The sequence below is a fragment of the Mercurialis annua genome, linkage group LG6 (assembly GCF_937616625.2).
Source record: "Mercurialis annua linkage group LG6, ddMerAnnu1.2, whole genome shotgun sequence".
In the NCBI taxonomy this organism is placed as follows: Eukaryota; Viridiplantae; Streptophyta; class Magnoliopsida; order Malpighiales; family Euphorbiaceae; genus Mercurialis; species Mercurialis annua.
Window position 1 is genome coordinate 33820353 of NC_065575.1, and position 72089 is coordinate 33892441.

The window sequence follows — 72089 nt, forward strand, 5'->3', positions numbered from 1 at the left end:
CAGAAACTTGAGTTAGGGGCATGAATGGGGTGTTAGGCGGGCTGCTGTGGATTTGAACAAGGAAGATGATGGCTTAATAGCCACTTTAGCCACCAAGTTATTTTGCTTAAATAAAATCAATCCTTTAAGTTTAACTTTAACTAATAACTTGGGTTTTATTTTGAATATAAACTAAATAGTGGAAATGATAGATAATCATAAATTAAGTTAATATAATTACTCGGGTAATTATATTTGTTTTCAAATGTCGTTTTGTCAAAAGTTGGCTAAATTACAATTTAGCCCCTAAACTTATTTTATAATTTAATTAAATGGATTCTTGGTTGGTTACTTCATATTTTATCTTAATTATAAAACAAGAGCTAATAATCGAGTTTGAATATCAAATTGGCTAAATTACAAATTAGTCCCTAATTGGCAAAAGTACAGTTTAGTCCCTTATTGGCTAAAGTGCAATTTAGTCCCTAAACTTTTATTTGACTTATATGATTAAGTTTTTGGGGTTGTAACTTGGGTTACTTGAAATTGAAGTTATTGAGTTCCGCTTTTAAAATGGATTATTATTTTGTTAAATTGTTTTATAAAGATAAACTCGGGTATATATTTGATAAACGTTTTGAGTCGGATTAGACTTGGGTCATCCGACAAGTGAGGTTAGCTTGGTAGTTATTGGTAACTCGGCTAACCCACTATTTGGAAATTATTTGTTATTTAAAGTTATTAAATAATATTTATAAATTGGATTTAAGCGGGAACTCAATAGACTTATATTAATTGGGCTTTATTACCTTTTGAATATATTTGTGTTACTTTGGATTATTATTTACTACATGTTAATTGTGCTAGTCTTATGTGGTGTCTAGTACTCTTTAGAGTTAGGGTCTGATTTTAATAAATATTTTATTTGTCTAGACTCGTCTACTGTTCGTGCTTCAGAGGCGAACCAGAGTTAGTTGCTTGCCGGTATTTCACGCGGATTAGCAAGCAGTGAGTTTATATTTACTATTTACCGCTTTATTAAGTAAATTGTTATTTTAATATTAAATATATATACTGTACGTATATTTCGAACTGTTTTTATATTATGGCTCTTAGTTGGAACGTGCTACCTAATGGGCATCATTAGGACTGCGTGCGCACCGGTATTGATCTGGGTAAGGTATATATGGAAATGTGGTAACTCGGTGTGAGCATAGCTCTCGGGACCAGGTAGAGTAACTCGGTGTAGCTCAGCTCTCGGGACTCTGGTATAAGTGTGGTCAGTGGTAACTCGGTGTAGCTCAGCTCTCGGGACCAGACCTATTGGATTATGATTATTATTTAGAATTGTGGATTAGGGTTCCAACTATTATCTGTAATATCGTTATTAAATGTTTTAAACGTTTTAAAGGTTTTCCACTTAATAAATGTAAATAGTGGTATGAACTCATCTCAGTATATCTGACCCCGTTGTTTTCCCAATTTTCCCCAGGGTTATGATCTGAGAGAGTCTGGTGATCTCCGCATTTATTTTTCCTCGGAGGTTCCCTTTTATTTTAGTAAAACAGTGAAACTATTTTATTCTTAGACCGCAGTAGTAACTAGACGTCTTTGTTATTATTATATATTTTGTCGGATTGGTTCGACTGATTATATTGCTTTGGCATGTTATATTATTTATATTGGTTTATGATAAATCTATTTTAGACTCAGAATTGAATAAGCATGTTATCAACTGTTGATTATTATAACTGTTAGTTTAGGTTGAAGTCTCGGTTGCCCCCGAGCATTGGTTTTCTACAGGTTTATGAGTTTATGAATTTATTGAAAGGCTAGCTACGGGTTTCGGTACTACATTACCCATACCCTAGCGCCGGTCGCGATTCATGAAAATGGGTCGTGACACTTAGGAATCAGATTGGCATTCATATATCTGACGCTGATTTGCCTTTAGCGGCATATATTGTTGGCTTGCATGAATCTTTTCCGATTATTTATCTTGGTTTACCTCTAACTGTTCGTCGCATTCCTATTTCTACTAGGGACCATATTATTTTGAGGTTCAAATCGAAATTAGCTCTTTCGAAGGGTTCTTTGCTTTCGCATGCAGGAAGATTAATGCTGTTGAAATGGGTTCTTTTCAGTCTCCCTATTTATTTTATGTCATTACTTGCTATACCTGCTTGTGTTAAATTTGTTTTGGAGTCTCATATGCGAAGATTTCTCTAGAAAGGAGAAAATACTTCTAGAGTTTTTTTGTAAAATTTCTTGGAATGTCATCTCTAATGAATTCGAAAAAGGAGGCTTGGAAGTTTGCAGTTTGAAGAGAAGGAACCAAAGTTTATTACTTAAATTGGCTTTGGAAACTTCATTCGGCTAAAAGAGATTCTTTATGGTTTGAAGTAGTTTCATCTTGTTCCGCGGTTTCAAACTCGAATGATCTTATTCATGGTAACTCTAATTAGCTTTCTTACATTTGGAAGGACATTCATCGTTCTTGTTGTTTAGATTTGAGCGTTTGTCAGGTTTTTACATCAAATGTGGGGTTTATTACTGGTAATGGTGCTTCGATATCTCTTTGGCATGATGATTGGTCTAGGGTTAGGGCTACTGCGATTCGTTTTCCTCGTCTATTTCAGTTATCAAATTTGAAGTTTGCAACAGTGAACTCGGTTGATGCGGGTTGGAGATGGCGCAGACATCTTCGAATCTCTGAACAACTGCAATTCGATGAGCTGCTGCTCCTTCTATATCATGCAAGGAGAGTTGTTACTGGTATAGCTTTTGTCCATGTTTATGCTGCTGCAGCTGGTATCAATGATGGTGCGGGTATATCCGCCGTCGACAGTAACATTACTGGTGCGAATATCTTTGATTTCAACGGTATCTCTGCTGCTGATGGAAGCACTGCTGGTCTTGACAGATTGCAGCAGGTTGCCGATGAAGATGAGCTAATTTGGAAAAAATGGAAGCAAAGGTTTTACGGAAGCGGGTATATGCAAGCTGCTCAAGCCCAATGGTGCTATTTTTTCGAGTGATAAGATGATTGCTTTCAAGCGTTGTTGGAAATCCGTAGCTCCTCCTAGAATAGAATCCTTCTTATGGACGGCTTTACATAGGAGTATTTCGACTCTATTGTTTCTTGACTACCAAAGAATGCTTATGACATCAGTTTAGAGTGTGCAATTTGTGCTGAGTTGGAAGATCAAGATCATATTTTCCTGCATTGCATTTTCGTAAGGAAATATCTACTACCCTCTTCATATCCATTTCATGAAAAAATTGAAATAAGAACAAATTTGGAGCCGCCTCAATAATACACACTCCCTTCACTTGTTTCCAGATAGGTGGTAAAATGCTTGACTTAGCGATGTTCGTTCCTGGCGAGGTTGCTTCGAACCTACTAGTTACACTACTACGTTATTAATTATCATTAGCTGTCATCCGCACGCCAACATCCATAAAATTGGAAATCATCAAAATTCACCTCTAAAAATAGATTAAAGTACCTTGTAATAATGCCATCCACTTCAGGTTTAGTTGATCTCCAAATATCATCTTCGCTTGTGAAAATATCTGGTATTAGAATTGCCTTCTGCTAACAAAAAACACTTCACTCGCTATTTCCAGTAGACTTCCTCCTCTCTCAATACTTTATTATATTCTCTGGACGCAGCAAAGTACTCCATAAAGCCTCCCTCATCAATTCAGTGTTGAAATAAAGACATCCTGCTTCTAATAGTTTCCAAACGGGCCTTAAAATTTGGGCGTCTACCTCCACCCCAACTCATAAGACAATCTCTAGTACCACTAAGCTTATCGGACAACTTCACCCAGCCCCGAAATTCCACGCAGCTGAAACAACTTCCTCACAGTCTTTCATAGCCAAAAATACATTACTAAATTGAAACTTCCTTCTCATGTTCACATCATCGTTTTAATACAGAGACAGCATAATGGGTAAATGATATGAGGTTGTTTGCTCTAAATTTTTAACGAACGCTCCCGGGAAAAGCTCACTCCAGGAATTCAAACATAACACCTGATCAAGTCATTCCTCTACTTTCTCAGCTGTCCCTCTTCCCCGACTCCATGTAAACTTGTACCCTGAGCCACTATTTGAAACAGTTTCCCGAAAACCCTCTTTAAGCTAGTTTGGCTGTCTAGCACCACCTTGCTTCTCATTATCAAACAGGATATCATTAAAGTCTCCAATGACACACCACGGGAGAGAACTGTTCAAACTTAAAGATTGGAGTATTGACCACGACTCTCTTCTGCGGTTCCTTTTTGGGCAACAATACAAACTTGTAAGCCGCCAAATTCTCCCATCCACCATCCGAACTTCTAAATCCACAAAATTGCAACTCGAATAAAGAGCATTAATAGCGACCTCCGACTTCCAGATAACCACCAAACCACCTTTCTTCCCCATGCTATCAATAGAAAAAGACACATCATATCCCATTGCAATTGTCAAAACAACAATTCGAGCATCATTGATCATAGATTTACATAAAAAAATAATTGAAGGATTAATCCTCCTAGCCATGTCACGAAGGAACCCGATTGCACGAGGACTGGCTAATCCTTTGCAGTTCCATCCAAGATAATTCATTATTGCAGGTTGGCTTGTTTAAGGCCCACCGTTTGGTAACTTTCTGATTCAATAATCATGTTGGATTCATGAAAACTTGGCCCATTTGAATTAAAATCTCTACTCAGCCCATTTTTTATCTTTTCTTTTTAGCATCAAGAGCAACCTCATCATCCAGCTCATAAGGAAGATTTGCTTTATTGTGATACAAGATATCAGTAGAAGATCCTCCAAAAATTCTAGCTGCCAATTCTGATTGATTACCATTCACAACCCCCTTATCACTCTTTGTTCCCATTTGAATTAAAAATTTTGATTTGAATTGCCAATCATAAGATTATTTGCCAAATTTGTATTCGAAATTGCCACATCATCATCCCTACCGGCATATACTTCTGCCCTATCCTCCACCGTGCTTCTCAACCATCTATCTTTCATAGGAGGACGGGGGCCCGCACAAGCGGTGGAGCATGTGGTTTAATTCGATGCAAAGCGAAGAACCTTACCAGGGCTTGACATGCCGCGAATCCTCTTGAAAGAGAGGGGTGCCTTCGGGAACGCGGGATAAAATATTTTCGGGAACAGCTAAATCATAATTATTTTTGTCTCTATTTCCAATTCGACTTGAAGCAAAGATATCCACGGGGCGGTTCGTCCTATTCAGATATTCACGACTCAGGCATTTGTTCATATAATCTCACCAAAGAAGGAGCCATTTTCATGGTTACTGTACCGGCTGTTAAAATTAGATCTGCTTGTCTTGCCTTTTGATTTACCAGAAGCAGAAGAAGAATTAGTAGCGGGTTATCAAACCGAATATTCAGGACCTCCCTCCAAGCCGTACATACGACTTTCATCGAAATGGGTTCAGCGTCCAGTTATGAAACCCTTGGAAAAAGAGGATGAATCGAAATATAGCTGCTACACCAAAACTAGGCGCATTTTACCAGAGGTTTTGATTGTATCAACTGCCCTTGTGTAATTCCTGTTAAAGCATATACTCGGGGGTGGTTGCAGGGCGGACGCGACCCGTGCAGTGCTGTAGCTAACGCGTTAAGTATCCCGCCTGGGGAGTACGTTCGCAAGAATGAAACTCAAAGGAATTGACGGGGGCCCGGGCGACCATACTTGTTCAATTTATCTCTCTCAACTTGGATGATTCCTTCCCGACACCTCCCAAGGAAAATCCCGAATTGGATCCCAAATTGACGGTGACATCCAACCCGTAATCGCAACGACCCAATTGCAAGAGCGGAGCTCTTGAAATGGCAATCCATAAAAAAACACCAATATTTAGATCGGTTAAAACAAGGTGATATCCAAAAGAGATGGTTTTTTCAGATTATACCTCATGCATGATCCATACGACAACATCTCCTTAGGAATCAGATTATCGAAATATTTCACACAAAACTTCTCAAAATGCCCCATTAAACCACAATAGAAACAAAACATTGAAATACGTTCATACTGAAAGTTAACCCAACTCCAAGCATTCACACTTCTTCTCACCTTCATTCTCCTCCTCAAAGGTTTACGGACATCAATACTGGCTCGAATACGCATAGAACTCCCTTCAATTGGCTTATTTGTTCTAGTACCATGACAAATAAATTTCTCCAACCAATTATCCGCATCCACTAAAAATTTCTTCGAAGCTAGCCCCAATGGAATATCAAGGATATGAACCCAAAAAACAACATCCCATAGTATGATTTATGTCACAGTCTCACCAAACACCAACTGACGACATAAAAATAAATGGAACTCAAATGTCCATGGCCCGTCGTCTACTACCCTCTTCATATCCATTTCATGAAAAAACTGAAATAAGAACAAATTTGGAGCCGCCTCAGTAATACGCACTCCCTTCACTTGTTTCCAGATAGGTGGTAAAATGCTTGACTTAGCGATGTTCGTTCGTAGCGAGGTTGCTTCGCCCCTACTAGTTATATCACTACGTTATCAATTATCATTTGTTGTCACCCGCACGCCAACATCCATAAATTGGAAATCATCAAAATTCACCTCTAAAAACATATTATTAAAGTACCTTGCAATAATGCCATCCACTTCCAGTTTAGTTGATCTCCAAATACCATCTTTGTCTCGTAGCTTTATAACTCGGTTTGCTCATTTTCTCGCGGAAGCATAATTGTGAAAATATATGGTATTAGCATCGCCTTCCGCTAACCAAAAACACTTCGCTCGCTGTTTCCAGTAGACTTCCTCCTCTCTCAATACTTCATTATATTCTCTGGACGCAGCAAAGTACTCCATACAGCCTGCCTCATCAATTCTGTGTTTAAATAAATACACCTCGCTTCTAATAGTTTCCAAACGTGCCTTAAAATTTGGGCCTCTACCTCTACCCCAACTCATAAGACAATCTCTAGTACCATTAAGCTTATCGGACAACTTCACCCCAGCCCCAGAATTCCACGCAGCTGAAACAACTTCCTCACAGTCTTTCTTAGCCCTCCATACATTACTGAATTGAAACTTCCTTCTCACGTTCACACCATCATTTTAATACAGAGATAGCAGAATGGGTAAATGATATATGAGGTTGTTTGCTCTAAATTTTTAACGAATGCTCCCGGGAAAAGCTCACTCTAGGAATTCAAACATAACACCTGATGAAGTCTTTCCTCTACTTTCTCAGCTCCGTCTCTTCCCCGACTCCATATAAACTTGTACCCTGAGAAGCAATATTTATCAAACCACTATTTGAAACTGTTTCGCGAAAACCCTCTATAAGCCAGTTTGGTTGTCTAGCACCACCTCGCTTCTCATTATCAAACACGATATAATTAAAGTCTACGATGACACACCACGAGAGAGACCTGTTCAAACTCAAAGATTGGAGTATTGAACACGACTCTCTTCTACGGTTCCTTTCTGGGCAACCATAAAAACCTGTAAGCCGCCAAATTCTCCCATCCACCATGCGAACTTCTAAATCCACAACATGGCAACTGGAATCAAGAACAATAATAGCGACCTCCGACTTCCAGATAACTGCCAAACCACCTTTCTTCCCCATGCTATCAATAGAAGACATATCATATCGTATTGCAATTCTCAAAGCAACAATTCGAGCATCATTGATCATAGATTCACATAAGAAAATTACTGAAGGATTCATCCTCCTAGCCATGTCATGAAGGAACCCGATAGTACAAGAACTGGCTAATCCTCTGCAGTTCCATCCAAGACAAATCATTTTTACAGGCCGGTCTGTTTAAGGCCCGCCGTTTTATAACTTTCTGAGTCAATCATCATGTTGGATTCATAAAAACTTGGCCCATTGGAATTAATATCTCTACTCATCCCATCTTTTGATCTTTTCCTTTTAGCATCATGATCCACCGCATCATCCAGCTCATAAGGAAGACTTGCTTTATTGTGATATAAGATATCAGCAGAAGATCCTCCCATAATTCTAGCTGCCAAATTTGATTGATTGCCACTCACAACCCCCTTATCGCTCTTTGTTCCCATTTGAATTTAAAATTTTGATGTGAATTGACAATCATAAGATTATTTGCTAAATTTGTATTCAAAATTGCCACGTCATCATCCTTACCAGCATCAACGCCTCCATCAACTTTTGCCCTATCCTCCACCATGCTTCTCAACTATCTATCCTCCATAGGAACCGATGGTTTTTTTTTCCAGAATATACGTCATGCATGATCCATACGGCAACATCTCCTTAGGAATCAGATTATCAAAATGTTTTTCAGAAAACTTCTCATAATGCCCCAATAAACCACAATAGAAACAGAACATTGGAATACGTTCATACTGAAAGTTAACCCAACTCCAAGCATTCACACTTCTTCTCACATTCCTTCTCCTCCTCAAAGGTTTACGGACATCAATACTGGCTCGAATACGCATAGAACTCCCTTCAATTGGCTTATTTGTTCTAGTACCATGACAAATAAATTTCCCCAACCAATTACCTGCATCCACTACAAACTTCTTCAAAGCTAGCCCCATTGGAATATCAAGGACATGAACCCAAAAGAACATCCTATAGTCCGATTTATGTCGTAATCTCACCAAACACCAACTGCCGACATAGAAATAAATGGAACTCAAATCTTCATGGCCCGTCGTCTACTACCCTCTTCATATCCATTTAATGAAAAAAGTTAATTAAGAATAAATTTGGAGCCGCCTCAGTAATACGCACTCCCTTCACTTGTTTCTAGATAGGTGGTAAAACTGTTTTCACAGCGTTGCAATTAACCCTTTTTTCGTAAGAAATCTCCCAATCAAACAATACTTATAATCTTCATTTTCTCCACCTTATGATAATATGATAAAACTATGATAATATTATGATAATCTTATGATAATATTTAAGATAAGATAATAAAAAATATAATTATAATAAGGTAAATAATAAAGTAATAATTTATTATTATTATAATATATAATTAATATATGTCAATTGTAAATATATTTTATTAAATGTTAATTATTTTATTTAGTTTATACAAATTATTAAATCTAGTATCAATATAATAAAATATTGAATAAATAGTAGTGTATAATTTAAAACTAATGGAAAGGTTTGATTTAATTTAAAAAATTATTTATAAAAACAGAAAAATTATATATCTAAATAAAAAAATTGTCAAATATCTTTCAAATTATAATTTGCACTTAATTTAAGGAAGAATTGCATGGAGAATTTAAGAAACAATCAAAGAAATTGAATACAAAAGCAGGTTTAGAGAGAGGTGTGATGTGTTTTAGGTGGAGATTAAAATTCATAAATATTTAAATAAATAGAGTAAAATTATAAAAATATTAAAACAATGATGTATTTGTACGAGTTTTTACGGAGTGAAATGTTAAGTCCTATTATTATTTTATTTTAGATAAATTCTTAAACTTCTCATACATTTTATCAAAGTTGGGTTGGATGGTTTAGTCTGGTTTAAAATCGAACCAAATCGAACCGATGCTCAAGCCTACCACTACTATATAGGGGTGAGCAAAAACCGAACCAAACCATTAATCCGATCCAAATCAACCCGAAATTAATTTTGGTTTGGTTAAAATGGATTGGTTTGGTTTCAAATTATAAAAAAGTATGGTTTTTGGTTTTGGTTGGTTTCAACTAGTGGTTAACTGAACCGACCGAAAAACCGAAGTTTACAATAATATTATTTTTATTAATATTTATATATGTTTAAATAAATATAAAATTTATTTATTGAAATATTTATATAAAAATATAATATGTGTATAGATACATATATGAAAATAAAACATATAAACTAATACACACATATAAGTAAAAATTATTATGCATAATTTTAATTATTACGTATAATTATATATAATTTTTATATAAATCTATATTAACCAAACCGAATCAAACCGAACCGAAACCGATGCTAAAGTTTGGTTAACCGAACCGAAATTTTACATAAATATTTGGCGTGGTTTGGTTTTTATATTTTTCCTTAAAATATGGTTTGGTTTTGGAATTTACTAAATCAAACCGAACCGAACCGAACCATGCTCACCCCTACTACTATATCTTAACTTTTCTTTAACGATTTATTGTTACCGACCATCTATCATACACCTCATATCAATTCATTATACCTAACAGTTCACCTTCTAATTTTGACTTTTCCTCGCCATCATCTTTCCATTCCTTTGCAGTCCTTCAATTAAAATTCGCCTTATATTCTGCCTATTGGCTTATTCGACAACATTTACATCAGCAACTAGCTAACACGACGTCGTTGCACGTCCAATATCATCATGTCGTACGTAGTTCAACTAGAACCTGGAACCGTTCAAAACTGAAACAACGGAAAATTCAACACGCATCAAATATTCAATACAATAATTTTGCGGAAGTTTCCATTATAGACGCCGGTCTCTAACCCCTGTCCTAACTTATTTATTTCTTTTTTATGGTTTGTTTTATTGCTTAATTTTCTTGATTCTTGAGTCTCTGATATACTACTAATATTTTTGCATTCTTGATTATCAAACTGAAGCCAAAAAAAAAAAAAACATGAAAATATTGTTGAATCTTTTAATAATTTTATCTCTAGGGTCAGTTTCTATTCCGACAATCTCCGCTAGATTCTACCCCAACATAACAATTACTCCTCCTAATTTACTCCCTAACTACACAAATCCCGCCTGGGACTCGTTCAAGAAACTCGCCGGCTGCCGCTCCGGCGAAACACTCGATGGTCTAGCGAAGCTCAAGAATTACTTTCGCTACTTCGGTTACATTCCCAACAATCTTTCCAACTTCACCGATGACTTCGATGCTACTCTTGAATCCGCCATCAAAACCTACCAACAGAATTTTAACCTCGATGTCACCGGTGAGCTCGACGAGAAAACAATCGACCAACTCGTCCGGCCGAGATGCGGCAACGCTGATATTGTCAACGGCAGCACGACAATGAATTCCGGCAAGTGGCAAACGACAACGTCGTTTCGCACGGTTGGTCATTACACGTTTTTTCCTGGTACTCCACGCTGGCCAGACAGCAAGCGGGATCTAACGTACGCGTTTCTGCCCGAGAATCAGCTGACTCCGGAGGAAAAGAGCGTGTTTTCACGCGCCTTCGCTCGGTGGTCAGCGGTCATACCCATGACATTTACCGAGACGAATTCTTTCAGTTTTGCTGACATTAGGATTGGGTTTTTCAGCAGTGACCACGGCGACGGAGAGCCGTTTGATGGGGTTTTAGGAACCCTAGCGCATGCATTCTCACCGCCGAGTGGGCGATTACATTTAGACAACGACGAGGACTGGGTGGTGTCCGGTGATATTAGCAGATCGACGTTATTGTCAGCGGTGGATTTAGAGTCTGTGGCTGTGCATGAAATCGGGCATTTGCTTGGGTTAGGTCATTCATCTGTTGAAGAGGCGATAATGTATCCGTCAATTCCTTCAAGAAGTAGAAAAGTTGAACTGGCGAACGATGATATTGCTGGGATTCAGGTCTTATATGGTTCCAACCCGAATTTCAATGGGTCATCTTCATCGACACCGTCCGCTCAGGAAAGGGAAACTAGTGGGGCATATGATCATGTACGTGCAATACAAGGGTGGTGCCTGATGGTTTTAGTTATTGCTGTTTCATTTTTGGTTTTGTAAATATGAAAGTATCATTGTTTTGTTATTTGATTGATATTGGATTGACATGTAAGATATAGATTACATATATGATTTATATAGAGCACATTTTTTTTATAAAGTACGTGTAATTAATATATTTTAAAAGAACTAAAATTAAATTCAATTATACAAATATTTATGATAAAAAAAATTGTAAAAAGAAAACATTTTTTTTCCTCGCCAGTGTAGTGATATTTTATTCAACATTGTTTTTATCCTGACTTTGGACATACTTTGGGTATTTTACATTTAATTCGACAAAAAATTAAAATAATATCACATTATAATATTTAATTAATTAATATTTGAGTGTTTAATCAAATTTAATTATATGATTATAATATAATTATTATTAAGAACTAAATTAGAATACGAAGTATATAGTCGAAAATATATAATTATTGTTATTAGATTTTATGAATATATAGAGTTTAATTAAATAAGGAAAGCCAAAATTTATAACTTTTTTTTTGATAATTGGGGAGGGGGAGCGCTTGTGGGAGAATTGAACCCACGACCTTGGCATTTACTGCCCAGCGCTTATACCATTGAGAAAATTAGGAATTTACCTAAAATAAAAAAATAATATGATAAAAATCTCAACGCGGAAAAGATATTAAAATTACCTCAAAAATATATTACTTTTGACTTTTTACTCTCCGCATCTTTTTATTTAGGAATTTACTCCTCCTATATAATGATTACCTTTCTCCCAGCTGACAAATTCACTCACAATAACGAGACTTCTTTTTCTCTCTCTTCAAATTTCTCTCTCTGAAAGCTCGTCTTCAAGCTCTCGATTTCAAGTTCGCGATTTCAAGTTCGCGATTTCAAGCTCTCGATTTCAAGTTCTCGATTTCAAGTTCGCGATCTCAAGGTAAATAACTGTTTTTACTTTTTTTTTTTTAATTTTCAAAAAATAAATAAGTTGTTATCATTATAATATACGTATTAAGATTATTATGATAATGTATTGATACTTTGGTGATAACTGGCTGAGAATTAAAGTTTGATGTTATCATGCAAGTATATGTAATAAAACTTGTATCTAAATGTATTTATGATAATATGATGATAATTTACTCATACCTTAATGATAACTGCCTGAGAATTAAAGTTAGATGTTATCATGTAATTATATGTAATAATACTTCTATCTGAATGTATTTGTGATAACATGATGATAATGTGCTCAAAAGCTCCTATCTGAATGTATTTTTCATAATATGATGATAATGTGCTGATACCTTGATGATAACTGTCTGAGAATTAAAGTTAGATGTTATCATGTAATTATATATAATAATACTTCTATCTGAATGTATTTGTGATAACATGATGATAATGTGCTCAAAAGCTCCTATCTGAATGTATTTTTCATAATATGATGATAATGTGCTGATACCTTGATGATAACTGCTGTATAATTACACTGAGCTGTTATCATGGAAGTATATGTGAAAACATGATGATAATGTTCTCAAAACTTCTATCTGAATTTATCTATGATAACACGATTATAATGTGATGATAACTGCATGAGAATTAGAGTGAGATATGATGACAATATGATAATATTATGATAAAATTGATAACATTGGTGATAACTGCTGATTCTAAATGTTTTATTAGTATGATGATTTAGTAGTATGATGATAATATGATGATAATGTGCTAATACATTGGTGATAACTGCTACAATGAGCTGTTATCATGGAAGTATATGTAATATAACTTGTATCTTAAGTTATTTGTGATGATATAATAATCTGATGATACCTTGGTGATAACTGCTTTAGACTCAGCTTATCATATCCGTATCATATATTTATCATAAAGAATATGTGTTAAAATATTATGATGATAATATGATGATAATCTGCTGATAGAATACATTGGTGATAACTGCTTTAGCTTGATGATAAAAGAGTATGATTATCATATTCTTATCATACATTGGTGATAACTGCTACAATGAGTTGTTATCATGGAAGTATATGTAATATAACTTGTATATTAAGTTATATGTGATGATATAATAATCTGATGATACCTTGGTGATAACTGCTTTAGACTCAGCTTATCATATTCTTATCATATATTTATCATAAAGAATATGTGTTAAAATATTATGATGATAATATGATGATAATCTGCTGATAGAATACCTTGTTGATAACTGCTTTAGCTTGATGATAAAAAAAGTATGATTATCATATTCTTATCATATATTTATCATAAGCTAATCATATTTTTTATAACATGCAGAAAATGGAAAATATTCAAGTCTTAATGCAACATAATGGAAAATGGAATGAGGAAGGCAGGTTTATTGACTTCCAAATAACAGGACTTTTATTGGAAATGGACTGCACATTCAAAGATTTTTATGAATTAGTATATCAACGTTTGCTTCTACAAGATAGTGCAGTACAGTTAGATATAAAATTTCTGATACGTGACAATTATCCTCCAATGAAAATTGAAGACGAAGGAAGTCTCAGATTCTATTTAGAGTTAAAGAAGAATGAAAATAATTTCACAAAATATCCAATTTGTGTTGTTATTAATAAAATAGAATCTAGGCAGTTAATGGAGTCATCATCATCATCAGCTGCAAACAAAGAAAACAGTTCAAGTTTTGTTTATGAAGACAATACATCACTGCTCTATGATCAGTCATATGGATCAAAAGAAATATCTAACACAAATATGGATATGATTGAATATGCAAACCTCCTATGCGACCTTCAAGAAAATCTTCCAGAACATGATTTTGAAGAAGATATTGCTCCAAACATACAAGTAAATCAGAAAATAGAAGAAGGAGGGATATTCATAGACAAAGAGACACTAATAACAGATATGAGTCTGTATGGATTAGCAGACCATTTTCAATACAAGGTAATATTATATTATATCCTTTTATTTTAATCTTTTTTTTTTAAAATACAATAATCTGTTTATCTTTTCTATTATCATATCACTAATTATCATACACATATCATAAATGATACAGGTTATAAAATCCTGCACAAGACAGTACCGGTTAAAATGCATCGATGATTATTGTGAATGGAAATTTTATACATCAAGAATTGGACATACCAAAATGTTTCAGGTGCGAACATTCAGTAATAGTCATACATGTTCATTGGAGGTTAGAATGGGGGAAAACAAATATGTCAGCTCAAGAACAATAGCAAAAATCATAAAACCAAATTTGTTGGATGTCAAGACAATTTATACACCTAATGACATAATCAGAGATATGAGAAATGATTATCGCATTAAGTTGGATTACTGGAAGGCTTGGAAATGTAGAGAAATAGCAATGGAGCTTCTAAGAGGAAAACCAGAAAATTCATTTGCTCAACTACCAAGATACTTTTACATGATACAGCAAACAAATCCAGGTTCAGTTGTAATGTTGAAAAAAGATGAGAATAATTCATTTCTCTATGCTTTCATGTCACTGAAGGCATCAATAAGTGGATGGAATCACTGTATTCCTATTATGATTGTGGATGGAACCTTTTTGAAAGGACCATATGGAGGTACTCTTTTTTCAGCTTCAACGCATGACGCAACTGGTAAGCAAATAATATTTATAATCAAATTATTCATGACTTTATCATTATATTATCATAATTGTTTCATCCTATAATCTTCTGATTATAATAGAATTAGATAGAATTATCATAATATTATCACAGTATATTTACATTATCACACAATTATCATCTGCTTATCATAGCATTACCATTATCATAATATTATCATATCATTATCATAATATTGGAATAGCATTATCATTATCTTATTTTATTGCATATATTAATTTAATATCATATTATATATTGCAGGAAAAATATTCCCCCTTGCATTTGCAGTTACTGATTCAGAAAATGATGCATCATGGAATTGGTTTTTCACTAACATCAAATCTGTGTTTGGTGTAAGAGAGGATATGTGTATAATTTCAGACAGACACGACAGCATAAAAAAAGCAATAGAGAGTGTTTTTGAAGGAGAAGTTCAACATGACATTTGCATTTTTCATTTACTGAATAATGTGAAATACAAATTCAAGAAACAGCACAAGAAAATTAAAGATCTCTTCATGGCAGCTGCAAGATCTTATACAAAAACAGAGTTCAAAATACATATGGACGAACTACACAAGATCAGTCCAAAACTTACAGAATATCCCATTGGGGTTGGATTGAAAAAGTGGGCAGTATCACATTCTGTGAACAAAAGGTACAATATTTTGACATCTAATACAGCAGAGTCATTTAATGCAGCAGTTAACAGAGCAAGAGAATTACCAGTTACAATGCTTATGGAATACTTAAGGAACTTGGTTCAAAGATGGAACTGCAAAAACAAAAATCTTGCTAAAGGAACTTTCACAAAATTGTCAACTAAATATGAAACTCTTCTCAGGGAAAACTACTTATAATCAATGGAACTCAAGGTAAATCATAAATTAGCTTAAATTCATGGTTATCATCTTAATATCATAATATCATAAACATTATCATCTGACTATACAAAGCTTATCATCTGACTATCCAAAGCTTATCATCTGACTATCATAAACTTATCATCTGACTATCATAACATTATCATTGATTTATCATATGTTGAATTTTATCTTCTGGTCATCAGGTTGATGGAACTTCAGATGAATACATATTCAGTGTGATTGACTTGGGAAGTACTTTTACTGTTAACATGAAGGATAGGACTTGCACATGCAACAAATTTCAAATAGATATGCTTCCTTGTAGGCATGCTTCTGCTGTATGCTATGACAAGCATCAAGACCCACATGAATACTGCTCAAATTACTTCACAAATGAAAAGATGCTTGCTACATATGAAGAAGTTGTATACCCTGTAAATAAAGAAGACACATGGGATATACCTACTGAGGTAGAAAATTATATTGTCTTACCTCCTGTTGGCAGAATTAAAGCAGGAAGGCCAAAGAAGAGAAGAATAAAAGGAGTAGTAGAACATCAGACACAGAACAGGTGTACAAGGTGTACAGCTTATGGACATAATCGTAAAACTTGTAGGAATATGCCAAAAAAGAAATAGAACTGCTATTATGTAAAGATTTGAAAGATTTGAACTGCTATTATGTAATTGAAATATTCCATTTCATTTTTTCATTTAATAAAAATTTAACAATTCAAAAATTATTATCATACACTTTTCATTTGTAAAACTGTTTGGAGTAGTAATCTGTAAGAAAATCTTACATTTATCATAATAAATAAATGATGAATATTCTGATTATCATATACTTGTCATTTAGTTATCATACACTTATCATGAATTTGTAATAATAATTTGTCAAAAGTTTTAAAAATATGTTATCATATGCTTATCATATGTTATCATATGCTTATCATATTATATTATACTTTTTAAAGATGTTATCATTTTAAAATCATACTCATATCATACACTTATCATATTAATATCATATAATTCTCACATGAGTAACATACTAATTATCATAAACTTTTCACTATCATACACTTTTTCATTTGTAAAATTGTTTGGAGTAGAAATCTGTAAGAAAATCATACAATTATCATGATAATAAATGATAAATATACTGATTATCATACACTTATCATGAATTATTGTCATAAATTTGGAATAATAATGTCTAATAAATTTTTTTAAAAATATGTTAGCATATCCTTATCATGAACTTATCATACACTTATCATGTTAATATCATGAACTTATCATACACTTATCATGTTAATATCATATAATTCTCACATGATTATCATAAACTTTTCATTTGATTGTCATACTGATTATCATACACTTATCATGAATTATCATATACTTATCATTTAGTTATCATTTTAGTTATACTTCCATAATTATATATCAGAAATTTAAACAAAAAAATTAATTGACATAATACCATCAGCAACATTCAAAAATCATTATAATAAATAAACTATCTTGTTTTACTAACATACATGAAAGATTAACATTAAAAAAATATTCAATATGAAGACAATCCTGAATACTCTTCACTTCAGTCAAATCTCTTGTATCACATCCTTAGCATATAGTAATCTGTAAAAACAATAATTGCAGGTTCAAATATACTAATTATAATATATGCGTGATCACTGTACTTCATATTATCATATAACTATCATGAAAGTAGTCATATAAGAAAAATATAATTATCATACACTTATCATAGCATAATAAAATCAAATCCTTCCTTAATAGTATTTACAAAAAAAAAATTGTCAAACATTACTAAAATTGTAAAAACAAATCAACAAATGTACAACAAAAACAAAAATTACAATTCAATCAGATACATAACCACTCTTGTTCTTCCACCTACCATACATGAACAGATTAACTGCATATCTATTACGTATTTGTTTAATACGAAGAGCCTTTGGAATACGCTTCCCTTCAATCAAATATTCGGCAAAAGCAGTAGCATACACACCACAATCTCTGCATGTATTTTAAAACACAATATAAGTATCTAATTAAACTTAATAAATAAAAAACAAAACAGAACGTAAAAATCAAAGAATCTTACGAATTTTCTTGAACAGGAAGGTCATCCATAAAAGCTACAGCAAATGGATCAGTTGTTTTCTTGCCAACATAGTAAACTGAGTTGAAGTTGATATCAGTACGATCGTAAAATCCAACATAGTTCAAAATTAATGGCAGTAACGTTGAATATGCAGTCATAGCTTCGCGTATAGGCTCATCATATAGCAGATTCCTAGAAGAATTATACACATAGAAGCATCTTTCATCAAAACTCAGCTTGGCAAGAATAAAATGATCTTTAAATTCGCCATCAATTTTATGATGAACTGAAAAAAGTATGAACTTCAGATCGCCCCATGCCCTCTTATAAAGTCCAGCCTCTCCAACTATAAAATTATATATTGCATCAAACTGAGGCAGATCAGTGACATTTTGATTCTCGAGGTAGAGTCGATATCCATTCTGCACATACTGATCAAACCAATTTCCACAAACACTATAGCTGTTGTTCAGAAAAATACACTTCTTTCGCAGGTACGTAAACAGACAATCAATATGCTGAAATAAAAAAAAACAAACAAATTGAATATAAAGATAATAATAACAATACCATAAAACTAAATAACATTACATATTCCTTAACATGATATTATCATAAACCTATAAGTAATATTATCATAAACTTATCATAATACAGAAGTATGATAATATTAACAATAAAATCATAAAAAATATTTAGTATCATAACCTTATCACCATATTATCAATAAACATAATAATGATTGAATTCACCAAATATATTACATTATCATAACCCAATTATAACATTATCATGATATTATCATAAACTAATCATAAAACAGAAGTATGATAATATTAACAATAAAATCATAAAAATATTTAGTATCAGAACATTATCATCATATTATCAAATAAACATAATAATGATTGAATTCACCAAATATATTACATTATCATAACCCAATCATAAAATTATCATGTAGTTATCAAATATATACAAATAATAATAAGTTGAATAAATGTTACTTACACTCGATTCCAAATAACCACCAGGTGTATTCAAAATATGGAAGAAATCTTTTATAGTAATTTCCTCTCCACCAAGCCTAAATCCTGGGCGTAATATCTTTTCTCTTGTATAGTAAATTTCATTGCTGGAAAATACAAAGTTAGTATTTAAAGCAATTAAACAAATGAAAAACATGATAACAAAAAAATTTACGTTGAATGTTTTCTCCTATGCGTGTTAGTTTCAATCCAGTCAAACTCAGAAAGCCAAAATTGGTTGCACATATCATGAACACTTTCCATCAACAAAGGACAATGATTTGTAAAAGTCAGCCCCATTGATTTAACTTTCTCTGCCGAGTCTAAATTTCTTATTCGCTCAATCAATGCAAATTCAGCCGGTACATCAACCTGAACTGCTTTTCTTTTAAAAACAAGCTGTTACAATAAAACAGTAATAAATTATAAATAAAATAAATAAAAATAATGCCATAATTAAATAGTTGTAATAAAATAAAATATATTACTTTTGGTCTACTTTTTGCAACAGGAACTGTGTCGTCATTTTTATCTGCCATTTTAGGTGAAACAGGCTTTACAGCTAAAACAGCCGATTCATTCAACTTTTCCTACATAAATAACAGAACACACAGTAAAAACACAACTTAACAAAAACAAAAACAAACTAATAAAACTAAATTCATTTTATAAATACCTCAGTTGGAATATAAACAGACAACGAAGCAACAATATTTGATACATCTGACTCCGCAGTAGCAAGATCAGCTATCTCATCAGATTCATTTACCTTCTCTAAAGGAATCTTATTAGAAGGAACAGCCGAATCAACCTTTTCAGAATTGGCATTAACCGGAGTTAGCAAAAACTCATCGCTACAAACATCAGCAAGCTTATCAACTTCATCTTGCACCAATTGATCTAACATGGTTTGTTTAGAAGTATCAACTTCAGAAGCATCCTTATTGACATTCTGTAAAATCACAAAAATATTATTATCATCATATTATCAGCACATTATTATATCAAATAAAACAGTCATAATAAACATTATCAGAAATTTATATAACATGATTATACCTCAGTATAAGAATCTTTTAATCCCACTTCAATTCCTCTACCAACTAAATCAAAGCCGGATTGATCACCAACTTCATCAAAATAACCATCTTGTTCCACAAACAATTCAAATCCAGGCTGTTTTCCATAAACCTTACTCACACCTCTACTACACGTAGGAATAGACACAACATCACCAGAAACAGGTGTGACTCCATCATTAACCTCAGAATCAATCTGTACACAGACATAATTTATCAAAAATATTGAACAAATAACAGTATCACCTAAAATATAATAATATTATCATCATATTATCAACACATTATATTATCATATATTTATCATCTAAAATACTCTTGTATTATAATATATTATCATATTATCATCATATTATCATCACATTATATGTCCATAGAAAAAATTACATTCGCACTCTCTAATGCAGAAACGTGCTCTTCATTCAATTTATCATCAGCAGCAGGTTTGATCTGATCATTACCCTCAGCATCAATCTATAAAACAGAAATTTTATTGCAACGTCAAACAAACAGCAACATCATAATAATAACAATAACACTAAAACGAATATTAAAAACACAAGATTAAAATAAAAAATTACAATTCTGCTCTCTAGTACAGCAACGTGCTCAACGTTGGCTTGATCATCAGCAACAGGTTGCATATGATAATTAACATCAGCATCAATCTGTAAAACAGACACATGATAGCAAAAAGATCAAGCTAACAAACATTATCATCATAATATCATGAAAAAACCATACACTTATCATATATTTAACATAAACTAAAGTAACAAAAAAATAAATATACCTTTACAATCTCAAAATCAGAAACATGCTCAGCATTGTATTTAACAATAGTCTGTAATCAGAGACAAAACAATAAAAATATTAATCAAACAAACATTATTATCATATTATCATGGTATTATTATAATCATATTATCATAAACTTATTAACACTATAAGACATTATCATTATATGATCATGATATTATCATGTTATTATCATGATATTATCATGATAATATAATGCAATCTCAAAATCAGAAACATGCTAAGCATTGGATTTAACAATAGTCTGTAACAGAAACAAAACAATAAAAAAATTAATCAAACAAACATTATCATGATATTATCATAATCATATTATCATAAACTTATTAACACTATAAGACATTATCATTATATGATCATAATATTATCATGTTATTATCAGATATTATCATGTTATTATCATGATATTATAATCATAATATACTGATAAAATAATAAAAAAAACATAAAATTTACCTTTCCACTCTCTGAATAATAAACTTTCTGCACATTCTCACTTTCATGTTCGATGTATTCATCAGAAGAAGTATCATTGTTACTCTCATCACCAGAATCTTTCTAATTTCTAATAGAATACTCAGCAGAATCATCATTTTTAAACTTGTCCTCAGCAGACTTCTCAGTTTTACTCTCTTCCTCAGCCATTTTAGTCACATCTTCAGCAGGTTTATCATTTTTAACCTCTTCCTCAGCCAATGTAGTCACATCCTCAGCCAATATAGTCACATCCTCAGCAGACTCAGCATCTTCCCTCTCATCATCGACAGATTTAGTATTTCTAATCTTTTCTTCAGCATAATTGCAACTTTCAGTCTCTTCATCGGAAGAATTGTCTTCTTCATGACCATCAGAAGAGTGAACCTCACTATCAACATTATCAGACTACACATAAAATGAAAAAACTTGTTAAAGTTATATTTAAAATGAAAACATAATATTATCATACATTTATCATTTAAAAAAACGCATAAGCACGTACCTTTACAGATTTATCATTAAAAATGTCAGCTAATTGATTAGTTTCAAAACTCTCTATGCAATCATAAATCTGTTTTCTGACACCTAACTCCATATCAGAATACTCAATACCACTATCAAAGACCAAATCTTTCAATTCATTAACAAACTTCATGCAAGCAGACTTCGCCACTTCCAAAATACTATCACCCTCAGTATTAACAGCAGCAGCTTCCTCTTCTTTAAAGACAGAATCTTGATCATTCAGTCCAGACACAATATTTTCACTTAATTCGTAAGCATTGGCTTTAATGTTTGAACTTGATATAGCCTACAATATACAATAAAAAATCACTAACTAACAGTACACAAAATTAATCAAAATTATAATAAAACAAGATATTTATACCTTTTCATTTGGATCATCAAAAACTTTGAAATCAGAGTTTTGAATCTTTCTCATATCCTTCCGACTCCAACGCATAAACCGAGGATACGCAGCAGCATTATTCAACGAACACAAAAAAGCAGGCACAGTAGTCAGAGTTTCATAGAACCAAAATTGAATGGCATAGGAAAAGCCATACAATCGATAAAATGTAGCTTGTTTTGATGCCTGCAGCAAGGTCCAAAGCTTGTTCTTGGTAGACTGAACAAATAAATCAAAAGAATATTTTCCCCATGGAAAATTATCAAAATCAGGGCAGTCCAGTAGATGAATAAATCGGATGTCGATCAATGTATTATCAAGGCTACCCAACAGAAAACACTGAACAAAATACAGCTTCGCGAACTTTACAGCATCATCATCATTCTCCCACACCGCATCTTTAAATTTCGATTCAATAACAGAACGACTAATCTTATTATCATCATTAAAAAAATTTATCAAAAAAAGTTCCACCAGTGAAATAGTCAGAAAACCTAGACTCGTCCCCACCGCACACAAGACCGCTCACCAATCCAAACTCATACAAACTGAAACGCAAGTTTTGCCCACCATAGTAAAACCACAGCTCATCAATATTTGGATGATGGACTTCCCTTAGCAGTATGGAATGTATAAGCCTAAGACTCAATACATCCTTTCCAATATCCAAATACAAACCAAACCTACTGCTCTTAAATGTAGACAGCTGATCAGAACTAAGCTTCGATTTAATATTTTTTATCACATCAAAAGAACAAGCCTTGCCAACTTTTCCAACAAACCGGAGATTCGGAGCAATTAAAAGATCAAAGTTCTGCAATAAACAAATAATATATTCACAGGTCAGTTACATTATCATAGTATAATCATAACAATACATGTATATAATGATCACATTATCATACATTTATCATAGTATATAGTACGATATTTATATTATTATACAGTTATCATACAGTTATTATGTAAAAAATATTATCATTATAATATATACATATATATATATATATTATCATAAAGGTATCATTTAAAAACTTAACATATAAATATTACAAAATAAATTAAAATTATCAACGATATCATCATATTATCATACAAATGATAATATCATAAGCAGTAGAAACAAAGTATAAACAGAAACTTTATCAAAAATTCCAAATGTATCATATTATATTTACATTATCATAAAATTATAATTAGATTATCATTTTTATAAATCAGAAAACTATACCAGAAAACACATATTATCATAACAGTATCATCAACTTATATAACAAAATAAAAAACTGTAATTAGAGTAAAACATGTATTATCATATCATTATCATACAAAATGATATTAACATAACAAATCTGATTATCAATCAAAAATCAAAAAAACGTATTATTTTTACATTATCATACAATTATCATAAAAAATTATGTTATTAAATAAAAAAATAAAAACAAAAAATAGATAGTAACAATCGACTAACAAAACAAAATATTATAATATCATCATATTATCAACTACTATAAACAACATTATCATAAAAGTATCACAACTTAGATACAATTTTATACCTGAATAGAATCATTTTTATTCAGATTATCACTTCCAAGCCTTCTCATCTTAATGTCTCTTTTAACCACAACAGGTTCTGCTTTCCTTTTACCACATACAAATTTTTTAACTGCTCTCCTCTTCATTCTTGATTTTTTCTCAGTCTTACAAACAGGAACTTCATCTGCATGTAACATTTTGATTCTTAAACTTTTTCGAACTGGAGAATTAGCGACATTCTCCACTTCATTATCAATAGTGACAGGCCTTTTCATTTGTCTAATGATTTGAGTTACTGTTTTATTCAAATCGGAATCACTCATGATGTCAGATTAACTGAAAATAAAACACAAATCAGTTATAATCAACACAATACAAAGAGAAAATCAACAAATATGAACAAACAATTGAGAAATTTAAATAAAAAATCAAAAAAAATGCCTAAAAAACCTAAAAAACGATTACAGACAAATTAATTGAAAAATGTAAACATTACTCACCAAACGCACTGATAAGATTCAGAAAACACAGATATATCAATGAGAACCAGAAACGAAGAATCAAAATCGATGAAGAAAAGAAGAAAATGGAAGACGAAGAAACGGAAATAAAGCGAGAACTGGAAAGAGAATGAAAAAAAAGAGAGGGAAGAGTGATAACTGCTCACGGAGTAAAAACATAAATATTTGAAAACTGGGAGTATAAACATAAATGGGTTGGGTCATTAAAATAAAAAAAACCGCCCATGTAGGTAAAGACAGATATGTCCATAAAATAGAGAGTAATTTCAGTATCTTTTAATCACTGAGGTATAATCTGTAAATATTTATAAAAAGAGAGTATTTTTCCTAATTTTCTCTATACCATTTGAGATACAGCTGGTTGGTAACATTTATAGCTTTGAAATACATATAGTTAGGGGAAAAATTGAAAAATACGCAATTATATTAAAATAATACCAAAAATATTGATGTTTCTTTTCTATTGGGAACAATACTTACAAAGGTAAATAAATTGCAATGATACGTTACTAATAAAAATTATTGCAACAAACACATGAATTGAGATTTCTTCTCAAATGAGACGTCAGGATCGGAGTAAGTGAACTGAGAGCCAACCAGCTGATGGCGAGCAGGCAGATGAAGTAAGAAACTCAAGAATAAAGCTCCACTAGTAAAGAATACAAACAATGGGATACCCAATTCAGATGCAATATCAGCAAGTGAGCCGCAGAACAAATCACGGAGCCGGCGACGTAACATTGGAGATAATTTTTCCGACGTAGAGTTTATAGCCGTCAATAATAGCACAGTGGCAGCTTTGAATAGATTTTGTAGCATGTGTTAATGGAGGAAGGCCATCGACTTATCAGGAAGATGGGTGAAGTAAGTGTTGGGTTGAGATGCAATGATGGTGATAACTAGATGATCACACCTGTTGATTAGGGTTTTTGCAAATTCAATGGTGGATATATACCAGACGACCAACTCCGGGCATAGAATCAAATATTAGCTCTATATTTATTTTCTGCTCCATTTGTATATCAAAAAGTACATAATGTTTTACTTTATATCTATATTATTAGCATAATTAATTTTAATTTTAAATTTATATTGTTGAGTAGAAGATGTACATTGTATATAATTTATACGTATTACTTTTTATATAATTTAAGTATTCCATTATACATTCGGTAATATTTTTTGTTTTCAATAAGAATGTATTAATAGATTTATGTTTATTTGAGTAAGAATGCACAAATAGATTCCATTTTTTGTATAATTTTTGTATATTTTATATATACCAAAATTATGTAATTTCTGTATACTTTATATATACCGAAATTATGTAATTTCTGTATAATTTATGTATACTGCAATTGTGTAATTTATGTATAGTTTATATATATTTTATTTATATTGTAATTTTGTAATTTCTGTATAATTTATGTATACCGTAATTATATAATTTATATATATTTTATGTATACCATAATTATATAATTTACGTATATTTTATGTATACCGTAAATATATAATTTATGTATATTTTATATATACCGTAATTATATAATTTATGTATATCTTATGTATACCGTAATTATATAATTTATGTATATTTTATGTATACCGTAATTATATAATTTTTGTATATTTTATATATGCCGGAATTATGTAATTTGTGTATATTTTCTGCCAATAAAATCCGAATCAATAAATATCACAACAAAAAAAAAACATTTACAACAATTAAACAACCATTTTTTTATATTAAAAATATATTAGAATGTAACTATTTTATATTATTTGTGTGCTTTTGAATATATTTTCAGTATATATTAGAGAATATTACAAAAATACCACAAAAATGACTCAACATTTCATACATTGCCACCTAACTCCATTATTTATCATTCCTACCACAAAAGCACAAAAGTTTACAACAAACACCATTCTATTAAAAAGGTGACACATGGCAAACATGACATTATCTTAATAAAAAGGAATAAAAACAGCTAGCACATGTGATTGACGTGTCAGAGCGCGTCAGCGCGTCAGAGCGTCAGCCAATAGCACGCAAGCATCAACAAATTATAGACACAGTTTTATAATATCATCTGATACATCTCCGATACATCTTCGATACATCTCCGAGATATCATTGATACATTCTCCAAAAAAATAAAATTGACAGTTTTTTATTTATCTTTTAAAAATATATTTTGATTATATATCGTATTTTATTATTCCTGTATATTTATAAATATAAAAAAATCCACAAAATTATTCAAAGTAATATTTACAAAAATCAGAAAGTTAGTTTAATTAACTACAATAAATAATTATGTATCAATGATGTATCAAACAAATATATGTAAAAAATATATAGTGTGTAAATTTAATAAAAATATATAAATTTAGTAAAAATGTATCTATCATGTATCTATTTAAATACATTTAAAAATATATCTATCGTGTATAAATTATGTACAACGATGTATCTATTAAATACATTTAAAAAATGTGTCTATCATGTTTATATATATATATTTTTTTATAGAATTTGACGATAATTTATTTGAATATATCAGATATGTATCCACGCTATAAATAATACTCCAACGATGGCAGTCCTTGAAACTATAGAACTTGACAAATCAGAAATGTATCAGCGATGTATTAAATATATATCATATATGTATCGGCGATATATTAAACTATATGTTTGATCATTTTTCAATTTTATTAATACACGGGCCTAACTTATAATAATATATATATCACATAGAAATTATGTATCACGGATGTATCTATTACGAATATTTAAAAAGTATATATGTATCAACGATGTATCTATTTAAATATATTTTAAAAATGTATATCTCATGTATAAATTATGTATCAGCGATGTATCTATTAGTACATTTAAAAAATATACTATCATGTTTAATTTTTTTTGATAAATAACAATGTATCAGCGATGTATCTATTATACATAAATTATGCATATGTTAAGTATATTTAAAAAATATATTTATCATGTATAAATTATTTATCAGCGATGTATCTATTAAGGTAAATTTTAAAATACCGACGCGTTTGGCAAAAAAAAACCTATACGTACGTCGTTTAACTATTTATTTTTAAATAATAAATCAATAATCATCTAATATATCTAAGATGTATTGAAATGTATCAATCGTGTATAATTTATGTATCAACGATGTATCTATAAAGTACATTAAAAAATATATCTATCATGTATAAATTATACATCATAGATGTATAAATATAAAATGAACCGATCAAATTAGACAATTGAATCAATTAAATAGACTAAAATAAAAAATAACAATTAAATTGGTTAATTATACTTTAATTTTACTACATCTAATTCTTTTTCTAGACCCAAAATGTCTCCACTTCTTCTCTAACTAAAGCATTTATTTATATTTTCCACATATTCTCCATAGCCATAATATCTCCATAGAAGATTTTTTTGGTGGTAGAATCACCTAATTTCCTCCAAGTCTAATCTGATGGCATTGTAAAACTATTTACACTTCTTCCATGCAACAAAAAAATCCAAAAACTCAACAACACGGAATTGTTCCATCATTGACTGTCTCAATTCAAAATTTTAAAAAAGAGAAATTAACCTACATACGCGTCGTTTAACTATTTTCTTTAAAAATTATAAATCAATAATTATCTAATATATTTGAAACGTATCAAATATGTATAAAACACAAGAAAAAGTGTTTGAACGGTCGAATATATATATCAAACATGTATCAGAGATGAATAAAATATGTATAAAAAATGAATCAAAAATGTATCGGAAATGTACAAAATAAAAACACTAATATAAAATAAAAATATAAACAATAATACAATAATACAAAAATACAAAAATCATAGAAATTAAAGTTTGTGGTACCATTTTTAAAACAAGATGTAAAGAATGTGTACCAATTTTTGCTAATAACGCAAATAAAGAAAAAGGACCTAAAGTGATAACTGATAAGGAGAATGCAGGCAAGTGAATATCTAAAAATTGATGGGGCACTCTTAAGTCATAATGCGACGTACTCTAAATCTAAATCATAATGCTGACGACTATAATTGAAACCAAGGGCCCCTCTTTTCTTTTTGTTTCATCAGTCCCGTGAATCATATTTCAACTGTGGACCCTTTCGGTTGAAAAATATATGTGATTTGGTGGACACATGTTGGCTTGGGAGGAAGGTGGTGTTGGTTGAAAAGTATAATAGAAGTTGGTATTTTATGAAAGAAAAATTGTAATCAAGTAAACAAATTAATTAATATTGCATTATGTGAAATAGAGAGTCATTAATTTATTGTGGTTTTCTTGTTATTTTTTCTATATATTATTCGTATTGTAATTTAATTATTTAGTCAAAAAAAAATGGAAACGAAGGAGTAACAAGTGTATATATATATATGTCAAAAAATGTATTGATAGTATATAAAAAATATACGGATAACATGCCAATGTGTAGATCTACAAATATTTCAAATATTGACAACAAGAATATAGCATCTAGCATTTGTGATGCCTTCACATATTCATGATTACTTGGTACAGTGTAAATCTATCATCGTTTCTTCCTCACCGTAAAACTCTACGATTTTTTCTAAAATATATGGTCTCATTTTCTTATGGAGTTTATGCTGTAAAAAGAACAAATGAACACAGTAAAACCAAAGAACAAGAATTGTATAAAAAAACTAAGCAACAAAACAAATCAATTTCTTGCTCACATTGCATAGTTGTTCATATGTAAAAGAATCAATTTTTAAAATCAAAATCAATTTTATTATTTTGGACATAATTTTGATAACCCAATAGATAAAACCTGAAACCTATTTAAAATTTAAGTGCATTTCCTCTACTTAGTTTAAAAATGAATTACCTATAATTAAAAAATCAAAAAATTTGGTATATCATACAAAAACAGTAAAAAGGGATTTACTTGAATAAATTCCATGTCATGTATATATGGGTTGATTCTTTTAATGAAGTTCACAGACATTTGAGGGTAGATGTTTAAGGAGAATTTGGATGAAAAAGTCCAAATTTATATAAAAATAGATAATTGATTAGTGGAGAATGAGACAAAAAAAAGATGAAGAAATAACACGATTGTGGGTGAAATTAGATAAAAAGGAAGAAAAAATAATTAAAAAGGAAAGCTACGCGTTTTGTGCAAATATTTAAATACGTATTATTGCAAACCAACACTTTTGGTTGCAAATACTTAGCACGGTGGATGATTTTGGAATAATTTTCCAAAATCACGTGCAGAGTATAATTTTCTCTAATTAAATAACTAGTCATTGTACCAGTTTAATGGCCTATGATAATATAATAAAAAGTTTAATGGCCATTAAATAAGATATGATTTCGGTGAGTCTAAAGTCCAAATAAAATAGGGCTCAATTTTTTTGGTAGTTTTTTTTTTTTTAAAATTCCTATATACTAGATAAATATATTATTTGACCAGTTTGTGTTAAAAAATACATTTGACTTTTAATAGATTTTAAAAATACAGTTTTTGATTATAAAAATACAGTTTTTATTTTTAAAATTATGATAGATTTACTATTGATTTACTAACAGTTTTTTTAATAAAAAGTTGACTATCAGATCACTAACAGTTTACTAAAAGTTTTATAAATTTACTTTTAATTTATTTTTATATTATAAAATGAAAATAAATTATTGATGAATTCACAAATATGATTTATATAGAGTAAATTTCTATTCTCTTTTTATTGTGCAGTCCCGGCCGCGGCTGTATATGACGGTAACGTATAAGTAACAGTCGTAACGTTGTGTAACGGTCTACTGGAGCGCAATTTTGTTTTTATAAAGTACGTGTAATTAATATATTTTAAAAAATTAAAATTAAATCAATTATACAAATATTAAATAAAAAGAATTGTAAAAAGAAAACATATCTTTTTTCTCGTCAGTGTAATGACATTTTATTCAACATTGTTTTTATCATGACTGTGCACTTACTCTGGATATAGTACATTTAAGTCGACAAAAAATAAAATTAATATAACATTATATTATTTGATTAAAAATAATAAAAATATTAGATTTTATGAGTATATAGAGTTTAACTAAATAAGGAAAGCCGAAAATTAGAGCTTTGAAATCCATATAATTAAATAAGTGATTACTGTACTAGTTTAATAGCCTATGATAATATGATAAAAAGTTTAATGGCCACTAATAAGATATGTTTTTTTTTTTGGAATAATTAGAGAGTTAAGCTTTTTTTTGGGTCCAAATTTCATGGTTATTTTTTCCCCCAAAAATTTGCATTCACACTGTTTCACCAAAAACAATTACATCAATACCTTTTTGCTGACGTCAGCGCGCATCACATTATGCTGACGTTAGCGCGCGTCAGGCCTGCTGACACCTTTTCTGGTGCATTAGACACTGATCCGCGCGTCAGTTTATTTGATGTGTTCACTCTGAACAAGATTGAACACATCAAAAAAAATTCTTTAATTTTTTAAATATAACAAAACAATTATTATTTATATATTTCCTCTCAAAAAAAGTAATTATATATTTATTTATTTAAATTATGCCAAAAGGGCAAAAGATAATATGTTCTATATAATGTTTTTTAAAATACTAATATTAGTTTTAATTTAAAATATATAAATAATTAAATTAATTAAAAAATACTAAATTTTTTTAAATCATCAAGAAGTGAATTAAATGTAGTGAATTGAAGTTTAATTAATTGAATAGATTAAAATATTTAAATTATTATTAATATATATTTGATGCATACAACATGCATTTGAAAAATATATTTGAGGTATTTTCGATACTTATTTGATACACCTCCGATACATATTTGATACATTATCATTGTTCGAAACATTTTCTTTATTTTTATGTATTTTTAAAGTTTTATTACTAATATTTTTATACATTTTAGAGACCTATCAAAAATTTTAATACATGTATTACATATTGTGAGCAGAGTGGAGTTCGGGTGCCACTCGCTCAAGGCTTATGGCAGACTTTTCGATCTGAAAATGGTTTGAAAAATGGAGTAGCCACCTAATTTAACTATGAAATGCCTTTTAAGCGGCTAGGTAACCTTACTCGCTTATGGGTAAGAGTATTGTTCATCGGACCAAAGACTAGGGTTCGTGAATCTCCCTGAAACCCGTGTGCTTGACTTATCTGTTACCGGCTTTATTTACTGAACATATTCGTTTTATTCTCATCTCAACATCATATGCAGTTTATAGGATATGAAAGGTGGAAATAAAAAGGTATGAAAGCGATAAACACGTTAGAAGTGCAAATTACTCGATCTGGATTGGTATTTAAGGCAAGTAGTTGGTACTCCTAAACAAACATCTAACCTTAGAGGTTTTTAGCAAGTAGAAGTGTGGCTGGTATGGATCGATTACATGCACAAAGCCTAATCTGGATGTAAACATTTGATTGATTGATTTTATTAGCGAGTCTTAAAAAGCCTATACAACCATTACTACGTTTTCATGGTAGTCCTAAGATGTCTAAGTGACTGGCTGGAAGTGCAGTATTTGGCTTATTTATGTGACCAGTCCTTTAACAAGTTAAGTGATATGGTTTTTGGAAAGCAGTAAACACTGCAAACTGGCCCACGTTCAGTTGGTATACATGCAAGGTTAGAGATACTTTTAAACCTCGTTGACTTTTTGAGTACCTGGCACTCGCACAGGTGTGACTGTCGGGATGGTCAGCATTGGCTCTCGGTCAGAACATGGAAGTTGTCCGTCTCGTCTATATGGTTCGGTCGGTTCAAACAAAGGTTGATTCTGAGTTCTGGTGCACATGACATCTGCTCTGGAAGTTGCTGGGTTCGTGGGCCCGATTTATACTTTATGGTACATAAGTGGACTTTAAGGTCTATTTTTCATCAGGTTTGGCCCGTTACAATACAGAAAATTAAACTTCATCAAATTCTCTACGTCTGGGTTCAAATCAGGCCTGATTCCGAACCTGAACGAGCCCGGAAACGCGTTTAGAAGTTTGGATCTAATTTTGGATGATCTGAGAAGCAATTTTGGAAATCTGGGTGTAATGAACCCCGACACCGGCAGATTGGAGTGGCGGCGCCGCCGGTTACATGGTCGACGGCGGCGGTGCGGGCAGCACGTCTGAGGTTTCGATTTTGGTTTGGTCTCTCGTTTTAGCTCCGTTTTTCATGCAAAAGTAGTAAAAGACGCATAAAATCGAACAAGAAATCCAAATATAGAATTTATAAAGCATTTAAACATGATTTGGGTCAAAAGTATGGATTTACAGCAGCTATTTTAAGGCACTTTTCATGGCAAAACACACTAAAACACCTAGAAACGTGCATTCTAAGGCATGTAATTGTTTATTTTTTGGGTTTGGACATAAAAACAGTTAATTAACAGTGATTAACATGCTTTTTCATCGAATTCATGGCAATTTGACAATATGAAAATATAGCTAATATGGCAATTTTATGGCAAAATAGCAACATAGACTAAACATGCATCCTAATAGCGCATAAAATCAAAAGGACACATAGAGCGTCCTCATAATTACCAGTATGAGTCCTTCGCTCGTTTGCTGGCAAAGTGGATGCGGAGTCCAGCTTCGAGTGTGTGCAGGCAGATTTCTTGGAGAATTTAAGCGTTCTTATTATTTTCAGGACTGAATTGAAGTGTGATTTGTGTATGGCGTGTGTGAAAAATTTGGCCTACTAGGGTTTCTTAGGGGGAATTCAAATTTTTTCTCTAGGGTTTTTACCTTTCTGGTCCGACCTCTGACTCAGCTGACTTAAGGCTGAATATATAGCGGTGAATTAGGTCTAGAGTTTAGCTAGAGTCTTCTAGGTTATAAACTAGTTATGTGATAAGCATTTAGGTATTAAGATTATCTAAAAACACTTATTGGCTAAGTAAAAGAGTTGCTAAAAGTGTGATTATCACCATTATAGACAAAGAAATTGAAACAGACGAAGTACTACGGTATAAGGAGATAGTAAGATCTTTACCGAACAAAGATAACTAAGTTATATGAAAATTAGAGGATGAATTTTTAATAAAATATTTATAGGAGGAATTAAATAGAAGAGGAGCCGAGTAGGTCGATTTTGGAATTCCAATAAGGAAAAATGGATATAAGAATTTTATAAATAGAAATGGAAACGATATTAAAGGAAGTCATAAGTAAAGATAGAATAAAGTTAAGCTTAATTCTCGAGTGGAAAAATATTATTTTATTCTCGGAAAATATATTAAAGGATTTTTAATGAGAATTATTATTTTATTTGTTAAGTAATATCAATTAATTGGATATCGATATTTATGGAGTAAAGAAATAAACAGAAAGTAAGGAAATGAGCGATAAGTCTCGAATTGAAATTTGAGCGTTTTAACCGAAATTTATTAAAATAAATTATTGAAAAATAAAATAATGAGGTAGTAGAATAGTATTATTTATTTAGATAGTATTATTTATTTGGACATAAATACTACGGATTTATCGAGTTCAAACGATTAAATAATTTAGGGAGTAAAACAGACGAAAGAAAAGTTATAAAGTAAAATGAATACAGGTGGCAACTTAAAGGACCAAGATGAATATTTTGCTACCTATATATATATATATATATATGTTGCATATGAACATTCATTCATTTAAATCAGATTTCCAGAATTGAGTTTAGGTTGGGAGAGAGAGTTCATTATATTCATCAAACATGTACCATGCAAATTCTTAAAATGATCACCCTAATTTCGTTTCTCAACCAAATTGCGTGATTCTTGCGGCAACAGAAGAAGGGAGAAATCCTTCAATGATCTAGTTCATCAATTTAAGGTAAGAATGGTGAATTTGGTTAGGGTATTGATATTTAGGGCTGTTGATGGTTGATGTTGTAAGAATTGAGTCTTTGATGCAAAAATCTTTGAAAGCTTGTAGATTCTTCGTTTGACATCGGAATTGAGCGATTTTTGCAGCAACAGAACAAGGAGGACAATAGCTACTGATCTTGACCATCAATTTAAGGTAAAAAAAAATCTCAACTTGTTGTTATATGTTTCAGTATATAGGGTTGTTCGTAATTAAGCATGGTGTTGGTTAATTGTTGAGCTGAAATTGTCGTTTAGATGCCATGATTAGTGAGCTTATAGGATGTTTGTGTATGATTGGAGAATTGTGAGTGTTGTTTAGTTGTGCTAGGGTTTTGTTCGTAGCTAACCGGAGGGTGGAGAACCACCGTACCCGCTGGTTTCATGACCAGCAGTCTCATGCCGTGCTGAACGTAGCACGGCAGTGAGCAGGCTGTAAACAGGGCTTAGCCGTAGCAGCCCTCCCCTTAATGAACAGGGGAGGGCAGGTCGAAGGAATAAAGGGGCTGAACGCACTCTTTCTTTGCGGTTTGTACGTATTTCGTTCGCGTTTGATGCAAAGCTACGAAGTTGGAAAACCAATTTTAACGTGTATCGAATTAAAACTTTGATGAATGCTTAAAGAAAATGATAAAATGTATGGAATAGACTTAAGATGTTTTGGTTTTAATAACCATTGAAAATGTTAAGGACTTTATATCGGAATTCAAGCTGGACGTATTTAAAATGTTAAATACGTTGTCGAATTCAAAATGATTAGAAATCGATTTTGACGATTAACGAATTTGAATTTGATTGTTGGATTAAGTAAAAGTGAATTGATATTAATGGAATATAAATAGTTATGGGCTGTTTTAAACATAAAAATGCTAAGGGAATATAAGCTAAATTTTGAGCATATTAAGTTTTAAACGTAAAATACGTCATTGACGTAAAAATGTGACGAATTGAGTTTGAACATTTGAGATAGTTTTAGAAAATTGTTAAGCTATGAAAGTGGACTAAACCTAAGCATGATTGACCTAGGTTTGTGACTTAAGGTGTTAAGGTTTCCGTTTATGAATTAAATGCATTTGAATTGTAGACAAATTGACGGACTTCAGAATTGACGTGTTTGGCCTAGTGGGCTTCGACCACCATTTGATATCGTGATTTTGGATAGCAAATTCCATGAGTTATACTTTACTCTTGTGTATTATTACGCTATAAATATAGTGTTAAATATTTTATATATATCTCATACAACACATCACATTATATAATAGTTGTTGTGATTTGAAATTATATGAATTAAATGGCTATTCTACCGTGAGATACACGGCACATGATTTATTTTATACCTAAGTATAGCTATATATATAAATTATACACACACACACACACACACACGTAGATCGATCATGATATTTGTGAACCAAATAATTGTAGATTGATTGTTTTGTTGCCAAACAACTTGTAAATTTAATGTTGGATTGATTTGTGTATCTTTTTGTTGTTTTTTATATGTCTATGAATTTTTTTACGATCCGAGGAAACAAGCTACCTATTGGGCGTCAATATGCTGTGTGATCACTAGTGTCTAAACTCGGTGGAACTATCTCGGGACCTGTGTCTAGTAAGTTGAACTTGGTCGACTATCCCGTGACTCGAACCTTGATCATTTGGATAAAAGTATTAGTACTAGTTTAACTCGATGGACTGTACCGTTAGGTATAGGTTAAACTGGGTCAAATTATCTCGGAACCATATCAAAAGGATTTAAGAAAATATGTTTTGCTCGTTAAAACTAGGAAAATACCTAGTTTAAAGTTGTTTTAAGATTAAGGCTTTCTCCGGATCAAATACTTGTTGATAAAGTTGTATTTGGCTTATATAATTGTTTTAAACTGCGATGTTATTTCTATAATACCATTAGTAACGTATATCTCGCTCAGCATAGTCTGACCCCGTTGTTATTAAATATTTTTATATACCTAGAGTTGACAAGCAAGGCACTCTGACCTGTTTTCAGGATTCTTCTTTTGAGCATGTACAGTGCACAACCTCGGTTAGGAGCTGCAGTAGTTTGTTGTCAGTCATAACCATTACAGCATGGAGTCATATCGTTTTGTTTATACATCCTGAAGTGTTTACAGTTTTGTCAGCTACATCGGATGTTGTTTTGTGTGACAGGGCTAGTTAGCCGTGATGTAACGTAAATACACTAGTTATGTTTGTATATAGTCGGGCTAGTACATACGTGGTACGGAAGTAAAATGCCCTTATGTTTTGTATCGATCGTTATTTTTCAATTGTTTGTGAAAAAATATTTTTGATTTTAAGCTTGCTACGGTTTCTGATTTACCATTCTCATTCCCTAGCGCCGATCTCGACTCAATAATTTGGGCCATGATAGATTCATTAAGAAATGGTTAAATTTTGAAGTTTGATAATTGGATTTTGGTTTAAAAAAATAAATTATATGTTAATTATGCTAAAAAATATGTGTCAAATATACAACACATCATATCATATCATATCATATCATACTATTATATAAAACTGAGCTCTAAAATAGCTTTCAATATGGTTCTGTCATGTGTATTTCTAAAATCCAGACACATTTAGTTTTAAAATGTAACACTACAACTTCTACCTATCCATGCTGAAGTAACGTTAATCTTACAAGCCCTTTCCTGTTTATCTTCAACAAACGTTATACCCTTTACTGCTCTTCTAGGTAGCACGGACACGGACACGGGAAAACGGGACACTTGGACACGGCGAAACAGTAGAATTTTAAAGTTTCCTATGTAAAAAATGAAGTTTCGTGTCCGAAACATCGAGTGTCCGAAACGTTTCCGAAACGGAAAACGTCGATTGAATGAAGTGTCCGTGCTACTTAGCTGCCCTTTCACATTTCATCTTCACCAACAATAGTTATAAAATTTAAAAGCCAACAACAGTTACAATTTTTACGTATATAACCCAGCTTCCATATGCCTCCTCCTCTCTCAAACCATCTTCATCATTAAACAAATTACAGTCACCGAGGCACCACGGAAAAACAGGCTTGTTCGAATTTTCATTCGCCCATTCAAAGCCACCATTCGCCGCCACAATTACACAATCACAGGCACCGGTTTACTCGAATTCCTCCAACCCAATTGCAATTATAATTGTACACTCCTGATCTCCTCAGTTCTATGGTCATTTTCCAGTTAGTTTTAAGGTTAATTAGTTATTGCCTTAAATTATTGTTAGAGTAAATTAGTTACTTTTTTCTTTCTAGGCATATTCTTATAAGGAGTCTATTAATATATGTTTATTTTTCTGGAATGATTTAGTTGGCCACTGTTACCATTGAAAATTTTAGCATTTAGTGGATTTGGTGTTTAGTGAAATCATGTATTGATTAATTTGGTTGTAATTTCAGTTTAAATTTCCATTTGCCAGAGCATATGTATCTAAGCTAACTGTTCATCCATCTGATAACAGATTGTCATCTTCATATGGTTTCATTACAATTCTAAATGCTTTTAGTTGTTTGTATTTTTTTGTACTTAAATTAAATTAGTTTTTCATTTGTTTGGGGTGGTGTGCTTGGCTCAGGTCACTAAACAGAATTCACATAATGTAGGAGTTAAAAATAATTTTTTTAGCATATTGTATTTAAAAACCATGGACAATATTTGAAATTTATTATTTTATGGTGCAATAAGCATAATGGCCAAAAGAAAAGTTTCCTCTTCTTCAAAAGTCATCCTTGCAGTTTCTATACCAAAAAAAAAAATTCACTTCGTTGTTTGAGAATAGCATGTGTTGTTAAATTTATTACACAAAAAAGAAGTTTAGTGACCCCTTAATACCCTGAGAAATTAATTTCTTTTACCACTTGCCACCATAGTTGCTGTAATCACATTTCAAACAGCAAAATTAGTTTCGATTTCATATGTTTGGACATGGAACTCATTCACTAAACATTTTCTCTACCATTACCAACTATGTAACTCAATATTTTACAATATAATGTATTTTTAAATTATGTTTCTTGCATAATTGGTGTCTAGCCGGTAAGCATATGAGAAGTTTGTTAATTTATATGCATTAAGACATTTAAATATAGTTAATATTCATTTATGTGACTTGAAAGAATATGAACGGTTTGTTGAATGTTTTTTTTTTATGAATCGAATATTATATTAAAAACCGCAAACCGCGGAAAAGAATCTTCTAACCAAAGCTTTCGCACAAGAAGTGGCACATACAAGATGGCACACTAGAGGCTACGACTAAGATAGAAGATTAAAGAATACAATCTTGAAAAAGAATACAAAAAGGATTTCTAAAAAAATCCAAACCGGAATATAAAAAACTCCTATTAAAACATTTGAATAAAAACGTCGCTCTAGAAAAACTATTGAATGTAACATCCATGCCTGTGCTCGTTTTTCCCTGAAAAATGAGATTATTACGATGCTTCCGAATCTCCCAAACAATCAAGAACCATAGGATCCGCCATAACTCATAATAGGAACCTCTAGGAACAATCTCCATCCATTGCATATAGAAATCGACAAAAGTGTTAGGAAAAACCCACACAATATCTAGTTTGTAAAGAATGCTACAACAAACCTCTCTCGCGAAACGACAATGAATGAATAAATGTACTTGTGTTTCCTCCTCCGCACATATAGAAACTTTATCATTTTCAGGAGTAATAATAAATCTTCTAGCAAGAAAATCCAGTGTTGGGACCCTATTGTGGAAAGCGACCCACATAAAAAAAACTTGATTCTTGGAGGAGCGTGGGACTTCCAAATCTGAATAAAAGGAGGCCTCTCGATACTAACTATTGGTCTTTCATCCCTCACTTCTGAGCTATTGTAATATCCCGGAAAATTTTTAAATTTTTCTAAATGTGTTTTCGGAAATAAATTGAGTTTTTCGGGAGGCGGTTTGATTCGTAGTTTAATTTTTGGTTCGGTTCAAATTTTAAAATTTTTGAGTGGTCTTTTATTTTGGTGCTTCAACCATCATCTTTGAATCAGGTCTCGAAAGCGACCTGACTCAAAGGTGAAGGTCTCGTTCGAAATTGTGATTCTCGAACGAGACCTCAGCATTTTGAGCTAAGTCTCGTTCGAGAATCACCATTCTCGAACGAGAATGCAGCCTGTTCTGCTTGTCTCGTTCGAGACCAGCAGAACCCTTGCGAGGAGGGCACTTTGGACTTTATTCTCTGATCCCTTAAATACGTAACTTTTTAACCTAACCTATTCTCCACACTACAAACAAACCCTAGACATCTTAAACATCCATTTTCACTGAGAATTACTGCCGTAATCATCCCTCAAACTCTGCTGTCCGGTAAGTTTTCTTCTACCCTGTTTTGCAGGTCTTACTCACCGGTTCAGAAGGCAGACTCCATCAGTAATCATTGGTAACTCGGCTAACCCACTATTTTGAAAATAATTATTATTTAAAGATTATTAAATAATAATTATAAATTGGATTTTAAATAAGAACTCAATAGACTTGTTTTAATTGGGCTTTATTACCTATTGGGTATTTTTGGTGTTGTTTTGGATTGTTTAATTCCGACGTGTTATTTGTGCTAGTCCTTTGTGGTGTCTAGTATTCTCTATAGTTAGGGTCTGTTCTTAATAATTATTTTATTTGTCTAGACCCGTCTACTGTTTGTGCTTCAGAGGCGAACCAGGATTAGTTGCTTGCCGGTTATCACGTGGATTAGCAAGCAGTGAGTTTGTACTTACTATTTACCGCTTTATTAAGTAAATTGTTATTTTAATAATAAATATATATATATTGTACGTATATTTCGAACTGTTTTATATTATGGCTTCTAGTTGGAACATGCTACCTAATGGGCATCATTAGGACTGCGTGCGCACCGGTAATGATCTGAGTAAGGTATTTATGGAAATGTGGTAACTCGGTGTGAGCGTAACTCTCGGGACCAAATAGAGTAACTCGGTGTAGCAAAGCTCTCGGGACTCTGGATATGGTAAAGTGTGGTCAGTGGTAACTCGGTGTAGCTCAGCTCTCGGGACCAGGCCTATTGGATTATGTCTATTATTTAGAATTGTGGATTAGGGTTCTAACTATTATTCGTAATATCGTTATTAAATGTTTTAACGATTTTAAAGGTTTTCCACTTAGTAAATGTAGATAGTGGTATAAACTCATCTCAGTATATCTGACCCCGTTGTTTTCCCAATTTTTTCCAGGGTTATGATCTGAGATAGTCTGGTGATCTCCGCATTTACTTTTCCTCGGAGGTTCCATTTATTTTTTATAAACTGTAAAACTGTTTTATTCTTAGACCGCAGTAGTAACTAGACGTCTTTATTTTATTCTAGTGGTTGCCAGATTGGTCTGACTGATTATTTATTGCTCTGGCATGTTAAACGATTATTCCGGATTATTTATGTTAAGCTGATTTAATACTATTATTGGAAAGCATGTTATTTTAATTGTTGAATATTATAACTGCTAGATTTAGGCTGAAGTCTCGGTTGTCCCCGAGCATTGTTTTTTCTGCAGGTTTATGTGTTTATATGTTAAATGAAAGGCTAGCTACGGGTTTTGGTACTACAGGCTAGCTACGGGTTTTGGTACTACATTACCCATACCCTAGCGCCGGTCGCGATTCATGAAAATGGGTCGTGACAAACTTGGTATCAGAGCTTTGGTTTCAAACCAAGGCCATTTGCTTGCTATGTGTTTACTCTGTTAAGTATGGTTGTGTCTTAGAAACTACTGCGGATATAGGTTTCTGTCATGTCTTTAAAAATATCATCTTTTGATTTTTAAAAATATTATGCCTACACCAATAGGATTGCATCGAGTCAGTCATTATATGTTGATTTGATGCTGTTAAATGTTAATTTTATTTCACTTGGGTGAATACTTTATTGCTGTTGATTTCTCGGGAAATCCTAATCGTTACTTGTTTGTGTTCATACTTGGGTATGAATTATGTGTTATTTAAATTGTTTTTATTCAATCCTTAGGATATGGACAATGTTGTTCGTACTCGTGCTCGTGCTACGGCAGAGCAAGAAGCTGAGGCTGATGATGCGATTTCCATGGAAGTCGATCAGAACGTACCACCAGTTCAAGCAAATGCTGGACGTGGTAGAGGTAGATGTGCTGGCAGAGGTAGAGGCAGAGGAGCTGGTGCTGGTAGAGGTGGAGCTAGACGACGTGGTGCAGCAAGGGTTCAGGCACCGAATGTGCAGCAGGCACCGGAGGTGCAACAGGCACCGAATATGCAGGCGTTCGACTTCACTACTTTCTTGGCTGGGATTGTCGAGATGCAGAACAACCAGGCACTTCTGCAGAATCAGTGTACTGTACTGGGTCAGTTAGCACAGCAACAGAAACCTCAGGCTGGTGTTGTAGCTGGTATGGGTGGACTTGCTGGTGTCGGTCATATTCCGACAGACAGAGAGATGGTGATGACCTACACGAAGTTGAATCCGAATTCTTTTGATGGTACTGGGGATGCTCTTGACTTTTTGGAGGAGTTTGAGTACAACAGTCAGAGGATTCAAGCTACTGATCGTCAATCAGTGATGCTTGCAGAGATGTCGCTGAAGGGTCCAGCTAAGGACTGGTTTCACGATAACATCAGGCCAGAGATGGCTACATTGACTTGGGCTGAGTTTGTGAACAGATTCAGTGGTTACTATCTACCCTTCTCTGTTACTGAGAATTTCAGAGAAAAGCTGCTAAATTTGAAGAAAGGGGATAGATCAGTGACAGACTACACTACAAAGTTTGTCCGCTTGGGGCGGTTTGCTACAGATTTACAGGGTGATCGAGGGCGAGTGAACGACCGCTAAATTAGGGGTTTAGGCTCGGAATTTCTCCCTTTGCTGATAGGGGCAGGCATGGAGTTCGCTCGAGTTGTGGATAGTGCTCGTCGGATGGACAATTCGTTGGTTCAGTTTGGGACGATCTCTGACCCTTTCCAGAATCAGAAGGGAAAGAGTGATCTTCCTAGTGGGGGGCAACAGGCCCCAGCGCAACATGGTAGTGGAAACTACTACAGTGGCTCTTCTCAGGCCAACAGGGGGAGTCGCCGTACGCACAACAAGGGGAGGCATAGTACTAGGAGTGCTCCGTACAGTTCTAGTGGCAGTGGGAGTAACCGTGGTTCAGGACGCGGGTACAGTGGTGGATCGAACATTCCGTTCTTCCAAAATTGCAGACGCAGGCACTATAGTCAGTGCTAGTTAGCTCATGGAGGTTGTTTCTCTTGTGGCCAGCCGGGTCATTTCTCCAGGGAGTGTCCGAGATCTGGGCTGCAGATGTCTAATTCCAGTGTGGCGCGATCGTCTTACCAGCAGCAGAGACCTGCATTTACACAGTCAGTAGGGTGCTCTCAACCTGCAGCATCTTTTGGTGGCCATCGGGGCCGTGGTTCTGGTGGTAGTGGTTTTGGTGGCCGTGGTATCGGTGGTAGAGGTTCCAACAGTTATGGTACTGGGCATAGTTCGCAGCAGCAGCCGCAGGGTCAAGCCAGAGTATTTGCTCTTACTCCTCAGGATGCGCGTGCATCAAATGCTGTGGTGCAAGGTACCATTCCGATTTCTTTTACTGGTGTTTTGGTGTTATTTGATGCGGGTGCAACCCATTCATTTGTTTCTACTTATTTTGCGGAAAAATTAGGTATTGCACCATCTGTTTTGAGTGAACCTCTAGCTGTGTCTGCACCTATGTCTGAAGGTGTAGTAGTGGACGTCGTTTATCCTTCTTGTCCAGTGGTTATTCAGGGTAGAGAATTATGTTCTGATTTGATTGTGCTTGACGTTCTTTCTTTTGATGTTATCTTGGGAATGGATTGGCTGTCACGCCACTTTGCTTCTATTGACTGTCGAGGGAAGTCAGTCGAGTTTCAGATTCCAGGTGATCTACCTTTTTTCTTTCAGGGAGAAAAGGCGGAGACACCTAAGAATCTGATTTTCGCCATCAAGGCGAAGCGGATGTTAGGCAAGGGTTGCCAGGGTTTCCTTGTTGTGGTTCGTGATTTGGAGGTTGATAGTGGTGATATGCATAGTGTTCCGATAGGGAATGAGTTCACTGATGTGTTTCCAGAGGAATTTCCAGGATTACCACCTGACCGTGAGATTGAGTTTTCCATTGATGTGGTTTCTGGTACAGCTCCGATTTCGATACCGCCGTATCGGATGGCTCCTGCAGAGCTGAAGGAGTTGAAGGACCAGTTACAAGATTTGTTGGATAGCGGGTTCATCAGACCGAGTACTTCTCCGTGGGGTGCTCCAGTTCTGTTTGTGAAGAAGAAAGACGGTTCCTTTCGACTGTGTATCGACTACAAACAGTTGAATAAGGCTACTGTCAAGAACAAATATCCTCTTCCTCGCATCGATGATTTGTTTGACCAGTTGCAGGGTGCAAAGTGTTTTTCCAAGATTGATTTGAGGTCTGGGTATCAACAACTTCGGATCCGTGATGCAGATGTGCCAAAGACTGCTTTTCGGACTTGTTATGGACATTTTGAGTTTCTGGTTATGTCCTTTGGTCTGACGAACGCACCAGCAGCGTTTATGGATATGATGAACAGAGTGTTCAAGCCGTTTTTAGATCAATTTGTTATCATTTTCATTGATGACATTTTGATCTATTCTCGGAGTGAGGAGGAGCATGCTTACCATTTGAGAACTATACTACAGACGTTGCGTGAGCATCAGTTGTATGCTAAGTTCTCAAAATGTGAGTTCTGGTTGGGTCAGGTTACCTTTCTAGGACACGTGGTGTCGAAAGATGGGATCAAGGTTGATCCGAAGAAGATTGAAGCGGTTATGAATTGGCAGAGGCCGAGGTCAGTTACCGAGATCAGGAGTTTTATGGGTTTAGCTGGCTACTATCGTCGGTTCGTGCAAGATTTCTCCAGAATATCTGCACCGTTGACTAAACTGACACAGAAGGGTGTTAAGTTTGAATGGACTGACAAGTGCGAGGCGAGCTTTGAGAAGCTCAAGGAGATTTTGACAACAACTCCGGTTTTGGCATTGCCTTCTGGCGTTGACGGTTTCACAGTGTACTGTGATGCGTCTCGGATTGGTTTGGGTTGCGTTCTGATGCAACATGGACATGTGATTGCCTATGCTTCTCGTCAGTTGAAGAAGCATGAGGTGAATTATCCTACTCATGATTTAGAGTTGGCAGCTGTGGTTTTTGCGCTGAAAATTTGGAGGCATTACTTGTATGGTGCTACTTGTGAGATTTTCACTGATCATAAGAGTCTGAAGTATATCTTTGATCAGAGAGAATTGAACTTGAGACAGAGGAGGTGGTAGAATTGCTGAAAGACTACGACTTTACTATTCAGTACCATCCTGGTAAGGCTAATGTGGTAGCCGATGCGTTGAGTCGCAAGTCTTCGGGCAGCTTGGCTCATATTTCTGAGATTGGGCGTAGACCCATGGTTAGAGAGTGGCACAGTTTGATAGCTTCAGGTTATGGTTTTCAGTTGTCTCAGGCTGGTTGTTTGTTGGCACAGTTATAAGTGCAACCTGTTTTGATTGATCAAATCAAAGCTTTACAAGCTGAGGATCCACAATTGAAACAAATTATAGAGGAGGTTCAGCAGGATGGAAATTCTGAGTTTACTTTTGTGGATGGTGTTCTGAGACATGGTTCGAGATTGTGTGTTCCGGATTCAGATGGTTTGAGGGACTAGATTCTGGAAGAAGCGCACAAATTTGCTTATAGTGTTCATCCGGGTTCTACTAAGATGTACCATGATCTTAAGGGTACCTACTGGTGGAGCGGGATGAAGAAGGATGTCGCTGAGTATGTTTCTAAGTGTCTAACTCGCCAGCAGGTGAAACTGGAACATCAGAGACCTTTTGGCTATCTGCAGCCACTACCTATTCTAGAGTGGAAGTGGGAGCAGATTGCTATGGATTTTGTGGTTGGTTTACCACGTACTCGACAGGGGTACGATTCCATCTGGGTGATAGTTGACCGTATGACCACGTCAGCTCATTTCCTTCCGATTAAGGTTTCGTATACTGCTTTGAGGTTGGCTCAGTTGTACATCGACATTATTGTCAGTTTGCATGGTGTACCGGTTTCTATTGTGTCAGACAGAGGTTCTGTGTTTACTTCGAGGTTCTGGAAAGGGTTACAGGAATCTTTGGGTTCTCGGTTGGATTTCAGTACAACTTTTCATCCTCAGACTGACGGTCAGTCTGAGAGGACTATTCAGACGTTGGAGGATATGGTCATGATGTGTGTTCTCAATTTTCAGGGTAGCTGGGATACTCATCTGCCGTTGATTGAGTTTTCTTACAACAACAGTCACCACGTGAGTATCGAGATGGCGCCGTATGAGGCTTTGTAGGGGCGCAAGTGTAGATCTCCTATCTGTTGGGAGGAGGTTGGAGAGCGTAAACTCTCGGGAGCAGAGATTATTCAGATTACCTCAGAGAAGGTACCGTTGATTAAACGGAGATTAGAGACTGCTTTTAGTCGGCATAAGAGTTATGCTGATCCGAAGAGGAAAGACATTGAGTTTCATGTTGGTGATTTCGTGTTTCTTCGGCTTTCGTCTATGAAAGGCGTGGTTCGTTTTGGTGTCAAAGGAAAATTGGCACCGAGGTATATTGGTCCTTATGAGATTTCAGAGAGGATTGGAGTTGTAGCTTATCGTCTGGTACTGCCGCCAGACATGTCGTTAGTACATCCTGTATTTCATGTGTCCATGTTGAGAAAGTGTATTTTTGATCCTTCGCACGTGATTGTGCCTCAGAGTGTTGAGATTGACCAAGAGTTGTCCTATGAGGAACATCCAGTTGAGATTGTTGTTACGCAAGTGCGTAAATTGCGGAACAAGGAGATTCTGATGGTCAAAGTTCTCTGGCACAATCATTCTGTAGAGGTGTCCACTTGGGAGAACGAGTCGTATATGCGGAATCGCTATCCTTTTCTTTTTCCGTGATGTACGATACCTTGATTTTCTGTGATTTTTATGATTTTTATTTGTGTTACGTGCTATTCTGGTATTAATTGTTTATCGTGTTAAATTCGAGGACGAATTTATAATTAGTTGGGTAGAATGTAATATCCCGGAATTTTTTTAAGTTTTTCTAAATGTGTTTTCGGAAATAAATTGAGTTTTTCGGGAGGCGGTTCGATTCGTAGTTTAATTTTTGGTTCGGTTCAATTTTTTGAATTTTTGAATGGTCGTTTATTTTGGTGGTTCAACCAAAATGGTTGAACCACCACCTTTGAATCAGGTCTCGAAAGAGACCTGACTCAAAGGTGAAGGTCTCATTCGAAATTGTGATTCTCGAACGAGACCTCATCATTTTAAGCTGAGTCTCGTTCGAGAATTACCATTCTCGAACGAGAATGCAGCCTGTTCTGCTGGTCTCGTTCGAGACCAGCATAACCCTTGCGAGGAGGGCAGTTTGGACTTTATTCTCTCTATGTTCTGATCCCTTAAATACGTAACTTTTTAACCTAATCTATTCTCCACACTACAAACAAACCCTAGACATCTTAAACATCCATTTTCACTGAGAATTGATGCCGTAATCATCCCTCAAACTCTGTTGTCCGGTAAGTTTTCTTATTCCTTTGATTTCAGTTTTGGCTTTAGACGGCACTTCCGTATTCTTAATCGTTCTCTCTGGTTTCTAGATCGAAGTTGATTCCGCTTGATCTCAGATGTTCTAGACTCAATTCTCTACGATTCCTAATCTCGTTTTCGCAAAACGGTACACTATCGATCTCGTTTCAATCGCCGTACGGTTTACCGTTTCAAGCTTTTTGTAATTTGTTTTGGGATGAAACTGTTACTGCAGATCACTTCTTCTTCTTGATTTTACAAGATTTCGATTTTAAGGTATTGACAGTTAATCCTTGCTTTAACTTGGCACCATTTTGAACCACGGGTTAATCAAATTCTGATGCCGTCGTGATAAACCGTAGTTCCCGTAATGTGTTCTTGGTTCTTGTTTTTAGCAAATGGATTAATACGGTTTGAGGGTTATGTGTGTATGATAGAAATCTTGATATGTGTTTAATGTTTAGCTTGATAGTAAGGAATTGAATGAGATTTTAGCTTTGGTCTTGATTCATTCAAATTGAAATAGGCGGCAGTAATATGATTTTGTTCTAATTTTGGAGAAGATGGTATAAAGACCACTTTGATCACCATTTGTTTTTGTTTGAAACTAATAAGTCCCTCAAGTTACTTTTGTTTGATAACAACTTGAATTTAGATTTGATTTATAATTATTAAGTCGAAAACGATAGCTATTTATAAATTTAGCTAATATAATTACTCGGGTAATTTTATTTAAATAAGAATATCAAATTGGCATAAAATGGATAAATTACAATTTAGCCCCTGAACTTATTTTATAACTTAATTAAGTGGATTTTGATTAATCACTTTATATTTGGTTTTAATTATAAATAAAAGCAATTAATTTGATTTCGGATATCAAATTGGCTAAGTATAATTTAGTCCCTAATTGGCAAAAGTACAGTTTAGTCCTTAATTGGCTAAAGTACAATTTAGTCCCTAAACTTTTACAAGACTTATTTAATTAAGTTTTGAGTTGTAACTTGGGTTACTTGAAATTGAAGTTATTGAGTTCTGCTTTTAAAATGGATTATTATTTAATCGAATTATTTTATAAATATAAACTCAGGTTTATATTTGATAAACGTTTTAAGTCGGGTTAGACTTGGGTCACCAGACAAGTGAAGTTAGCTTGGTAGTTATTGGTAACTCGGCTAACCCACTATTTGGAAAATAATTATTATTTAAAGATTATTAAATAATACTTATAAATTGGATTTTAAATAAGAACTCAATAGACTTGTTTTAGTTGGGCTTTATTACCTATTGGGTAATTTTGGTGTTGTTTTGGATTGTTTAATTCCGACGTGTTATTTGTGCTAGTCCTATGTGGTGTCTAGTACTCTCTAGAGTTAGAGTGTGATTTTAATAATTATTTTATTTGTCTAGACCCGTCTACTGTTCGTGCTTCAGAGGCGAACCAGGATTTAGTTGCTCGTTATCACGTGGATTAGCAAGCAGTGAGTTTGTACTTACTATTTACCGCTTTATTAAGTAAATTGTTATTTTAATAATAAATCTATATACTGTACGTATATTGCGAACTGTTTTTATATTATGGCTTCTAGTTGGAACATGCTACCTAATGGGCATCATTAGGATTGCGTGCGCACCGGTAATGGGTAAGGTATTTATGGAAATGTGGTAACTCGGTGTGAGCGTAGCTCTCGGGACCAAATAGAGTAACTCGGTGTAGCACATCTCTCGGGACTCTAGATATGGTAAAGTGTGGTCAGCGGTAACTCGGTGTAGCTCAGCTCTCGGGACCAGGCCTATTGGATTATGTCTATTATTTAGAATTGTGGATTAGGGTTCCAACTATTATTCGTAATATCGTTATTAAATGTTTTAACGGTTTTAAAGGTTTTCCACTTAGTAAATGTAGATAGTGGTATAAACTCATCTCAGTATATCTGACCCCGTTGTTTTCCCAATTTTTCCCAGGGTTATGATCTGAGAGATTCTGGTGATCTCCGCATTTACTTTTCCTTGGAGGTTCCATTTATTTTTGATAAACTGTAAAACTGTTTTTTTCTTAGACCGCAGTAGTAACTAGACGTCTTTATTTTATTCTAGTGGTTGTCAGATTGGTCTGACTGATTATTTATTTCTCTGGCATGTTAAACGATTATTCCGGATTATTTATGTTAAGCTGATTTAATACTATTATTGGAAAGCATGTTATTTTAATTGTTGAATATTATAACTGTTAGATTTAGGCTGAAGTCTCGGTTGCCCCCGAGCATTGGTTTTTCTGCATGTATATGTGTTTATATGTTAAATGAAAGGCTAGCTACGGATTTTGGTACTACATTACCCATACCCTAGCGCTGGTCGCGGTTCATGAAAATGGGTCGTGACAATTATCACCATCTGCTGAATTGTTAACAGTAGCAACAACAACATTAACAACACGCATAACATCTCCTGGAGTATCATTGAAAGCAGACCGAACTTGGTGAGCAGCTCCAAGATGAAACTGCCGCGCATTAGAGACAATTTCCTCGGCATAAGACTCATTAACAGCTCTGGAATAATTTACGGCAGCAGCAAAAAGATTATGCGCAGCAGAAGTATCATTTTCACGCACAGCAGCGTTTTCACGCAAACCTGCTCTTATTCCACCCAAACCTGTTGAAAATTCCATGACGGAAGTAGCTGCACTCTCAGCTCTATCTTCTTCTAAATTGGACAAGCCTTCAACAGTGACCAAATCAGAATAAAAAGAACAAAAAGAAACTGCCTTAAAAATACCTCTTGATGTGTTCCACTTCATTTCATCTTTTTGATCAATCCTTTGGTTAATACGTGTAAAAAATGTATTAAAATCTGCTAAAATATCAAGTTCATTACCACGAAGACGACGCCTCCATCTCCATCCATTACTCCAAACCTCTCTAATATTAGCACGCTTCATATTCGAAAGATTGTAAAGACGAGGAAAAATGTCCGAAGCCAAGCCCCTACCCATCCAATTATCGTGCCAGAGCGATATCAAACTTCCATCTCCCACATTGAAATTAATGTTCGAGATGAAAATTTTCCAGGCCTGTTTATCAATGCAGCAACCTTTTCGAATACCCTTCCAAATGTAGGAGAATTTCCTAGAATCACCAATTTGTAACTCCTCCCATCCTGCAATCGTAGAACAATGCAACACAGTCCTATACCAAAGAGAATTTTCTCGATTGATACGCAGCCTCCACACCCATTTAAACAAAAGACTTTGATTACGAACTCTAAGACTGTAAATACCCAAGCCTCCTTTGTCAAAATCTTTGCAAATATTTGACCAAGAGATCTTGCTGAGAACTCTAGCAGAGACATCACCTTTCCAAAGAAACCGCCTTATATACATCTCTAGCATTAAAGAAATACTAGAGGGCATATTATGAACATACATGATATAAACGGGAATGCTAAACAGAACAGACTTAATTAAAATTAATCTGCCCGCCAGAGATAGCAGCGACCCCTTCCATAGAGCGAAACGTGATTTAAATCGATCTACAACATGATCCCATGACCCAGTTGGAATCTTTCTACTAGCTAGCGGCAACCCTAGATAAGTAATTGGCAGGGACTCCACTTTGCACCCTAAGAAACCCGCAGCCTGCAACAAATCGATGTCATTAACATTAACTCCCATTAAAGAGCTTTTATGGAAGTTAATTGTCTGCCCTGAGATAAGTTCATAGCAACGCAATATCCGAATTAAGTTCTGTACATAATCCATATCAAAAGGCAAAAATAAGAGCGTATCATCAGCAAACTGAAGTAAAGACACTTGTTCATTATTTCCTACAAATTTGTAACCACTAGTAAAACCCATAGCAACTGATTTATCCAGAATGCGTTTCAATCCCTCAAGTGCAATCAGGAATAGATAAGGTGAGATAGGATCACCCTGACGAACTCCTCTTTTAAGAGAAATTGGTTCAATAGGGCTACCATTAACCAGCACAGAAGTAGTTGCAGTAGATAAACAAACCGAAATCCACTCTATCCATTTATCTCGGAAATTCATACAACGCATCACATCAAACAAGTAATCCCAGCTAATACTGTCAAAAGCCTTTTGGAAATCAAGCTTCAAGACAATGAGCTTTTCCTTTCTTCTAAAAGCTAAGTGAATGAGCTCATTCGCGATCATAGAACAATCCAATATACTTCTACCCTTCAGGGATGCATGCTGATTGTCTGAAATAACTTTAGACATAATAGGTGCCAACCTCAAGGATAGAGTTTTAGAAAGAAGCTTAAAGAAGCCATTCACTAAACTAATTGGTCTATAATCTTTGATGTTTGGAGAACCTATCACTTTAGGAACAAGAACCATGAAGGATGCGTTAATACTTTTAGGTAAGGTATTGTTGCTATGGAAATCCTCAAAGAATTTGAGGAAAGCTTGTTTCATAAAACCCCAAGCTCGTCTATAGAAAAAGAAATTGAACCCATCTGGCCTTGGTGCCTTCTTCTCACCGGTAGAATGAAGAGCAGCTAAGATCTCCATTTCGGCAAAGGCAGCAGCAACTGTTCGGCTTCTCTCTCGGAGATACAGCTGAATTTTAATCCGGACAGCTCAAAACCCGCCTTGTCCTGCACGTCATAAAGAGATTTGAAGAAATCTCTGACATGTGATCTAATGTCTTCTGGCTCTGCATAAACTACATCCCCCACTTGAATAGAAGAAATATAATTATTTCTATAGTGCTTTGAGGCAACACTATGAAAGAATTTTGTATTTCTGTCTCCTTATAACGTCCATTTCAGCCGAGATTTCTGAGCCCAAATAGCTTCAGCACGTTTCTCTGCATGCCATAATTCAATTTTAAGGGTGTTGATTGAAACACGCTCCTCTAAAGAAATCGGCTCTCAATCAGCCAAACCCTCCTTAATAAATATTTCCGCCGTGAGGTCCTTTATCTTTTTATTCTTCTCTCTGAATGTTTTCACATTCCATTCTTTAAGAAGCTGCCGAAACTTCCTAAGTCTAGCGATAAGATTAGGGGAAGAGGTGCAGACCGAAGCCCATGTATTCTCCACAAAAGAAGGGAAATTGTCATGATCCCACCAAGCGTCAATCGAACGAAAAGGTTTAGGACCCCAAACAAAGCCATTACAAGTGCGAAAACAGATAGGAGTATGATCAGAGAGGTTATCCGGTAAGGTAGATAATGACATGAATGGACAAACAACTCCCGCTGTAGCAGAGATCAGACATCTATCAGTACGAGATTTGGAATGCAAATTTTGCCAAGTAAAATTCCGTCCCTGAAGTGGAAGATCCAAAAGCTCATTTGCATTGATAAAATCCCGAAAATCAACCATAGATTGAGTAAATCCCACCCCATTCAGTCTCTCCTCCGAAGTCAGAGTTTCATTAAAGTCGCCACTGATGATAACAGTACCCGTAAAGTCTAAAAGATTGCTCAATTCCTGCCAAAGAACAAGCCTCTCCGGAGCTGTGTTGTGCGCATAAACAAGAATATGTCTGCAATGGATATTTTGCACAGAGAAATCCATTGCAATCAATCTTTGACCTTTCGAAATAACCACTCTATCTAAAATAGCAAAATTCCAAATTAGGAGTAACCCACCGGATGCCCCAATAGACGGGATCCAATCATACGAAAAATCCAAATTGGGCCACAGTCGCCGAACTAAAAAATCATCAACTACCTCTTTTTTTGATTCAAGAAAACCAATAAAAGAGAGCTTATGAACCGAAACTAATTCTCGAATAAATTTTTGTTTCCTCGAACTCAATAAACCGCCTCTGCAGTTCCAAGAAATAAAAGAGAAAGGTACTGACATTTAAAAATCAAAAAACCTAGATTGAAGGTAAAATTATAGCCGTCTCCTTTTGCTTGTTTCTATGTTCTTCTTCAACTTGACAAGAGTGGCTGATCGTGTCTCTCTTTTAAAAATACCCAGGTCATGGCCTATTTTCCACGTTTTGTCTACCTCATCTTCTGAAATAAATTTGTTGTTTCCGCCCCTTACATGCAGTCTGTTCATGTTAACGATGTTTGAGTCTAAGATTTCGTTGTGAAGTTCTTGTCTTGTCATCAAAGTAATTGGTTCCTTATCTGTCGTCAAAGTAATCAGATTTTGGCAAAGGTCCCGTTCTTGAATCACACTAACTGTTGCTGCTTCGGCTAACATTTCTGGCAGCAGGTTACGAATTGGAAGATCAACAATTGTAGCTGCTGCATTTTCTGTGGACTGTAACCCTTCAACATCATCAACTATCAATGTAATCCTTCTTGCGACTTCGTGCTAGCCTTGTTGGATGAATTCAAAGCTGAAGCTGCACTACCTTTCCAGTAAACCCGGCTAGAGCTCAGTAATTCACCATCATCACCTGCTGAAAATAGCTCATTAGAGTTGTCGCCCATCTTACGAATGCCCACTGAATTAGCAACATACTTCTCCTTGACCAAACTAACTGGCATGTGATCATTTTTGATAACACATCTACTTTTCCCCCTATTGCAGCCTTCATCAATAGTACTCTTTAAAGGAGATTTTCTACCATCCTCAATATCAATAGGATTCGGCGGATCAACTTTAGTAACTTCCTTTTAAGCATTGTTGATTTCCTTATCCATATTGATGTGAGGATTAAAATCCTCCACAGAGTTACGAAACTTCGTCTCAGTTGAAACATAAGTAAACGAGGCCAACTTCTTAGCTGAAGCTTTCCAAGCATCAGGTTCCTCAAAGTAAACTGGATTCCCCGATTCAACCAAGTGTATTGTTTGATTAACATCACCAATATTAATCGTAGCAGAGTGGTTAATCGAGCAACATGTAGTTGAGATGAGAACTAATCCGGAATCCAAATGATCATCAATGTCAAAAGAAATAGTCTCTCCAATGGAATCACCAATTTCCTGAAAAGTATCTGCATACCAAAGATTGAGAGGTAAGCCTATGACAGAGACCCACATCAATCGTTGCATAGATTGTTTAAAATCTTTCGCCCATGAAAACGTTTGGAAAAAATCCATAAGGTTCGGACCCAACGAATTCATGAAGAATTCAACTTCACTCAATGCTCCAAAAGTCAGCAGGACGACATTACCTCCCATTAAAGAAGTTCGAACCTTTATATTCTGATTGAAAAGAAATATATTGGTTTTCAAAATTTTTTGGATATCATTAACCCTAGCGACAACCGAGCGAGACATCCATTCATGTGTTTCAAGCAAAACAGACTCCTTAGTTATTGAAATCTAAGGTCTGGTTTTGAATCTTCCACTGATGAGGAATTGATATCCCCGGATGATAAAACATCCTTGAATGAACGGTTATCACGGAAGGCTGGGGATCAAACAGGGCGGGTAGATTGCATTGTTTTGGGAGCTGTCTGCCGTGGCAAAGGTTTCAACTTCTTCTCCGGAAACCTTGATCGAAACGCCCTCAGATTGAAACGTCCAATAGCAATCATATTGAGTTGTTTCAGGATCCATGATAAATCCTTATCCGTATCTGGCCTAAGAAATCCGAAACGGCAATTCCCTTTCGACGGTTTCGTTGCAAGAGAAACTCTTCCGAAAACACCATACCTAGCAAAAACTTTCTCTAGATCGCGAAACCTCCAAGTTTTTGGGAAGTTTTCAAAGTAGATAAGCTTCTGAGATGAGGACGATTGTAAACCTGTTCCTGTTTGGCCAACAAAATATGCCGTTGTGGGTAGTGGACGTGCATGGTTTTCATGATGATTAGGGTTTTCCCTAATTGCCTGAATGGGAGCAGTAGAGATGGATGGGTTGCTGATGATTGCTGTAACATGTTGGCAGTTGATCTGCGCTTGGACTGCTGACTGTTTGTTGGTTGGAGTATGGAGGTTCGTGTTCGCCGGGCTGGGATTCCAGCGTTCTTCCATCGCGTTCTTTTTTTCCTTTTGGTTTGTTGAATGTTATTACCTACATTAAAGTTATTATTTACAATTTGTCTTTTAAATAGGTGTTTTTAAAATTAAAATATTTGAACAGTTTTTATTAATGTTTATAAATTTTGTAATTTGAAGAGTTGATTATATTGTTAATTTTTTTAGTGGAATTGCTATTTAATAGGTATTCACTTATCGTTTTAGTTTATTTCATAAGCATTTTTGGTGTTGAATTTTAAACTGATGGTTTTTATTGATATTTGCTAAAATTTAATTGAAGTCAATTTTTTATTAACAAAAACTGATAAGAGCTTATTGAAATTGTAAATGTGTTAATTTTTTTATATAATATAATTCTATGATTTGGTAACTGTTTGTTTAAAAACTATAGTTCAACAAGTATTTTATATTTTTTATAGTTCGGTAATTATTTTATAAAAATACAATAATTTAATAACCGTTATATGTTTTTTATGATTTGACAATCTTTATATAAAAAAAAATTTGGACTGAAATGTGCTATAATGTTCCAGCATATGCTAAAATAACCTTTTTTGATGGAAATGCTAAAATAAAGTATTCCAGGCATGCATTATAACAGTTATTTGTTCGAATGATTAATTTAACATTTTAAATTCTACTCCATATTATAAAATTTTCATCTTTAAAATTACTAAAGGTATACTGAGAAAGATGAAGATCCACAGAAAGTGGTATGATTTTTCCATTTTCCATTTCAAACCTCAGGGAAACAATTTGATTATATCAAACAGCAAAATTTTTTTTTAAAAAAAATATCAAATAAACCAGAACAAAAAAGACCACAAATTATTATTATCATATCTGCTTTATCTACTAAACAAAAATTTACACTAGAACAAAACAACTATAAAAAAAAATTTAAAAAAAAAGTCAAAAAACAATTTTCACCCACGCAACGCGCGGCCATCGTCTTAATTTCATATAAACCCGATACCCTACTAGTTATATAAACTATCGACTTTTTAATCAACTATGATGTTATTTGATTTCCGTATCAAATAACTCACTTTTAAGATGTCAACTTAACATCATCATATCCAACAACACAACATTCCAAATGAATTTTTATATTCGGTTTTAATCATATTTAAAACCAAATAACAACTTACGACAATATCGTCAAACTAGTCTCGTAACGTTCAAATCATAACGTATTATGCAACGAGACCTATACCTATCAAATTCACATCGTCAAACTTAAATATTCCAGCCCTTATACTTCATCACAAACGTATACACTCCATCATCAAACACCATTGAAACACCTAGGCACAAATATCACAATTTAGCCGAGCCTATACTTCATTTTCATGTCAAACTTTCATTCAATCTCAATCAATCCAAATTCATTCTAATTCAATCTTTGTTCAGCTCTTATAACTCAAACAAATATTCATGATCATCAACTAAACTCACATAATTAATTTAGCATGAAGGCCGAACCTACAACTATCATTTCATACTAAAATTTCATCAATTCACATCACCATTTTATACTTAATCAAACACTATTCAAATCATGCCATGGCTGAATGCCTAAACCAATTCACCATCAAAATCATCATTCTTAACCCGAGAAATTTCAGCAAACTCCTTACCTCAAGTGATCCTCCATGGCTGAAGGTTACAATCTCCAAATTCTTCATAAACACCTTCCTTTAAAAGTCTAATTACACCTAACAACAATCAATTGAACAAAACCCCTAATTAAACATCAAAACCTAATTATTACAGCAGAAATTCTAACCATAACTACTCAAACTAACCTCAAATTGAAGCCACAATCCATTAGATGATCTTTTTCTCGTTCCGTGGCCGCAAGAATCACTCAATTCAGATCAAAAACGAGAAAGTAATGGTGATTTGACAAATTTTCCACACTTGATGAATGAAGGGGATGAAGAACGACTTGGATTCTGAAAATCTGAGTTTATGACCAGCTATGTCATATGCTACAACATTATATAGCATGTAAAAAGGTTCTTTTAGGTCCATAAAGAAATCGACTCAAAACACATCAATTTCTAACTTAAAAATTATCTGTTTTCGTCCGTCGAACGCTAAATCTTTTAGGTCCGATTGATTCCGTATATATTTATTTTCAAATAAATAATTTTAGTCCCATATCTCATAATTTAATTTTCCAATGATTTATTTTGGCAATTTTGGCCAAAAACGCTCAAATTCCAATTTTGAGCTAACTTGCACTTTTTCTCACTTTTTCGTCCAAATTCCGCTTTAATAATTATCAATAACCAATTAATCGATATCGTTTTCTTGAATATTAATTCTCATATATAATTTATTTAAATTATATTTTTCGGAAATTAAATCATTATTTTCCAATTTAGGGACCTAAATGTACTTTTGTCCAATATTTTTTCTTTTCATAAAGTCCTTTTAGTCTATTTCCATTATCCTTATGGAATTCTAATATTGGCATTTTCTTATTAAAATTCCAATATTGACCTACTCGCGTTCACTTTCCAAACCTACTTGGCCTAAATTCCATGATTTAGGACTCAGGACACGATCCAATTAACGTATCATTTTTAGGGTTATTACACAAACTCTGATATATTATGTATGTGTTTTCATAGTTTATAAAACTATGTTTTAACCGTTTGAATATTCCACCAATTATGATTTGTATAAGTTGATAAGGAACGAGCTTTGTTAGAAAGGAAGATATCGCAATGTAAAACCCTGGTTCCCATTTATTTTTAAAGGATATTCAAATGACGTTTGCATACGTCAAGTTTGAAAAGCTTTTAAGAAACTGTTTTGAGATTGTTTTGCGAAAAATTTATATTCGTTTTTAAGGCTTGCTATCGATTTCAGAACTACCATTCCATTCCCTAGCGCCGGTCGCGGATCGAAATTTCGGGTCGTGACAGAACTTGTGTTGCTTGATTATGGATTATATATTGTATTGCTTTGGCTATTGTGTTTGCTTTGGCTTGTGGTTTGAGATACTAGTCCTTTGTGATGTCTAGTATTCATAGAGTTAGGGGATGGTTTGATATTAAACTAAGTTTTGTTTCTAGACCCGTCGAATGTTCGTGCTTTGGAGTCAGAGTAGGTTTAGTTGCTTGCCAGGATTTCACTTGGATTCGCAAGTAGTGAGTTTATATCGCTATTTACCGCTTTATTAAGTAAATTGTGGATTTTAATATATAATAATGTTTACGAACTGGTTTTAAGCTATTATGGAACTGGATTGGAATGAGTTACTCGATAGGCTTGTATCGAGATTGTGCGCACGAGTAAGTACTATGAGATCGGCAAACTAATGTCTTGCTTACTGTAATACCCCGAATAATTTTTATCATGCCACGTGTTGTAAGTCTCAATAAATTAAATCAGAATTGATTTAATTTAAAATACTGGAATTAAGAATAATTTATATTAAGTTGTTTAACGGGATTTAAGGAAATAGCTGAGAAAATTCATATAAAATAAATTGTAAATCCCGAGTTGATAATTATTTCACCAAAATCTGAGAAATATTTTAAAGTATATGTGGTAAAAGTTTCAGGTCAATCAGAGACTGTTTAAAATTTGGACGCGGATAAGTTTTGGGCTAAATTGCAACTTTTGAAAAGTTCAAGGACCAAAATGTAAATTAGCCAATTAAGCCTCGAGAATAGCCATTAAAAGATTAATGACGGAAAATAATAATTTTGGGTTAGTATTATTTATTTGAATATAAATAATACATATGAAATTGAGTTAAAAGGATAATTTAACTGTTTGGTTAAATTAGAAAGTTTAAAAGAGAAATGGTTTAAGATAAAGAAATGAAGGACTAAAATGGTACTTTTGCCAAAATATATGAAACGAAAATATGAATCAGAAGAGAGAAACCTTCCAGAGAAAGGAGACAGCGAAGGAAAACGGCGATCGATTTCGATCCGCCATCGTTTCGCCGTTTCTCGTCCAAATCGAGTGTTCTTTATATAAATTCGCTCAAAATTCAATTCTAAATCTACTACAAGCATCAAATCAAGGTAAGTTTGACGTTTTTGTTTAAGGTTTCGAGCGGTTTAATCGTTTTAACGATTTTCGATCGATTTTATTGTTTTAAGCTTATATTATATGTTATATACGTTTCTAAAACGTTGTTCAAGTATCGGGTATGCTGAATTTGATTGTAGAAAGTCAGATTTGGCCCGGGGAGTGAACCCCGGGGCTGCACGTCGGCAGCCAGAGAACTGCACGAACATGCAGTACCCTGCTGCACGAACGTGCAGTCCTTCTCCGAAGAGAATCTTCGATGCGGACTTTTCGGGGCTCTAACGCGATGCGGAAACTTGATTTCAGACAATTTCAAGTCGCGTATTCAATTGTGATTCGATTGAATTTCAAAACGTAAACTAGGACGTTTAAAAGAGAAGTGTGACTAAAAGATTTTCAACGTTAAGAGTCGTATTTGAAATATGATTGTGTTAACCTAAGTTTATAACTAAGGGTTTTGATACTAAGCCTACATTTATGGTTTAAACATACATGTAACTCGACTAAGTAACTGACGTACCGACAAGTTACCAAGCCGCCTAACTGGAATAGCCAATGGATCAAACGACGTACGGAACTCGCATTCATGGGATCTTAATATTGTTATTATTCGGAAAGCGGTCACAGTGAGTGGAAAATTTACTTTCGCGTATTATTATTATAAAAGTTATTTTCATATAATATTAATATTATTATCAATACATCGCATGTATATGATTTTCTCATATAAGATGTTATGTTTGATGAATTTGATTATATGAATGTTGTTATATTCATTGTTTGAATATGAATATCTAGTGTGCGATCCGAAGAAACCAACTACCTATTGTGTGTCAATAGACAATGTGATCACAGTATCTAGTCAGTCTACTATGTTTGAATATGAAAAATGATATGATTATGAATATGAATTTCGAAGTTGGATAAGAATTCAATACGAGCGAGAACTCGGTTAAAGTAACCTGAGCCCCGTATCTAGTATGTTGGACCCACACTTTGGGATTAAGAGATTGGTCGCGGCCGACGTGGTTGAGTGTGAACACTCTCGGGTCGGACCATTTGGATTGACTTGATTTGAATATTCGTAATAAGACAAGCTAGAAATTTAAGCTTAGGGTTTTGATCAGATCGATTATTTGTGAAAGTTATGTTATTTCTTATATTATTATATATCCATATGTTTGGGTATGCGATGTGAATTTTTATAATACCGATAATAAATTGCATACTCACTCAGTATTTTCCCAAATACTGACCCCTCACTCTAATGTTTTCAGGTAGTCGGAGTCGGATTTTAGACCAACCATCGTCGTTGTGCCAGAAGTCGTTGGACTTGCACAAGTATGAGTTCCTAGAGCTGCAGTTGTCAGTAGGCGTCAATAGAAGATTTGTGAATTGATTTTTAATGTAAACTCGGATATGATATTAATATCATATGAACATATTATCTAAAAGAATTTTTCCAAAAGTGTTTTATATATGATATTATGTTTTAATTGCAAAAAATTTATTACTGTTTTAGGCTTGCTACGGGTTTTGGAGCAACCACTCCCATTCCCTAGCGCCGGTCTCGGCTCAATATTTTGGGTCGTGATAGTTGTGGTATCAGAGCAGTTGGTTCAATTACCTCTGCTAAGATGCGTTTGTTGGTTAAGTAACCTAGGAACCACTGCAGCTATAGAGTTGGATTTTGTCTGATCCAGGTCATCTGCATAATGATTTGCTTTATGGGCAGTATGACAGATCGATTTGTGAAAATGTTTGTTTGTTTCTTGTGACACGTGTATATGAGATACATACACGTATTTCGTTTTCGATTGGATAGGCATGCATGACATGCCTATTTAGATGAAACTTCTAGGAGATGTAATGCCTCATATGAATAGAATCTAGTTGATATTGCTATGATTTGATAGTAATACGTACGTGGTTAGCATCGAATAACGTGAGAGATGCTATTGAAGTCGATCAATCGAGACGTCAAATGTGTATGAGGAAGAAGTATGAAGCTATAGAAGTTGGAAAACTTGCCGAATACAGAGTTTAAATGTCTAGAGAACTTACAAAACTCAAAGTTTATAACTTTCTAAAGTATTGCTTAAACGATTTTGAAAGCATAATTGTGCCTAGACCCGATATAGAAATGTATGATTACCACGACATTGATAGGAATGCATCACTACATACATAATTAATAAAGAGAATGATAAATGAAGATATACATTGATAGAACATGCATCATGTGCATTGTGGACACCAGAAAGGTGAGTTGTGGCAACTCTTTGGGGATGAGAGACTTCATCACCCTAGTGCACAATTTCGATAAGTTTTCAATGGAATTATATATAAATTCCAAAATGATTCGTTTTGTTTGAAAGAGTTTTGTTTTTATGTAAGTATACTTAGACCAGAACTCTGTAACGGCAATGAAATGTTCGAGATCAAGTTGCGATTAAGGATACGCGAAGAACAAATACGTGTAGTCGCGAGAACGTAGGATTTGTGCCTCTAGTTAATGAACTTAACCTTGATATAACAAGTTAGAATATAACTAGAATAGTAAACGAGTTCAGATAATAATGCATATCCGATTAATAACGAGTTAGAACATGTATGTTATGCTTAAATATTCTTGATGTTTGGTTAAGTCTATGTGAGCGGAATGCTCGCAGTACTTATGATACGCTGCGTAACCAAGGAAAATCTAGGAGACACGGATTTTCTTTGAACTCGGTCAACATAGATGCTTATAGCCACGATAGTAGTATGCATAGAACATATACAACGGGAGTATATGTTTTGATGATTTGCTAAGTCTACAATGAGTAAGAATACTCAGAAGACTTGCAATACGAGACGAAATCATAGAAGGCCTAAAGAAAGGAGATGTTCCTAAGGTCCAATTTATGTGGATAGTAGTTAGTTGTGATGACTAGTAGGTGATATATTTAAGGAATTTATCAGGATCCCTTTATATACTCGCCATACTATGAACAAAGGACTGCGCGAACGCGTACCGTTGTACAACAAGTGTATGAGGCGCGAGAAGAAGATCGAAGTAACAAAAGCGAACGCAACTCAGTCCATTTGGCCAATAGAGGCCAGGAACGAGATAAAGGTTAATGGAAACTAGTAAGACAAAGTGGGAATGTACAAGCATCGGGAGTGTTGCGACAACACAACGTCAATGTGAATCGATTGGCAGAGAAAGTAACTGATATAGGGAATTGTATGCCAATAATAGGACGATGGTATACATATAGTAGATGATTATAAAGTGGAGAACCTTAAATTTCAGATTCAATTAACAAAGAGTCAAAGCGTAACGCGATCGTTATATAAGATTAGTAATGACCTTCGAAGGACGAATGTAGATACATTATGTGGAGGATTAGGACACGCTATATATCATGGAATGTACTTGGTATATGATTAAAGCTCATGCATCGAGATACATGAAAGGTTGTGAAGGAGTGACTCAATGTTAGAACTGAACCATACTAAAGAAGGTGATATCAAATAGATCGAGATGAAAGATAGGAGATGAAAGTAAGATATGCCAAAGGTATATGACATATGAGATAAGGTATAAGAATTCAAAGATAGATTAAGGACACTAAGAAATCGGTTAAAATAATAAGAGTTGAGAAAGTACGAATAACTTGCGTATGTTGTAAAGGACTTGATAAGGGTTATTAACAAAAAAAAAGAGAAATTCACGTGGAAAGATGACGAGAGGATCAAATGGATCAAATTCTATATAGTCGTGACCACATAAAAACAAAAAGGGATAAAGATGACAGAGACATAGGATCGGATACACTAACAGTTAAAATATCGGTAATGGTATAATAAGACAATATGTAAGTAATTAAGAGCGCACTACGTCGAAAATTCAGGCAAAATAGACTGCGACCCAATATTTAATCGATGATCGACGTTCAGGGTGTTGAAATAAGAAATATCAGCAATACAAGACACGATAGAGATGATACAAGCATATTATCAATTTTACGGACGGCCATGATGATAGTACAAATATGATAAGACGACACGTATACAATGGAGAACGTTCTACCTCGGGAAAATTCAGACGAAGAAGGCCATAACCCTTTGTTAATAATCGATGTTATGGGTATTAAAAGAAGAAGTACATAACGTACAAGATGTGACGAAGAGGAATATAAAGAATGCAATAAAAGATAATCGAGAAGCATGATAAGAGCATGAATAAAAAACACAAGAAGAGCACCACATGATTATATCACTTAGGCTAATAATCCTATTGGTTGACTAAGAACAAGAAATCAAGGAAGAAACATGAAGAAATATATCTATGGTATAGGTATAAGAAAGAATTAACGAATGGAAATAACAAGATTGTGGATAGTGAGGAGTAAATCTCACACCACGATATGGAAAAGAGAGATAGTTTGGAAATTGAGAGTCAAACTAAGATACGATATTGAAAGGAAGTTAAGTGAAGATAGTTGAAATATGGCGATGAATGCTAAAAGTATCTTTGTAGGTCGAAAGACGATCAATGTCGAGAAGACTATAACAGAAAGAAGAGCATAGTTGAGATGATATAAGAAGATGAATAAAAAGTTAAGAGCAAGTATAACCTAAGAGTAATACCAAAGTCAAATATTGAAGTTCCAAAAGAAAATAGATCACGATAAGACGAATAGTGAGAAACTCACTAAAAAGAGAAAGTACTATCGAAGGAAAGTTAATACATATAGATGATGAGTGGCAAATATAACAACAAGGGTTTATATATAATAGTGCCTACAAGATTAGCATGTCGTAAGGAAAATTTACGTTCATGATAAGGATAAGCAAAGACTTCATAAGGATAATAAGCATAATAAGCTTACCAGAGAATTGAGCATACACTGTCTTATTAAGATAGGAATTTTGCGACCAAAATAACGATCCTATCTGGTAATAAACCGGATTGATGGAACAGATCAATGTGAAGAGAGAAGAGACAAGAAGTTTCAAAAACAGTGCATCACGCTTAAGTAAAAAGGAAGTAGGTTAATGGATATACAATGATTAAAGAAGTATATGAGATGGATAGACGCAAGAAATAAGTCAAGTAAGCCCCTGCAAGGAAAACAAAGACCTTATAAGGATACCGTCGTGAGGATCCAACTCATGGATAACTGTCGATGGATGACAATAGTAAAAGAAGGAATTTTCATACAATAAGAGAAATGACAAGACATAAAAGAATAGTAGATATTGGGATAAGTTTCCAACATTGCGGCAACAAGAATCAGAAGGCGACAACAGTAATAAGAATGACACTACGTAAGTAGTGAGGCACGAGTAATAGAATAAAGAGAAGAGATCAAAGGTAAGGAGTCATAGTATATAAGGAGACGACTGAAACCACAACAGAAGAAGATAACGACATAAAGGTTGTCAATGATAATTGATGTCAATGTACAAGAAGTACAGAAATTGAAATGACGATTCCATGCGCCGACAAGTATCATAAGATGAATACGGTGTACCCATTATGAATGGAGTGCAAGATGTTAAAGGTTAAGATAAGTCAAGAAGTTATATGAAAATTGGAGGACGAATTTTTATAAGGGGGGAAGAATGTAATACCCCGAATATTTTTTATCGTGCCACTTGTTATAAATCTCAATAAATTAAATCAGAATTGATGTAATTTAAAATATCAGGAATTAAGAATAATTTATATTAAGTTGTTTAACGGGATTTAAGGAAATAGCTGAGAAAATTCGTATAAAATAAATTATAAATCCCGAGTTGATAATTATTTTTCCAAAGTCTACGAAATATTTTAAAGTATCTGTGGTGAAGGTTTCAGGTCAATCGGAGACTGTTTAAAATTTGGACGCGGATACGTTTTGTGCTAAATTGCAACTTTTGAAAAGTTCAAGGACTAAAGTTTAAATTAGCCAATTAAGCCTCGAAATAGCCATTTAAAGATTATTGACGGAAAATAACAATTTTGGGTTAGTATTATTTATTTGAATATAAATAATACATATGAAATTGAGTTAAAAGGATACTTTAACCGTTTGGTTAAATTAGAAAATTTAAAAGAGAAGTTGTTTAAGTTAATGAAATGAAGGACTACAATGGTACTTTTGCCAAAATATATGAAAAGGAAAATATGAATCAGAAGAGAGAAAGCTTCCAGAGATAGGAGAGAGCGAAGGAAAACAACGATCGATTTCGATTTGCCGCCGTTTCTCGTCCAAATCACGTGTTCTTTATATCAATTCGCTCGAAATTCAATTCTCTATCAACTACGAGCATCAAATCAAGGTAAGCTTGACGTTTTGGTTTAAGGTTTCAAGCGGTTTAATCGTTTTAACGATTTTGGATCGATTTTATTGTTTTATGCTTAGATTATATGTTACATACGTTTCTGAAACGTTGTTCAAATATCGGGTATGCGGAATTTGATTATAGCACGTCGGATTTGGCCTGGGGAGTGAATCTCGGGGCTGCACGTCGCCAGCCAGCAGACAGCATGAATGTGCAGACTGCTGCACGAACGTACAGTAAGTGCTGCACGATCGTGCAGCGTACTGCACGAACGTGCAGTACCCTGCTACACGAACGTGCAGTCCTTCTTCGAAGGCAATCTTCGATGCAGACTTTTCAGGGCTCTGACGCGACGCAGAAACTTGATTTCAGACAATTTCAAGTCGCGTAATCAATCGTGATTGGATTGAATTTCAAAATGTAAACTAGGATGTTTAAAAGAGAAGTGAGAATAAAAGATTTTCAACGTTAAGAGTCGTATTTGAAATACGATTGTGTTAACCTAAGTTTATAACTTAGGCTTTTGATACTAAGCCTACATTTATGAATTAAACGTACAAGTAACTCGACTAAGTAACTGACGTACCGACAAGTTACCAAGCCGTCTAATTGGATTAGCTAGTGGATCAAAAGACGTACGGAACTCGCATTCATGGGTCTTGATATTGTTATTATTCGAAAAGCGGTCATAGTGAGTGGCAAATTTACTTTCGTGTATTATTATATTAAAAGTTATTTTCATATAATATGAATATTATTATCAATACATCGCATGTGTATGATTTTCTCATATAAGATATTATGTTTGATGAATTTGATTATATGAATGTTGTTATATTCATTGTTTCAATATGAATATCTAGTGTGCTTCCGAAGAAACCAACTACCTATTGGGTGTCAATAGGCTGTGTGATCACCAGTATCGAGTCAGTCTAGTATGTTTGAATATAAAAAATGATATGATTATGAATATGAATTTCGAAGTTGGATAAGAATTCGATACGAGCGAGAACTGGGTTAAAGTAACCCGAACCCCGTATCTAGTTGGTTGGACCCACACTTTGGGATTAAGAGATTGGTCGCGGCCGACGTGGTTGAGTGTGAACACTCCCGGGTCGAACCATTTGTATCGACTTGATTTGAATATTTGTAATAAGACAAGTTAGAAGTTTAAGCTTAGGGTTTCGATCGGATCGATTATTTGTAAAAGTTATGTTATTTCTTATATTATTATATATCCATATGTTTGGGTATGCGATGTGAATTTTTATAATATCGATAATAAATTGTATACTCACTCAGTATTTTCCCAAATACTGACCCCTCACTCTGATGTTTTCAGGTTGTCAGAGTCGGATCAGACCAACCATCTTCGTTGTGCCAGAAGTCATTGGACTTGCACAAGTATGAGTTCTTAGAGCTGCAGTTGTCAGTAGGCGTCAATAGAAGATTTGTGAATTGATTTTTAATGTAAACTCGGATATGATATTAATATCATATAAACATATTATCTAAAAGCGTTTTTCCAAAAGTGTTTTATATATGATATTATGTTTTAATTGCGAAAAATTTATTATTGTTTTTGGCTTGCTACGGGTTTTGGAGCTACCACTTCCATTCCTTAGCGCCGATCTCGGCTCAATATTTTGGGTCGTGACACTTACATTGGGAATTGACGAGAATTTATTCCCGGCCACTCTGGGATTCGGCGTGATACGTCATACTTACGACGGGATCATTTGAATACAGTATTTTCATAATGTTATATATTAGCATAAAAGGTTTTTGACGTTTTAAAGATTTTCACTTAATAAATGTAAATAGTTGTATGAACTCATCTTAGTATATCTAACCCCATTGTTTTTCCCCATTTCCAGGTTTATGATTTTGAGCGTGTTGGACCTCCATCTTTGTTGATTTCCTTAGAGGTTTATTTTTGTTTTAAATAAAGATGTCAACTTATTCAAAACTCATATACTGCAGTAGAACTAGTCGTCTTTTATGATTATTCATACATTGGTTTGTCAGATTGGTCCGACTGTTTATTTATTTTTGGCATATTATACTTTGGATTCTATTTTATATATAAGAAATGTTGTTGGAGTCTCGGATTTGAGCCGAGCATTTAATTACATTAGTGTTATATAAACTGCTAGACTTAGGTTGAAGTCTCGGTTGCCCCGGTTTTCTTGCAGGTTTATATGTTTTTGTGATTATCTGCAAGGCTACCTACGGGTTTTGGTACAACCATACCCATACCCTAGCACCGGTCAAGATCTGTGAAATTGAGTCGTGACAACTTTAGTTAGAGTTTTTTTTTCCATTAGATTAAATACTGACTATTTTGAGGGCAGTCAACAGCCCCAAAACTGCGTAGGATGGGCAATTCGAGTACGTTTTCCGATCCCTTACGCTTATCAGATTAAGTTCGAACCTAAACAGAAATTGTACACTAGTTTGCATAGATTAAATACAGATATTATAATCAATGTTTTAACGGTTGAAGTCAAGTAATTTTGAAAGCTAAAAAATGGTTGAAAACCTGAGTTAAATAGGAATGTTTATGAAGCGAACTTTGAGGGAAAGTTTGGAGACTTTAGAGATGTCGAATGAAGTTCGAGTCTATATTAAAGTCGTAGATGATGTTATGGAATATGGAAATGTCCAGTTTGTGTCACCACCCGATTTCCACCCAAAACTCGAGCCGAGACCGGCGCTAGGAAATGAGACTAGTTTGTAATATCCCGTATTTTTTTCTTTTTATTATTTTTAAATTTTAATTTTAATTTTTGCATTCCGTCGAGCTTTAAGTGATTTATTGATATTTTTATTCAATATTTTTATTTAATTTTAATTGAGTCGGTAGTTGATTCGGTCATGGTTCGATTCGTGTTTTGTTTGTGTTATTAAATTTTGAAAGAAAAAAAAAGTAGACATATTTGCCATGCATGCAAATGAGCACATGCATTCCTTATTCCTTTTCTTGAACCCACGTTATTGACCCATTTATTTTCTAAACATAAAAGCCCATTCATTCTATAACATGAAAAGCCATATTTCTTTTGTTACATGAATATTACAGCAGCGTGAACCATCTTCTTATTCCTTCTATATCTACGTTCCTTTTAAACACTGATTCAAACCCTATTTATAAAATAAACCCCAGCCGTCACACTCTAAAAAAAAAGCTCTGAAATTCTATGCTCTCACCATTCCTTCCTATCGCTTTGATTTCGGGTAAGTTCTCACGTTGGTTTTCTTAATTCATTCGATATCGTCAATATCGTTATTGATACGTATCTCGTTTGTATTAGCTTTTGTATGAAATTTTCTTCGACGATTCATCCTTTTTCATCGATGGCATAAATCCATACATGTTGGAATCGAAAATGATACGTAAAACCTATTCGTCGCCGCTACGATTCATTGTTATTTTCTGCCGTTATATTGCTGTCGACCTCTTGATATTGTTGGGTTCAGAATTTCATGGGTTTTTATTGTTAAATCGAATTGCTATCGTCGTGATAAAATTTTATCGATTTGTTTTCCTATCATTTTTCACTGCCATGCCGTGCTCTTATTATTGTCTTATGTTCTATAGATGGGTATGTTATTGGCAGTAATAATTCTTAGTTCAAATTGTTGCTTAGTTTGCAAGTTATGGGAGTAATAACTAGTTTTTAAGTTGGTTAATGTGTTTGATTTGATATTCTGTTGAATTGTTTGGTTGGATTAAAGGTTCAAGGTTGATAAGTTTTTGATATTAATTTTGTTAACATTTGGTTTCTGGATCACGTTTTCTTTACTGCAAATTTTTTGATGGTCATGAATATAGGTTAAAGGTTGATGATGATGAGGTGTAAGTTATTGGTTGGTTGATTTTGCGACTTTTTGGTTAAATAACCTTTTTAGTTACTTAATTGTTTTGCTTTAAATCTATTGGTTCCTTAAGTTAATTTACCTATTGATTTATGGTTTTTGATTTTTAAATTGGGGATTTTATTTTAATTTGAAAGTTTATAAAATTAGTAATATTATTTTTAAAACCTAAAAGTAATATTTGAGTTATTTAAAATTAAATGGGTTAATTCCATATAAAATCACCACTTTTACACATTTTTTCATTTTAATCACGTCCTTTAAAAAGTGTCAAATAAAAGCACTACTTTTGATTTTTTTTGCAAATCTATCATCGATGAGTAAAATTTGGTGTCTTTTTTCTCCCAAATAAATATTTTAATCTGACTAATGCCCTATTAACACACAAAATACATTCCTCTTACTCTTTTCTTGTTGATTCCGGTTGTCGAGTCAATAAAGATACACCGAATTTTCACATTCGTGATAGATTTGCAAAAAAATGAAAGGTGGTGATTTTATTTGACACTTTTTAAAGGATGTGATTAAAATGAAAAAACATGTAAAGGTGATGATTTTATATGGAATTAACTCAAATTAAATTAATAATTATTATTTAATTGTTAATTTGAGATTTTGGGCTTAGCATGCCAACGTGATTAAATTATATTTTAACTTTTAGATTTCGTTATATAATTTGACAAATTGAAAACGATGATTATTTTATAATCTAAATTAATATAATTACTCGGGTAATTATATTTAATTTTAAATATCTTTTTGGTATGTCATTTTGGCTAAATTACAATTTAGCCCTTGAATGTTTTTAAAACTTGTTTGATTGTAACTTGGGTTACTTGAAGTTAAAGTTATTGGGTTCCATTTTTAAATATTCATTTATTATTTTATCAAGTTGATTCTATAATTATAAACTATGGTTTATAATTGGATATGATTATATTTATTTTATTGAAGTGATTTTTGGGAATTATAAACTCTGGTTTATATTTTGATAAAATATTTTGGGTCGGGTTAGACTTGGGTCACCCGACATGTGAGGTAGCTTGATAGTTAATGATAACTCGGCTAACCCAATATCTGAGGACATGGATTTAAGTTATTATTTACTTATTATTTCTGTAATATTTTCAAGAACGGATTTTAAAGCGGAAACCCAATAGACTTGGCTTATCTATTTATTGAGTATTGCGTTACTCGATGTGGTTCGTATTTTGAATCGAGTCATTATGTAATCAATTGTTATTTTTGCTTTAGCTATGTTTGTGGGAGACTTGGTATTGTGCTAGTCCTATGTGGTATCTAGTATTCTTAGAGTTAGGGGTTGAATGGATTTTAACTTATATATTGTTTTAGACCCGTCGACTACTCGTGCTTCGGAGTATACGCAAGGTTAGCTGTTTGCCAAGATTCACGTGGATAAGCAAGCAATGAGTTTGTAGTGCTATTTACCGCTTTATTAAGTAGCACAATTTATATTAGTATTATAAATACTTTTGAACTGTTTTAAGCGATTATGCATATGGATTGAAACGAGCTACTCCATAGGCTTGTATCGAGACTGTGTGCACCGGTAAGTACTCTGGGATCGGCAGACTAATGTCTTTCTCACGCTGGTATATGACGAGGATATGTTCTCGTCCACTCTGGGTTTATCAGTATGCTATGTCATACTTACGTTGGGATCATTTCAATACTATTTTCCATAATCATACTATATTAGTATAAAATGTTTTGATTTAAGGGTTTTAAACTTAATAAATGTAAATAGTATTGCGAACTCATCTCAGTATATCTGACCCGTTGTTTTCCCAAATTTTCAAGGTTTATGATTTGAAAGCTGGTCCACTCCGATTCTTTTGATTCCTCGGAGGTTTTATGTTATTTAAACTAGTCTCTGTTTACGAACTCTTAGACCGTAGTAGAACTAGTTTATATATTGCTTTGGTTATTACACATTGGGATTGTCGGATTGTCCGATTGTTTATTATTGGCATGTTTACTCTGAATTATTTTATTATTATATTTAAGGCATGTTGTTGAGTATTTCATTTATTTAAGTTATTTATATTAGAGCTGTGATATAAATTGCTAAACTTAGGTTGGAGTCTCGGTTGCCCCCGAGCACTGTTTCTGCATGTTTATATGTTTAATTGTTTTCCGCGAGGCTTGCTACGGGTTTTGGTATGACCATACCCATACCCTAGCGCCGGTCACGATTCACGAAATTGGGTCGTAACAAACTTGGTATCAGAGCTTTGGTTTCAAACCAAGGCAATTGTTTGCTATGTGTTTATTCTGTTAAGTTTGTTATGGAGTCATAGGAACTACTGCAGAATTAGGTTCACGTCTTGTCATTGAAACGTCATCTTTTGATTTTAAAACTTTCTGCCTACACCGATAGGATTGCGTCAAGTCAGCCATTAATTATGCTTTAATTTGATGTTTTTATTTTACTATATTGATGTTATTTTACTTGGGTGAATTAATTGCTTTTGATTTCTCGGGAAATCTTATGTTGGTAATTTTCTTTATGTCATACTTGGGTATGATGTAAATTGTCTTATCTTTGTGATGTTGCTTTTCATTTGGATAGTACATTTTGGCTGTTATACTTTAAGGATGTTGTTGATGTTAAATTATTTTGTCGGTAC

At 33.8% G+C, this 72089-nt stretch overlaps 4 protein-coding genes across 7 annotated transcripts; 3 read left to right on the plus strand and 1 right to left on the minus strand.

Moving 5' to 3' along the window:
• The first annotated feature begins 10441 nt into the window (after window positions 1–10441).
• Window positions 10442–11835, plus strand: LOC126686966 (metalloendoproteinase 5-MMP-like). Its single transcript, XM_050381285.2, has one exon. The coding sequence runs from the start codon at window positions 10632–10634 to the stop codon at window positions 11733–11735; it is 1104 nt and encodes a 367-aa protein (XP_050237242.1). The 5' UTR covers window positions 10442–10631; the 3' UTR covers window positions 11736–11835.
• Window positions 11836–14027: 2192 nt separating this feature from the next.
• On the plus strand, window positions 14028–16221 carry LOC126687783 (uncharacterized). The gene is made up of 3 exons (XM_050382339.1): window positions 14028–14660; window positions 14776–15349; window positions 15623–16221. Exons 1-3 carry the CDS (start codon window positions 14028–14030, stop codon window positions 16219–16221), a joined length of 1806 nt encoding a protein of 601 aa, XP_050238296.1.
• Window positions 16222–16224: 3 nt separating this feature from the next.
• LOC126687784 (uncharacterized) lies at window positions 16225–16865 on the plus strand. Its single transcript, XM_050382340.1, has 2 exons — window positions 16225–16236; window positions 16431–16865. Exons 1-2 carry the CDS (start codon window positions 16225–16227, stop codon window positions 16863–16865), a joined length of 447 nt encoding a protein of 148 aa, XP_050238297.1.
• Window positions 16866–22872: 6007 nt separating this feature from the next.
• LOC126686967 (uncharacterized) lies at window positions 22873–57138 on the minus strand. Of its 4 annotated transcripts, none has more exons than XM_050381288.2 (4): window positions 56991–57138; window positions 56823–56890; window positions 24239–24554; window positions 22873–23490 (listed from the first exon to the last, which is right to left on the minus strand). In XM_050381288.2, the coding sequence occupies exons 3-4, from the start codon at window positions 24539–24541 to the stop codon at window positions 23122–23124; spliced, it is 672 nt and encodes a 223-aa protein (XP_050237245.1). In that variant the 5' UTR covers window positions 24542–24554; window positions 56823–56890; window positions 56991–57138; the 3' UTR covers window positions 22873–23121. The 4 variants fall into 4 exon arrangements, 2 of the variants coding, with proteins under 2 accessions (XP_050237245.1, XP_050237244.1); XM_050381287.2 differs by having other exon boundaries at window positions 56823–56900; XR_007644016.2 differs by lacking the exons at window positions 22873–23490; window positions 24239–24554 and adding an exon at window positions 29226–29413 and having other exon boundaries at window positions 56823–56900.
• Window positions 57139–72089: the final 14951 nt, after the last annotated feature.

Coding starts and splice junctions, on each gene's coding strand:
- LOC126686966 (XM_050381285.2), top strand. CDS start 10,632: ATGAAAATATTGTTGAATCTTTTAATAATTTTATCTCTAGGGTCAGTT.
- LOC126687783 (XM_050382339.1), top strand. CDS start 14,028: ATGGAAAATATTCAAGTCTTAATGCAACATAATGGAAAATGGAATGAG. Junction 14,661..14,775: donor CAGACCATTTTCAATACAAG/GTAATATTATAT, acceptor TAAATGATACAG/GTTATAAAATCCTGCACAAG. Junction 15,350..15,622: donor TTCAACGCATGACGCAACTG/GTAAGCAAATAA, acceptor TATATATTGCAG/GAAAAATATTCCCCCTTGCA.
- LOC126686967 (XM_050381288.2), bottom strand. CDS start 24,541: ATGAGTGATTCCGATTTGAATAAAACAGTAACTCAAATCATTAGACAA. Junction 23,491..24,238: donor ATAAAAATGATTCTATTCAG/GTATAAAATTGT, acceptor TGTTTATTGCAG/AACTTTGATCTTTTAATTGC.